General features: G+C 41.5%; 5 protein-coding genes across 6 annotated transcripts in view; 3 read left to right on the top strand and 2 right to left on the bottom strand.

Moving 5' to 3' along the window:
• hsp90b1 (heat shock protein 90, beta (grp94), member 1) overlaps positions 1 to 8,918 on the bottom strand; it is a 17,650-nt gene extending 8,732 nt beyond the window's left edge. The window contains exons 1-17 of the mRNA XM_065957063.1: positions 8,760 to 8,918; positions 8,106 to 8,208; positions 7,639 to 7,780; positions 6,852 to 6,968; positions 6,433 to 6,764; positions 6,181 to 6,292; positions 5,938 to 6,060; positions 5,742 to 5,858; positions 5,505 to 5,642; positions 5,307 to 5,384; positions 5,149 to 5,214; positions 4,656 to 4,925; positions 4,272 to 4,517; positions 3,999 to 4,135; positions 3,784 to 3,862; positions 3,409 to 3,568; positions 3,114 to 3,178 (exon numbers count right to left, since the gene is read on the bottom strand). Of these exons, the coding sequence (XP_065813135.1) occupies positions 3,114 to 3,178; positions 3,409 to 3,568; positions 3,784 to 3,862; positions 3,999 to 4,135; positions 4,272 to 4,517; positions 4,656 to 4,925; positions 5,149 to 5,214; positions 5,307 to 5,384; positions 5,505 to 5,642; positions 5,742 to 5,858; positions 5,938 to 6,060; positions 6,181 to 6,292; positions 6,433 to 6,764; positions 6,852 to 6,968; positions 7,639 to 7,780; positions 8,106 to 8,208; positions 8,760 to 8,808 (2,334 nt within the window). The 5' untranslated portion in view covers positions 8,809 to 8,918. The remainder of the gene's footprint in view (positions 1 to 3,113; positions 3,179 to 3,408; positions 3,569 to 3,783; positions 3,863 to 3,998; positions 4,136 to 4,271; positions 4,518 to 4,655; positions 4,926 to 5,148; positions 5,215 to 5,306; positions 5,385 to 5,504; positions 5,643 to 5,741; positions 5,859 to 5,937; positions 6,061 to 6,180; positions 6,293 to 6,432; positions 6,765 to 6,851; positions 6,969 to 7,638; positions 7,781 to 8,105; positions 8,209 to 8,759) is intronic.
• A 2,091-nt stretch (positions 8,919 to 11,009) lies between these two features.
• Positions 11,010 to 20,173, top strand: nt5dc3 (5'-nucleotidase domain containing 3). The gene is made up of 14 exons (XM_020658404.3): positions 11,010 to 11,403; positions 12,482 to 12,666; positions 13,344 to 13,418; positions 13,517 to 13,572; positions 13,730 to 13,820; positions 13,916 to 14,053; positions 14,937 to 14,997; positions 15,210 to 15,312; positions 16,401 to 16,502; positions 16,641 to 16,722; positions 16,827 to 16,913; positions 18,043 to 18,183; positions 18,278 to 18,342; positions 18,452 to 20,173. The coding sequence occupies exons 1-14, from the start codon at positions 11,124 to 11,126 to the stop codon at positions 18,717 to 18,719; spliced, it is 1,734 nt and encodes a 577-aa protein (XP_020514060.1). The 5' UTR covers positions 11,010 to 11,123; the 3' UTR covers positions 18,720 to 20,173.
• Positions 20,174 to 20,290: 117 nt separating this feature from the next.
• On the top strand, positions 20,291 to 26,989 carry LOC110002996 (parapinopsin-like). The gene is made up of 4 exons (XM_020658683.3): positions 20,291 to 20,987; positions 21,926 to 22,254; positions 22,389 to 22,634; positions 23,719 to 26,989. Exons 1-4 carry the CDS (start codon positions 20,537 to 20,539, stop codon positions 23,875 to 23,877), a joined length of 1,185 nt encoding a protein of 394 aa, XP_020514339.2. The 5' UTR covers positions 20,291 to 20,536; the 3' UTR covers positions 23,878 to 26,989.
• LOC136179714 (D(2)-like dopamine receptor) lies at positions 26,668 to 29,927 on the top strand. The gene is made up of 2 exons (XM_065957060.1): positions 26,668 to 28,440; positions 29,054 to 29,927. Exons 1-2 carry the CDS (start codon positions 26,668 to 26,670, stop codon positions 29,207 to 29,209), a joined length of 1,929 nt encoding a protein of 642 aa, XP_065813132.1. The 3' UTR covers positions 29,210 to 29,927.
• On the bottom strand, positions 29,713 to 64,793 carry LOC110004060 (potassium voltage-gated channel subfamily D member 2-like). Of its 2 annotated transcripts, XM_020659597.3 has the most exons (7): positions 64,335 to 64,793; positions 62,882 to 64,064; positions 37,226 to 37,388; positions 36,624 to 36,722; positions 35,583 to 35,681; positions 34,342 to 34,562; positions 29,713 to 31,297 (listed from the first exon to the last, which is right to left on the bottom strand). In XM_020659597.3, the coding sequence occupies exons 2-7, from the start codon at positions 63,991 to 63,993 to the stop codon at positions 31,120 to 31,122; spliced, it is 1,872 nt and encodes a 623-aa protein (XP_020515253.2). In that variant the 5' UTR covers positions 63,994 to 64,064; positions 64,335 to 64,793; the 3' UTR covers positions 29,713 to 31,119. The 2 variants fall into 2 exon arrangements, with proteins under 2 accessions (XP_020515253.2, XP_065813134.1); XM_065957062.1 differs by lacking the exon at positions 36,624 to 36,722 and having other exon boundaries at positions 64,335 to 64,790.
• Between the last annotated feature and the right edge of the window lie 5,450 nt (positions 64,794 to 70,243).

Below are 70,243 nucleotides of genomic sequence, written 5' to 3'. Positions count from 1 at the left end.
TAACAAACCATACCTCACTATACTATACCTCACTATACCATACATCACCATACCAAATTCCTTATACCTCACCATACATACCTCAACAAACCATATACCAAACCTAAATGTTTTTGCCATTAAGCACAATTGTAATGGACTCCACTGCTGCACATATTTAGCTGCCTCTACTGTAGTACTAATGAAAAGAAAAACAATCACAATCCAAAAAAAAATCACATTTAAACAAAAAAAGGTGTAGACAAATACAAGAAAACTAATTCAAAAAAGGATACTGAGGGTTGTTTCAGGCAGCCTGCCTTCACAATTCTGACTGTTAAAGACATGTACCATTCATATTTTAGGGTGTGGATGACTTTGCCATCTAGTGGGCATGGCATTTATTGCATTGCTGAAACAAAAAAAACCATCCCATCATGATACTTCCTTTTTACCCATGGAATATGAATTCATATAAATCATTAATGTGACTCAGAAAATGCTCAATTAAACAATGGATACTCCTTCCTAATCAACTTCCTGCTAACTAATAGCAGTGTATTGGGTGGAACATGTATGATTTTAACAGATTATGGCTTTGAACAGTTATACAAGTGGTCAACACTGTAACTCTTCAAGAGACGCTTAGAAAGGTTAACGTGAATATTGATTGATTGAAGTCTTTATTTCGAATAAACAATAACACCCCCCCCCCCCCCCCCCCCCTACACACACACACAGACACAAGAACAGTGGTTTACTGTATGAGATAATACATGCTGAATGTACTATTAGGAGTACTTTCAGATGTGTCACTTTGACTGTGATTAATAGAATAATTCTGAGTATATTTAGCAAGTTGAAGTTATCTGATTGTCTTCTATAATTAAGATTCTTTACAAATCATGAACAACATGGGCCCTGCTTACAGGCTTAGGATGCTTAATTCCATTCAAGTTTCCACAACAGACAGAGAGAGAGAGATCAGCCCTTTTAAAGCCGTATCAGATGTCACAGTTGCCACCAAGTGAGACAGAAAAGATAAGAATACATTTTAAGGCTTCCTGCGTGAAATTCACGTTTGTATATTTAAATACTCTTTTCCTATATCTAAAACTGTTTTTGATTTAATAAATACCTCCAAGTCTGTTTATGCAGCAATGACATGGCCGTTGTGTTTGTAATAGAGATTCAGATTTCCTGTTCAGTTTCTGCTCCTCCTGTAAGAGAGTGCTGCTTACAGATGTCTGAGCTCTTTATAAAGACCACCGTGCTGCCCTAAAAGAAAATAACATGTTGACTGACTCTCCTGTATTCCACTTGTGCTTGTACTTCTTTTCTTTTCTGTGTCGGACAAATAACAGCAATGACAATAAATCACAACATCGAAAAATTCTGCCAATAGTGGAGTGACTCTTAACAGGATGAACTGCCTCTCTTTTGAGCACAGTATTGATTTTCTTCTCTTCTCACAAATAAAAGGAGGAGTACTGTTGAAGTGCAACAAGCTAGGTAACACAGTTATGAAGACATCCACTCTACTTTTAATGTCATATCTCCATTTGGAGGTGCTGTAAAAATATAAAATAAAAAGTAAAGTACACACACTCAATCCCTCAGAATTTCTATTTGCAAGTGTCTCTGTGTGTGATTCCTGAATCTAATGCAGTATACAATCAACTAACATCAAGGCAACTATGCTTTACAATTAGATTAAAATGTTATATCAACAAACAAACAGCACAAGTTGTTTCCTCTCATCTAAAGTTGGCATCAGGTGCGGAGCGATTTTGACAGCAGTGGTCACTCAGGCAGGAGACAGTAGCAATGTATTATGGGTAACACTGATTGAATTGCCACACAAACGTTTCGAGCCACGGCTCTTCCTCAGGAAGAGGAAGAGCCGTGGCAATGCCGTTCTGTAGGAATAAACAAAGCAGATAACGGCTGTGCTCTTGAGGTAGACATTTTTTATTAACCTTATGCTTCTCAGCGTAGTATTAGTCTATTATTCTCCTCTTGTCTTTGCTCTGCAAATTCCAATATGATTAACCCAGCAATATGGCAACAAAGAGGAGAGGTATTGCACATTTTACAGGATTGGCTCACTGAATCAGCCCCAGGACTTCTTCTCAATGCCGTTCATGTGGCAATTAAAATATAAAATGCTGTCTTCATCGTTTTTCTTGTTCAAATATTTTTGGGGGATTCAGCACCCAGTCGTTTTTGTTGTGAGTGAGTTGAGTGTGTTTTTAGTTTATAATTAACAGATTGAATACACACTGAATGGGTCTACCTTTGGAGTTATACACAGTAAATGTATGAGTGATAAGAGAGCTTTAAATATTGCTTTATCGTAGTTTGAGGAAGTAATGTTTGACTTTGATAGTCTAGAAATTTGAAGGCAGTGATTAAAGGTTTTAACCTCAACAAAGAGTGAAACTGTTTGTACTGTGCAGCATATTGAATAAGCTAAAACCACTTCACCTTGAGACTAAACTTTAGGGGAAGGCTAAAATGCTCGAACCGCCCCTTTCTTAGTCATTTGCACTATTTTGCCTCCTTGACATCTTGATTTGGCCTGTAAACTTTTTTTTGGACATTTTCTGTCACAACAGTGCGGGATGTTCTCATCCAACACATTTTTATGTTCCCCCCCTTCCCCTTGTTCCTACTTCTGACTCAAAGCAACTTCCTCTTGGTAGTTTGTGTATTTTTATACCCAAACAGACAACATATATCCTTTCTCCAGGAAACATTTATTCGATCAAGAGACAGGATCGCATCTTTCCATGAACAGGTCAGTTAAATATTAACAAATTTACAGTCATGAGGAATGTGATAAAAAAAACAAAAACAAAAAACAAACAATGCGCGCCTTAAAAAACCCCACCCAGGGACCCCCACCCAGGATAACGTCTACCACGGTGGAGCTGGAATGAGACTCGAATCCGCTTCCAGCTCCGTTGTTACACGCTCTTCATTCAGTGCTTCACAGTTCGTCTTTGTCTGTTGTCGTCTGTGAGGGGAAAATAAAAAAAAAGTTAATACAATTTTATTTTTAAAAAAGAGTTCCAGCATGTGAATGTTTTACTGTGATGATTCATATCATTAACATATCAAAGAGTATTCACCGGTTCGTCATCATCATCCTCATCTATAACTTCCTCTTTATCTTCAGCATCATCCTCCTCCTCTGCTGGCTCCTCTGGCTCCTCCTCAATCTGTTAAACAGTCAAATTGTTTTTAAAATAACACCCAGTCGTTGCTTTAAATGTTTACAAAAAAACATGAAACATTGCAACAACAAAAAAAAAGGTAACTATTTCCAATGCATAAATAAAACAGTATAAATCTGTGAAACTAAAAAAAGAACTCCCTGAAAATGTTTCCTAAGTAATAGGAGTGTGTGTGGCAGCTGACATCGACTTGCCTGTTCTTCCAGATCTACGTTCAAGCTGAGTCGGAGCATGCGCTCTATCCTGTCTCCATAAGCCTTAGTGTCAGCGAGCTGGTACCCTGAACGCAGCGTGGCCGTCTCAAACAGAACCACAGCCAGATCGGATGCAGTCTGGTCCTCAGCGTCTCCCTGAAAGACGAGAAGGAAAAGAAACTGAAGCTGCTGTCTGCACCAACTGGTTTATTTTATTGTAAAGTGCTGCACTGAAAAAAAAAAATCAACTGGATAAATCATCATACCTATCATCAATAGCATAATCGAGTTTTAATTGTTAGATATACTACCATGTTGGACTTTGAAAACATACAGTAAAAATATATAGGAGTGGGTGTGGTCAGACTTACATTGACTCTGTTCAGCATCTGCTTGATGAGAGGATGTTTGGGGTTGATTTCTAATGTTTTCTTCTGACTTGCATAATAACTGAAGAGGGGGAAAGATTGAAATTAACATATGTGCACAATGTTAACAAACAGGATACATGTTCTACGTTTGCATTTTAGAACTGTGATAATGAGGTGGAATATACAGTAGCTTTAAGGACACAATCAAGACTCACTTAGTGGAAATGTCTTTTCCTGTCTGGTAGGCCTGGGCCTTCATGATCCTCTCCATGTTTCCTGACCAGCCGTACTGACTGGCAACCAAAGCGCAGGGGGAGTTTGTGAGCCTCTGAGAGAGAATGGCCTTCTCAATCTATGGGAGAGACAGAAGCACGTCCAAAAACATGACTTTATAGATCAGACGTAACCTTGCAGCTGCAGGCGAATTGTACCTCTGTCTAGCTCTAGTTCACCTTAAAGTGTATATTTAATAATAATCAGCCCCCTACCTTGTCCTTCAGTGGCTTATCCTTCAGCCAAGTGGTGAGAGGTTCATACTCCTTCTCCAGAGCCTCCCTCTTCTCCTTTGCCTTGTCAGTCTCGTCAAATTTGATGCCCTCCTTGGCGACGTTCTGGAAGCGTTTTCCATCAAACTCGGGGAGGGCCTGGATGCAGTACTCGTCCACAGGCTCTGTCAGGTAGATCACTTCATAGCCCTTCTTCAGCAGCTTCTCAACAAAGGGGGAAGACTCAGCCTGCAGGGGGCAACAGGACAGATGATCAACACCAGGCTTTAAATGATATACTAGTCCAAATTAGTCTCTGATTGTTTGGGGTCAATTCCTGCACACCTTTTGTTTTTTGTTTTTTTGGAAAAGAAAACTTCCACTCACCTCCTTCCTGCTGGTTCCAGCCATGAAGTAGATCTTGTCCTGCTTCTCCTTCATGCGCTCCACATACTCCTCCAGGCTGGCCAGGATGGTTTCGCTGTTGGAGGTCTGGAAGCGGAGCAGCTTGGCCAGACGGGTCCTGTTGGAGTGATCCTCGATGACGCCCAGCTTGATGTTGGTTCCGAATTCCTTCCAGAACTTTTCATTGTACTGTTCCTCTGCAATCTTCTTGATCATGTCCAAAGTCTTACGCACCAGCTTCTTGCGGATAACCTGAACAGAGAGAGAAGAATCACATCTTAAATACTCCTTATTCCTAGCACCTCCTTTCCTTTATTATATAGCTTTTAATTTGTTCTCTCTTTTATTTTCTGAGCACTCTTTACTGTTTTTCCTGAAAAAAAAAAAATGAATACTGAAATAATGAATTAACAGATTATATGTCAAATAAATGGTATGAAGATGGTGGGTTATACATTTTAGATGTGAAGCTCACCTTGAGCAGTTTGTGCTGCTGCAGAGTCTCTCTGGACACGTTCAGGGGAAGATCATCAGAGTCAACCTGGCAAAAGAAAGTGCAGAAGGTATGTGAGCAAAAGATCCAACGGTTTAAAACATCAGGACTGCGTCTGCTTTGTAGTTAGAAGTACTCACCACTCCCTTGACGAAGTTCAGGTACTTGGGCATCATGTCGTTGAAGTCGTCTGTGATGAAAACTCTCCTCACAAACAGCTGGGACAAAAACAAACATTATTTTAGAAACTGGGTTGATGGAGTAAGTGACGCTCATTCTTTACAGACAAAAAAAAAAATCCCTCGATATGGATACCGAGTACTGCTTGAGGAGCACACCTTGATGTAGTCGTTCTTCTTGGAGCCGTACTCGTCGAACAGGCCGCGTGGAGCTGAAGTGGGCACAAACAGGATGGACTTGAAGGTAACCTCTCCCTCAGCCATGAAGTGGATGTGGGCCAGAGGGTCGTCGGTGTCCTTTCAGAGAAGGCAACAATAGTTAGAATTGATGAGATTAAAGTTGTGGAGTGAGGAAGTCACATCATCTAAAAAGGCTGTACTGTTTTTGGTGCTCACCTTGGAGAAGGTCTTGTAGAAAGCCGTGTACTCATCCTCCTCAACCTCCTTAGCCGGTCTCTGCCAGATTGGCTTGATGTCGTTCATCAGCTCCCAGTCCCACACAGTCTTTTCAACCTACAGCAAACAAATCTTGTTATACATGTTCATTTTCAACAAGACTAAATGACCAAGTATGAAAATAATCAGCTCCAACCTTTTTGGTCTTTGGCTTGTCTTTGTCCTCCTCCTCTTCCTCCACTTCCACGTCGTCAGTAGCCTCCTTCTCTGGCTCTGTTGCTTCAGCATCCTCCTCAATGGGCTCTTCAACAGTCTCAGTCTGGAATGTCGGGGGGGGGGGGGGATCATGCAACAGCCATGTATTAGTTTCAGTGCTGCTCAGTTTCATAATACCCCTACACTGTGTTCAAGTGTGGACAGAAGTATTGGAAGTACTCACCTTGCTGGCCCAGAGGTATATGGGGAAGTTGATGAACTGAGAGTACTTCCTGATGAGGTTCTTGATGGTCTCGAGCTCCAGGTAGTCTGAGGCCTCCTCTTTCAGGACCAGTCTGAGGAGAGATATGGAGGATTGATTTTCAAAGTCAATACTTTTCTGGCAGTAGCTCCTCATCATGTTTAAAAAGTAACTAAAATAACTATTTTCAACTTTAAGGTAATAAATTAAATAAGAATGTAAAAATAGACCCACGTGATGGTGGTTCCTCTTCCCAGTGTGTCCCCGCGGGGGTCCTCGATGACTGAGAACTGGTTAGAGTCAGACTCCCAGATGTGCTGGGTGTCATTGTTGTGTTTAGACGTGACGATGACTTTGTCAGCAACGAGGAAAGCCGAGTAGAAACCCACACCAAACTGGCCAATCAGCTCCGAGGTGGACTGGTCCTCAGCCTGCATCTCTGTCATCTTGTTGAGGAACTCGCTGGTGCCAGACTTGGCGATGGTGCCCAAGTTCTTCACCAGCTCCTCCTTGGTCATTCCAAGACCAGTGTCAGTGATGTGCAGCATGTTCTTCTCCTTATCAGACTGGGGAGGGGGAATAATGGCATTATTGCAGAGTAAGAATTATTATCATTACCAGTAAAGACTGCAACATGCAGTAAATAAACATACTTTTATTTTGATAGTTAGCTCTTCATTTGATGCCATTGCCTCCTCATTGGTCAAGGACAACAAGCGGATCTTATCCAGAGCATCGGAGGCGTTAGAGATCAGCTCCCTGAGGAAGATCTGAAACAAAAATAAAAATCACGAGATTGTTAGATGAGCCAGTCATAAAGAAGTCTGTAAGACAAATGAGCCAATTGAGGTTCACCATAATACATGAAAACTTAAACAAATGAATGATGCAGACACTGTCTTGTTCCCAACATTCATATTTATGATAAGTGATTCAATTGCCACCGACGACCCCTCAAACAGCAGCTCATTCTTTCCCTCCCCAAGATCTCAAAGAACACCAAGTGTTGTAGTGGTTTGTTTGTTTAGTGACAGCAGATAAATGTTAAATATTATTTAAATACACAACGGCTGAACTATCTATTCAAAATGATTTGAGTTCAAATTTGACCTTTTTTGTTGGTGACAGTTTCAATAAATATTCATTAATGTAATATTTTTTCTTAATGTTGAATTTGAAGCATCTATTGTTATGTGTTGCATTACCGATAATTGTAATGTGCACAACAAAGTTTACAATGCGTCTGATTTAATGATTACAGTAATTGTTCCTATGGAAGTCCTTTCATTGCAATAATTTTCGAAAAAAAAAAAAAAAAAAGACTTAACACTCAGGGATTTCAGGATTCAGCCCCAAATCTGCACTGACCACACCTGTCTCTGATACAAGTGATAGAAAGAATCTTGTTAAACAGACGTTTGCACATCCAGACTTCCTCACCTCCTTGTTTTTGTAGAGGGAGTTAATGATCAGCTTCATCATTCTGTTGACTTCAGCCTGAAAGACATGTTTCTCAGACTTTTCTCGGATTTCCTTAATCTGAGCTGCATTCAATCCATCCAGCTGGATAGCCTCCTCCTCTCTGAGGGAAGACACAGAAGCACCAACAGGTGGGGTCAGGCAAATGCACAACAAATCACAGGTGTCAACAACCAACATGCAAATTTTTTTCTCCTCCCTAGAGATCGGCGTCCAGGATACGAAAGCCTCCCCCCCCGCCGCTCATAATAAAAGGGAGGTAGCACAAACCTTAAAAAGCTCAGCACATTGAAGTGTTGCTATGAACGCTTGTGTGCATAGGCTTGGTCATGTTGACCTTGATCAGTTCGCTCAAGGTTTAGTCGACCTCTCGAAGTAGAGACAAACAAAGATCACTCAACAGGCACATTAGTAAAAGTGACACCCACCTCTGCACCACCTCGTCATCTGTTCTTGAGCCATCTCTGCTTTTTCCAAGATCCTCCTCCACTGTCCCATCGACGTCAACTTCATCCTCCGCCTTTACAGCAGCTGCCAAGGGACAAAAAAGTTGTTGGAATTAAAAATTGACAACACAACATTGACCTCAGGTGTACTTCGACAAATCTTAGGCAATTAACATGATTGAATGAATTAAATATCAGAATAAAACTCAGCAAAAGACGTAATTAAATGAACAAGCAAACACGATATAAGCTTAAGTAGTAGGCTAGCTTTATCTGGGACAAAAAAAAATAAAATAAAAAGGCTTGACATGTGTGCAAAAGAGAGGTTTTTTTTTTTCCACGGGGGGGGTGTTAGCTAGCATCGGGCAGCTTCAACACGCATTGTGAAAATAAGAGGAAACTTCTAGAAAAGGCGTGCAGGAATAACGAAGAAATGTGATGACGCCCAATTAACAACGCCGTTTCAAAGTACGAAAACGTCCAAAATGAAGCTAGAAATTAAATATATGTGACGGGTCCTGGTGAATAACGAGCAGGGAAGAAGCACTAAGTTAACGCTAGCTGACATGCTAATGCTGAGCTGGAATATTGAGACATAAAAAGGGGAAAGAGACAGCAGATGTTTTCAATACTCACCAAAGGCTAAGAGTGCAAAGAGAACTCCTACGACCCAAACTCGTTTCATTTTTTGAGACGACGTGTGTCTTTTGCTCCTGAGACAAAAGCCGGGATATCAGTGCACGCAGCACTGCCTTTTTACAAGCGAGACTGACAAGGTACCACTCGCCACCGAAAGAGCCCACTCTCTTAAACCCGTGACAACCGACCAATGGCTGAGCACCACGCACAACCTTTGACCAATCGAAGCGGAGTCTCCGGTGCATGTTGTCCAATCAGATTCTTCAACATAAGTTAATACCCGAAAATCGTGGCCCGACATCATTGGACAAGAACGCACATCATTTCCTAACATTTACCTCTCATTGTAGAAAAAAAAAAAAAAAAAATCCCTGGAGTTAAAGTTTGATTTTCTTACGCAATATTACAGCCGAGTGACATACAGGTGTTGGAAAGCACGTTATTGATTAGGAGTATAGTTTTAGTGAGTGTAGCATGATGGTTTATATCAGTCTGTGCCAGCTTAATGTTACTCTTTCATGTTTACCTTCATTGTGTGGTGTATCGATTTGACCAACCTAAACTGACCTTTCTGTAAAGGTTTCATTCATCGTAAGGGGGATATGCTGCTGCATGCTGAATGATAACAAAAAGTATCCGCATTTCGGATCTTTGTCCACGGGGGGGCGCTGGTCAATTACTGAGTTTAAAATGCAAATTCTGGCAAACCTCTCCCCCCCAAACGAACAGCACCATTGATCCGTGAAATAACTGAGGATGAGTCATTATGAAATCACTTAAAGATTGTTAAAAACTGCCTAACTCTGTTATTAAGTACCAATGTGATCATTTTAGTGCTGCTCTCAATGCAGGTCTGATGGGTGTGCACCCACTCATGTGGGTTTATGATAGTGTTACAGGTGTCTAATAGCACTTACAATTACAGGCGTGGATATAAGGAGGTGGGGTTTCAGAGATATGGCAACGCTTACTGACACGTACTTACATGAAAGTCAGCGTTTGGGGCGGCAGTAGCTCAGTCTGTAGGGTTCAAGTCCCGGTGCGGACCAAATATGGAAGTTGGTCTGGTAGCTGGAGAGGTGCCAGATCACTTCCTGAGCACTACGGAGGTGCCCTTGAGCAAGGCACCAAACCCCCTCCCCACCACCTGCTCAGGAGCGCCCGCTGTGCAGCTCTGTCACTCTGACAGCTCTCCATTAGTGCATGTCCAGAGGACCCTGTTTGTGCATGTGTGTGTATTTCAGCCTATGTGTGTGTTGCATGACTTACAGAGTGTAGGAAACAGAAATTTCCCAAAGGGATCAATAAAGTTAATCTTAATCTTAATATAATGAATATTTATCGGTTATGCTTTTGGGCTTGCATCAATGGCTGCAGGAGTTTGAACACACAACTTCAACTCCTTTTAAAAAAAACACTTTTAATCCACTAAGTAACAAGGTATAATAATATTGCTTAACGAACGCAATTTCTAACAAAACAATAAAACAGCTGGAGGAATACATTACAGTAAAAACATGTAGGCCTATATAGGAGTTTGTAGGACAGTTTGCCAAACTCAGCATTACATTGCTGTGACTTGCCTTAAGTGTAAAACTCTCTAATTATTATTTTATTGTATGTCATTATTAAACTAATTATCTCATAATTTCGATTTGGTCACGAGATACTAAGGCCTGGTTAGACTCTCTTAGTCGAATTAATGAGATTAAGTCAAAAGAGAGAACAACACATGTAATGTCTATGTATAGGCCACTAAAGCTGAATAAGAAGACACATTATTAAAATATACAATCTCTGTAGGAAAATATAACCCGAGGTATTTAGTCTATTGGAACTCTTTTTCTCAAGTTTTGTTTTACATTTTTACGAGTACTTCATTGTTGACGATTAACATTTTATCGATTTTACAATGTTTGAATGCGAGAGAGAGATAAGTCATTCTATTTAATAATCTTCAGCTATAATAACTTGATCTTAGTTATTTGTATCAGCCTGATTGTATTTGTCTGCTCTGCTCGGCACAGTTGTAAACGAGCGTTCTCCCTCAATGTGCTTTACAAGGATTTAAACAAATTAAATTAAATAAATGAATGAAAATGAACTCTCTTCCCGGATCGTACATATTTAACGCACGTATCGGGTAACATCTCATTCAAGCCGTAAGTGGAAAAGTAGGAAGCAACTTAACTGCAGACGCATTTGCCTCTGATTGGCTATTGGTGTGTGGCCCCTCCCAAACGCGGAAGTGACGTACAACCCAGGGACTCATGTTATTTACAGAGAAGCCTGTTAACCTCATGCACTCGTTTGAGATCTCACCGCGACCTACAAACGGGCTGCCATCCAAACACCGGAGTCATGGCGCCCTTGTCTCTGCCCCTGTCGTCTCTGTTGAAGCACAGGGACTGTCTCCAGAAGGTGTTCAGTAATGCAGTGCAGGGTCTACGTCACCGGCCGGCCACATCTCGCTTATGGAAACGCAGTTTCGGCGCAGTAACACATGAAGTCGGTCAACTACTGTCAAGCCAGAGCAGAACCCAAAACTACGCAGCATCTGTTTGTAGGAGCTCTTCAGGCGGTCCGGACATGAAAGAGAGGCTGTGGTCTCTTTACAATGAGACCAAGAGACAGACTGAAGGTATGGACACACTTCAAACACAGCACTGCGGTAGTAGGCTGCAAAAACTGTCGTTGTCTAATGATCCTGTTATGACTGTTTCCAGCAGGTTATACTGCAACAACCAATTTACAGAGCCTCTAACAAACGGGCTTCAAATTATAACTGACAGCATATAGGTGGAAATGATTTGTTGTTATAAACTATGATACTTTGATGTGCACTTACGTGGATGGAAAACACAACATGAACAACTTAATATCCAATGCCAACCTTTTTGAATCTTGTAGCACTCAAACTTTAAGGCTTTGAATAGATTGAAAATATGGATAATTGTGTAAGTTTCACTTCTGTTGAGGTTTTTATTATTCAAGTTCATATCTAAAATTGTGCCCAAATCCTCAATACTAATTCAAAACCAGGTTATGCACGAGACTTCAGGGGTTTAGTTCCATCCAGATTTTTAAAGAGTGGTGCAAATCAGGTGAAAACAATCCAAATACCTGGAAAAAAAAAAGAAGAAAGAATGCAAAAACAATCAAAAGATAATGCAATTATACTTGGCGAAGAGTTGAATGTATGATGTCCTAACGGTGATTGTATTATTTCCACTCCTGAACAGGTTGAATAAATGCCAGTGCCATATCAGCACCCTCCATTAAATGTAACAACTTCTTATGAGAAGTTTGTCTTATGCACTTAAGTTGTTATGCTTGTAACAAATAATGTACTTAGATATCTGCTTTTGTCTTTAAAGGCGACCCTCTTAGACCGAGGTTTTTTTTTTTTTTTAAGATTTTTTTTTGGGCTTTTTGTGCCTTTTAATGTAGAGATAGGACAGTGGATAGAGATGGAAATCAGGGAGAGAGAGAGAGAGAGAGAGAGAGAGGGGAATGACATGTGGGAAAGGAGCCACAGGCTGGATTCGAACCTGGGCCACCCGCTCGGAAGACTACAGCCTCCATACATGGGGCGCGCACACTAACCACTGCGCCACCAGCGCCCCTTCTTAGAGAGTTTTTTTGTGTTTCTGTCATCAAACATATCCGAGTGGGAAAAAAAAACTGCTTGATAACCTGAGGTGTTTCTCTCTTCTCAGAGTTGATCCCAGTCTTACACACCAACTCAGTGGACCCTGATACCATTTTTGCCAACAATGAGATGAGTCTGCGAGACATAGAGATCTATGGCTTTGACTATGACTACACACTGGCCTTCTACTCCCGACACCTCCACACCCTCATCTTCAACATAGCGCGGGACATCCTCATCAATAATCACAGGGTGGGTGCACTGTACGACTCCTTCTGGCATTTGAAACTTGTTTTCAGTACAGACAAACTCATTCTACTTGGCTGAATATGATATATTATATACGTGTATATATGCTTTATTGTTCTCTTGGAGAAATGTGTCTTTGCCTCCAAGTGCTGCAAACACTTAGCTGCCTCCACAGTAGTATTAAGAGAATAAAAAAAACAGTTAAATGAAACAACAATCCACATGTACACAGAGAGGCAAATATCAAATGAAAAACACAACATACAGCATATTACATAATACTTAAAAAGCACAAGATCTGCATAAACACAACATAATCAATATTGTGTGTTGCTGTAGGAGAGCGGAGGATTAAATGTGGCCGAGGTGTCGCCAAACAGAGGTTTGTTTTGGTTTCATGCTTGTGCTCAGTGGCGACAACTACTGGATCAAAAAGTCACACATTCTTCATTTAAAACCACCAAAAATATTTCCAGTGCACTTTGGTGCTGATTGAACATAATCATATTCATTCAGTTTAAAACTGGGCTTGTACAATAGAGCAAAGTTTTTACCCACACAGGTAGCTCATGTTTCAGCCTTTGGGTTGCCCTATTAGTTTCAATCAATTGTTTGAAAGATGATTTGATTTTGCTGTCATTGAAAATCTCAACCACAATTTTTAATTGTCTTTACATTAGTATCCTGAGGGTCTGCGAAAGTATGAGTACATCCCTAATTTTGCTGTAAGAGGGCTTCACTATGACGTCCAAAAGGTGAGAAGGTTCTTTCTTATCTATCTCATTAAACATCTGCTGTTCTTTGTGCTCAGTTAAAGAGGATGTCTGTGTTAATATTGAATGATTTGTGACAGGCACTGCTGATGAAGATAGATGCTTTCCACTACATCCAGTTGGGAACGGTATACAGGTATCAGTTTAAAAGTGTTTAATGTGTCCTTTGTGCAACCACTGAACATTTAAGGCTAAATATGAAACAGCTTTTCTGTCAGCTCTCATCTCCTGTGTGAACATGCTGAAGAACATTGTATGAACTGATGATCTGTTTATTTTGTATTTTCCTTCAGGGGTCTTCATCCAGTTCCTGAGGAGGAGGTCATCGCCATGTATGAAGGCTGTCACGTACCTCTAGAAATCATGAGCGACTTCTACGGGAAGGTGATTTTCATGTCCTCTTTTTTTTTTTCTTTTTTTTTATGGCCAAACACAATTCAAATCAACAGAATATAATTACTATAATCTCTGTCTTGCAGAGTTCTCATGGCCACACAATGAAACAGTTTATGGATATTTTCTCACTGCCTGAGATGACCCTCCTGTCCTGCGTGAATGACTTCTTCATGAGGCACAACATTGACTATGAGCCCGTCCATCTCTACAAAGACGTAAAGGTGAGCTGTCTTGAATATTTAAACATCTATGATCAGTGTTTTGGGAAAGTGAGCTGACATGATTAGAAAGATATTGACTCTACTTTATCCAGTATATTGCACCTCTGATGTATGTATCAGCACATAAATGTTTAGAACATGTTTGTTTGTAGGGGTGCTGGGATACTTAAGCCATTCTGTGCTGTCTTAATTTTAGCTCTGAAAAACCGGAGTCTAAATTTAGTCAACAAGCACGCCTGCAGCCATCTGTGTGTGTTCTCTGGTGGCTCTGCTACTTCAGAGAGGGAGAGGGGTGGGAAATGAGCGCTGTCATCTCGCTTTGGAGGGTAGCTGTCATGCTGCTCCTGTCTATTCTACGTGACGCTGCAGCCTTTTTGACAGATTGCTGTCATTAAAAGCCCTCACACACGCTCACTGTTCCTCGAGTGCCTCTCATAACTATTCAAGGACAAACTGCTTGTGCTTTTTGTTCTCCCAAAGGCCTGATTCATTTTGCAGCATTTATAAGCTCAACTTTCCTTTTACGTTTAATACAACAAATAACCATTGTATAAGACAAATCTCCTTTGAATTTGTCCCTTACAAGAGCTGCTTGGCAGAGACGAGTCTATTGACACATGTATCTACTCAAAAACAAAAGTCACCCTGTTGGAAATTCGCTATACACATGTTCTCCCCGTGTCACCAAAGTGCCAAACTCCAGGGCTTTGCTTTCTTCATGTGGGATTTGTATTTCAGACATGTGCTTTTCTTTGTGCTTCCAAGTCAGCCGTTTATGCACAGTGCAAAGTGTTGCTGCTGGAGATGAATGCTTAACATTGTCACTGATGTGATGATTTCTTTGCTGAGGGCTGTTTACCTTTTTTTTTTTCTCTCTTCTCAGGAAGCCATTAGAGACGTTCACGTCAAGGGTATTATGTACCGCGCTGTGGAGGCAGACATCGGTAATGTTCTCTAATTTATACAACTTTTTTTTCAAAGCTAATTTAAAATATTGTATATCTGAGCTGCTGCCGAGACATAAAAAATGTATTAAGTACTAACGAGGCTGCGATTTACAAATAAAAAGCAGTTGTGTTTGTGTGAATGATATCAGTATCACCCCTCCTCCTCCTCATCCTCTTTTTTTCTCTCTCTCTGTTTTCTCATTCTGCAGAGAAATATATTTGCTACGGTGAGCAGAGCCACGCTGTGCTGAAGAAGCTGTCAGAGCACGGAAAAAAGATGTTCCTCATTACCAACAGTCCATTTGACTTTGTGTAAGTGCGAGCCAGCCACTGTTTGCATGATTCATTAAAAATGTCATGCATTAGCGAGCTCATGTTTTATTGGTGCTGTACAATACCTCCACATTTAGATAAGGGTAGCCATCATATTAAAAAAAAGGCGTGTTTATAATTCATAGAATAATCATTGACAGGCACAAAATGATCAGCTCTGCTTGTCCGACCTTAAAGTCTCCGAGCTCCAAACAACATGAATCATAAGCCAGTGAGTCAGTTTATTTCAAGAGAAGACTTAAAAAGCAAATATTGACCAAAGAGCTTTACAGAGACAACAACAGCAGCAATCCAATATCACATGACATAAATAAGAGCGATTTAATAAGCGCAATCTTGATGAACAGAATTGTACAAACAAATAAAGAACAGACAAATAAAAGCCAGCTGTGATCAGCATGTCTTCATTATGACGCTCTGGGAATCTCAAGAGACAGGTCTTTAGAGAAAAGGAAACTGAGATGCTGCACTCTGATATTTGAGATATCTAAAGCTTTCTAATGCAACATCCTCTAAATCTTGTAGAATCTGTTTTCTTCTCACCTAATGATTCACTAACTAATCTATCTGCTGTTATTGTAGTTTTCGGTATTGTAATTTCTGCACTGTCTCGTTGATTTGTCTGTTAAGAATGTCCCCTTCATGTTCAACTTCCTGAGTTTAAAAAAAAAAATTTTTTAGTTGAACCCTATGAAATATAATTTTAATTGCATGTGGTTTCTTTTTGTTTGCATGTTGTGCATCAATGGAGAGGGTGTTTGTTTGGCTAAATTTGAACCTTTAGTGTGATAAATGCAGCTTCTCTGTTTCCACTCTGTTGCTGTTCTGTGCACCATCACACAACTGGGATAAGATGAACACACTTATCCCTTTATTAAAACGTTTATATAGAAGGTTGTAACTAACTTGGCAGTTTCATTGAGTTAAATGTAAAGTCACACACACACACACACAGACAGAGTGTCAGACTTTTTGTACATGTTTTTGCTGATGTAGGGATTTGCCCTCATGATGAGTTTTGAGATGTTGCTGACTAGTCAATATTTTGAAAACGCTGTCCTTCACAGAGATCGGGGGATGAGCTACATTGTGGGCAAAGACTGGAGGGACCTGTTTGATGTTGTGATCGTTCAGGCAGACAAACCTGGCTTCTTCAATGACAGGAGAAAGTAAGTGTTTCTGTCGGTGCCTCTTGAATCCACCCATGTAGGACTGAAAGCTGTTACACTGTTTGTGAGGTGTGTAACTGTTTAAAGAGCTGACAATAATATAAGTAGGTAAGATATTATTTCTTTATTTTCCCCCAGACCTTTCAGGAGAGTGACAGACAAAGGGGCTCTGCTGTGGGACCGGATCCACAGGTTGGATAAAGGGCAGATCTACAAACAGGTGTTGTACCAGGACATGACATGCCAGCTTAAAATGATTTCTGCTCAATAAAAACATCCTAGAAAACATATGATTGACTTTTTTTGTGTTTGTATTTTTCGTAGGGAAATCTTTATGAGTTCCTGAGACTGACTGGCTGGAGAGGATCCAAAGTGCTGTACTTTGGTGATCACATCTATAGTGACTTGGCAGTAAGTAGCATTCAGTATTAGTATCACCCTGCTGTGACACTGCTCAATTTAAAGGCAGGCTTGGTAATTTTTGAAAAACTGGCATGGTTTTGAAAGTAGCATTCCCTCAGTGAGATTCTTAACTGGAACAAAGATCCTAAAAAAAAAAAGAGGGTGTATGATGTTATTCTTATTCTGTGAAACTATAGTAACCGTAGCTCTGCATCAGGATTGGCTGTTGGGCATTTTAATGAGTGTCAGTGTCTCCTAGTATATCACACCTGCAGCAGTAGGTGTCACTTCTTATACCTGTATATTCTAAACTTGCACAGAGCTCCCCCTCATCTGCTCTAAACAAAACAAGCATTACTGTTTTTTTTTTTTTGATTGTGTCACAATGAGTTACAACATCTTGGATATTTAAATGTAATTGATTGGCTGTAAATGGTGTTGATGAAAGACAGAGTTTACATGTCTGGCATAATGCCTTGCTGTTAGCACCCGGCTGTCAAACACGTCGCCTTGCTTATTAAATAGAAGATGGAAGATGTCGTTTGCAGGTTGGAGCGACCACTCTTATAGACGGTATCTCAGGCTGTGGGGATGAGATCATTACTGCCAGGAGGACACAGAGCTGGAACATCTCTGAGCTGATAAGGAGGGAGGGATTCAGTGACATTTTACACATACTTAATGTGGTTATATTACTAAACCTAAGTAAAGTTCTCACTTTGCAGGATTCACTCAGTCAATCATTAATCAATAAGCACTTTTCATGGAAGGAAATGTGACTCAAATACACAAAAAAACAGGAACTGTAGAAACGCTATCCTCTAAGTCAAGTGAAGAAACACCAGCTAATGAATTAGACAAATAGAAACTCTCACTTTGTATGTTTTTTTTGTAGAATTAACACAGAATATAATCCGTACTGTATTTATGTAGTCAGATTAATTCAAACTTAATTAAAGGCCATCCTAAATAGGGAAAATAAAACAGAAAAATGCAAAAAAAAAATCTCAATTTAAAATTGAAGATAGTTGTTATCTATAAACTCAAGTCATTTGAACTTCTTACATAACTCAATCATGCTGTCTACTGTGGTAAGAGTTCAAAACTGCTTTTCTTGACCTGTGCCTTTGCTTTGCAGGATCTGACGCTGAAACATGGCTGGAGGACGGGCGCCATCATCCCTGAGCTGAGGAAGGAGATCAAGATCATGAACACAGAGCAGTACATGCACATGATGGCCTGGTTACAGGCACTGACTGGACTCATCGAACAGATGCAGGTCAGGAGAATTCAAACAAAAATGTATGTCTGTTTGCTTTTTGAAGCTTCACGTTGATTTTGTGCTTAATATTCTATACGCTGCTCCTGAACAGGTACACAGGGATCCAGTCTCTCAGGCTGTGGTTGAGGAGTGGATCAGTGAAAGAGAAGCCATGAGGTAATGGGAAAAATATGTTTGGTGATCAAAAGCACTTTTCATCATGTGAGAATCTTGTAGAAGTGATCCATATCTGTATTGACGGTATGCACGTTTTCTTAATTGGCAGGCCACAAACTAAGGACATCTTCAACAGTCAGTTCGGGAGTCTTTTCCGGACGTACCACAACCCCACCTACTTCTCCCGCCGACTCTCCCGCTTCGCTGACATCTACATGGCCTCCATCAGCTGCCTGCTCAACTACGACTTCCAGCACACTTTCTTCCCTCGCCGCACTCCCCTGCAGCACGAGTCCCCCTTCTGGCCTGAGCACAGTCCTGCGGGTATCAGCAGCGTCTCCTCGCAGCTCCACAGCTCCAAAGCAGAGTCCGATTAGAGAGACAGAATGGAGAGATCAGAGGTCAAATGTTCAGACCAGGATCTCCATCTGTGGCTTAGGCGTAGGTTTTATTTTCACATTTTAAGACATGGCTCTGTAAAGGGTGCTTGTCACATTTTAAAGTTTGTGTAAATCATGCAACTGTTACTTATTAAGCTTTAGTTACTCTTTAAAGGCTTTATATGCAATTTTTTTTATTTTTTATCCAGCAGATGTCGCACTAGAGCACCAGAAACCAAAACAACTTGCGGTGCATTTTTGTGTTAGCATGCTAATGCTAGCGATCTTTATTACGCTCGTATCTTCACACTGCATGTACATTTACCCGAAATGAGCGTGATGTAGAAACGCAGTTAAGCAGTGAGTACAGTATGTTATTCTTCTTTTCTCTAGTCCCTCAATTAAACAACTTTTATACGTGAGGGGAGGAGTCAGCCGTCGTCCTGGCGATGTAAACAAACTGAAGATATGACTCGGAAAACATCACAGACAGTGGGACTCGGGTGTTACACCCATTGTAGACAGTCATTACTCACAGAGTTATTTTCAGTGGATATACTTGATTTATATTATATTTAAGTAAAATCCCGTATAAAGCCTTTAAGAGGAGCAGTGGATATACCTTCTTTTTTTGGCCAAATGACATCTAATGAGAATTTTAGGCATTTTGCACTGTTTGCTTTAGGTTTGCATATGTGTGTGTATGTGTGAGTGTGTGCATGAGTGTGAGGTAAAGAGAAATTATAAACCGATAATGCAGTACCACAGTTTAAACAATAGGGGGCAGCAACACATTAAGTCTATCTTAGATCTGTGATATAAGGACCATGCTGGAAGAGTCTTTGCTTTTTATCCTTTGCTTTTGTAAAATCGCAAGATTGTAGTTGAAATGGGGATACTCAGATGTCAAATTTACAAGTCAAACTTTGTTGCCTTAACCTCACAACACTCTGATGTACATTTGTCTTTCACCAGCCTGATGTAATGAGTCATCTTTTTTTTATTCTTTACCATGCAGCAGCTTAGTTCATCTTGAACAACACATTGTAATACAGTGCACATTTCTGTTCAGAAATCTTGTTCTCTGACTGTTTGAACCAGTTACACACTGCTCAGCTTGTACGTCTCATTTGAGCAGGTAGAGATGTTTAATATTTGTCTGGAAAAAAATAGAGCGTCGTTGCTATATTTAGCTGTTTCTCTATTTGATCATGTGAAGGCAGCATGTGGGTTTGACACTTTTCACTGAAAGTGTGTGAAACATTTTCAGACATGCTGGAGAAGAATATGTTTGTTATGAGCTAGAAATGTTGAGTTTTTAAATGTACGGAAAAATGTTATTCTTGTAAATGGCCATAGCCAGGACCTCATGGTTTGATTTTCTGTTTAGTTTAAAATATGTCTTGTTGTGTCTTTATTTTTCACTATTTATTAAAATATATATGACTTAATGATGCTTTCTACATGTTGATTAGGTGGATTTAAATCTACTTCATGTGGTTAAATAAATGCTTTGTCATTGCATTTCATCAATCTTTCACACAAAAAAGTTTGTGAACGCCAATCGGGGAAATCTTAAACAATTTGAAAGTAACGTTTTTGGGACTACTTATCCTCTCTAATAAATCTCCAGTTTCTAGTAGCCATTATATTAATAGGCCCTGGTTTCTTAGAATTAATCCCTCCAAATCGTGTTAGGGACTCATATCCCATATTGCCTTCGAGGCTTTCTCTATCAGGCAGGTGCATCATCAGAGATCTTGGAAAATGAACAAAGCCGAGTGGTTTAACGGGGATCAGAAGCGATAAGATCGATGTCGCTGTGTTTTGAGCTGAGCAGAGTGTCTGTGGGTTCAGTATCAGGGCCCCTCACACTTGGTGCAGGACCTCGACTTCATTTAGGCACCATGGACAGAAACAGCACGCCGTGGAGCTCCGGCTCTCACCCTCCATCCATCCACCTCACCGCGATGGTGGGGACGGTGGCGCCCACCATCTTCCCCCGGTTGGGCTACAGCGTCCTGTCCTTCCTCATGTTCATGAACACAGTGCTGACGGTGTTCAACAACAGCCTGGTCATAGCGGTGATGATGAGGAACCCGTCTCTCCTGCAGCCCATGAACGTTTTCATCCTCAGCCTCGCGGTGTCTGACCTCATGATCGGCCTGTGCGGATCCCTGGTGGTCACCATCACCAACTACCAAGGCTCCTTCTTCATCGGCCACGCGGCCTGCGTCTTTCAAGGCTTTGCTGTCAATTATTTTGGTGAGTTCAGAGAGCAGTTTCTGTTCTTTAAACAGATCATTTTCCTCTCTGGCATTATTGTTTCACACAAGTAAATCTTAAAATGTATTTCAGTTTGAGATTTCATTTATAACAACCTTTATTTTAGACTTATCCTGCTTAGTCAAGGGGTCAAGACTAAAGCAGGGAAACAGCATAGATAGAGTTACACAGGCAGAGCAATACATACACTGACAAGGTGAAATATTAATCATAAAACAAGTGCAAAAAAGCCACAAGCATGTGATAAAGATAAAGATAAAGATAAAGATAAAGATAAACTTTATTGATCCCTGTGGGGGAAATTTGTGCATTACAGCAGCTCCAGAAAACAGGGGACGGGAATATACTTATAAAAAATAAAAATAGAAGTTAAAAACAGATCAAACATATTTACATCATTTAAATAAAAAATAAAAAAATACAATAATGTAAAAAAATACAATAATGTAAAACAAATAATAATACAATAATGTAAAAAAAAATACAATAATGTAAAAGAAATACAATAATGTGATGTTGAAAAACAACTAATGTAGGAATAACCCCTCAAAGATTCTTTTTCCATATTTAGTCAAGGTACAGTACAATTCCAGATGAAAATCAAGCCAGGCAGTTTCTTGTGCTAAAGTTCAAGACTTAGTTTTTCTTTTATTCACTCTTTCAATAATTTTTGTATGAAATGTATGAAATGTCTGAAATGTTGTGTTTCTTTCTTGAAAAATGTTACTTTTAACAGTTCATTATTGAATTTGAAAACTGAAAGCTGAAATTCAAGCACGGCTGTAGTGTTTTCTTAGAAACAAAAATAGAGGTATTTGAGATGCTCTCGTTGACAACTCTTGTTATTGATGTGGTTGGAGTCTGAACAAACAGCTTATAAGTCAACCTCAAGCTTAGATTTTTTTTGTCACTCATAGGTCTGGTGTCGCTCTGGACTCTGACTCTGCTTGCCTACGAGCGCTACAACGTGGTGTGTAAGCCGAGAGCCGGCCTGAAGTTGAGCATGCGGAGAAGCATCATTGGTCTGCTGTTCGTCTGGATCTTCTGCTTGTTCTGGGCTGTGGCTCCGTTATTCGGCTGGAGCTCCTATGGACCTGAGGGAGTGCAGACCTCCTGCTCTCTGGCCTGGGAGGAGAGATCGTGGAGCAACTACAGTTATCTCATCCTCTACACACTCCTGTGCTTTATCCTGCCTGTCATGGTCATCATCTACTGCTACTCCAAAGTGCTTAAATCCATGAACAGGGTGCGTTCATGATGACTTCTGCACATTTATAACTCCCTTTTTAGATTTCTTATCCACATCTCCATCCTAGTCTGTTTGTAGCCTAATACACGTTATTAGCTTTTGAAGGGTGCAAAATGTGCTTTCTGTTCTAGCTGAACAGGAGTGTGGAGCTCCAGGGGGGGCGATCGAGCCAGAAAGAGAACGAACATGCCATCAGTATGGTCCTGGCCATGGTCATCGCTTTCTTTGTCTGCTGGTTGCCCTACACAGCGTTGTCTGTGGTGGTAGTCATGGATCCAGAGCTCTACATCCCCCCTATTGTCGCCACCATGCCTATGTACTTTGCCAAGACCAGCCCTGTGTATAACCCCATCATCTACTTTCTGTCAAACAAGCAGGTAAGACGCTGCTAATTAGAGTGTGCATTAAATAAGCTCAATCAATCTATGGATCATGTTATGTGTCAAGACATTTTACAGGAAATCTAGGCTGTATATACTGTTCTTTTTCTATTAGTCAAAGAGAACTGAAATGTATCCACCACGAGCTAACATTAGGCATCACTGGCAAGAAAGAAAACCTCCTTTTGACGGGCAGTAACGTAAAAAACCTCGAGCTAAATCAGACCGATGGTTGGACAGCCATCTGCTGGGACCAGATGGACCGAGAAAGTGGGATAGGGGGGAGCAGCAGAAAACAGCGGTGGAAAGAGACAGACAGACAGACAGGCAGACAAGGAGATGTACTAACAGCAACAGAAAATAAGAACAGATAATAGAAGCTGATGGTAAAAATGAAAATAATAATATTGATTAACTGCTAATATTCATAGGATTTATATTGCAGTTGCAACTATATCTAAGATTATATAAGTATGACTGATTATTATAATTCAAGCATTTGAAGTTAAGCAGGTCCACAGCAGATGGTCTGGATGAGCCATCCACAGAAACCTGCGAGAAAAGAGATGAGAAAAACTCCCAGGAAGACGGAACGTTATAGTCACATACATTGATGGGAAACTTATGAATCCAGATAGAGAATGGAGGAGACTGGATCTCAGTGTATTAAGTCTCCCTGTAGACTAAGCCTATAACAGCTCAACTAGGGGCTTTTTTGAGGCAAGCCCTTACTATAATTTCTAAAAAGGAAAGCTTCAAGCCTACTCTTAAAAGTGGCCAATGGGTAGACGCCTCCACAGAAGAGGGGCCTGATAATTGGTGGCTCTACCTCGCATATTACTCTTGAAAATGTTAGGTACCACAAGCAGGCCTGCATTCAGGGAGCACTATGACCTAGAGGTGAGTAGGTCACTATGAGCGCCTAAAATACTTGTGCTTGAATATTACCTGTAAGAGCTTTGTGATTGAGAGTTAAGATTTGAAATTCTAGTTTCTAGTTTTTTAAAAGGAGCCAGTGCAGAGAACCTAATAAAAAAAAAAACATTTTAATTACTTTTTTTACTGTTTATCTGTCCAACAGTTCCGTGATGCCGCCCTAGAGGTGCTTTCCTGTGGTCGTTACATTCCCCACACCCCCACCGCCACTATCAGTATCAACATGCGGCCCCTGAACAGGAGAAGCCGGCTGACTTCCTTAAGCAGGAGCGTCAACACTCACAGCAAGGTGTTGCCCCTGTGACAAAAAAAAAAAAAACCCAAACAGAAACACGAAGCTGCCATGCACCGTTGTCAGTGTTTATCAGTGCCTCGTCAAGGACTCAGACCTGCACATCTCCAGATCAGAGCGTAGCTCAGTGAGAACACAATCGGCTCAGAAAGCTGAATGCTGATATCCTGAGAGTGGTCAGCATAAGTGAAAAACCTTTTGACCCATTATAATGCAATCCGATCTAAAACCAGTGAAAAAACTGATCATGTTGTTGTTAAGATTACGTAAGAGAGAAATTTTGTTTTTCAGCTCGTCAGCTTGTTTGGCTTTTATTGGATTGTCCATGTAGTTATCCTTTGTCCATTTTTTTTTTGGAACAATAACATTACTCATTTTCATTTTTATTCATGTGCTTTGTGTTGATCAATAAACTGTAACCTTTTTCACACTGACGTTTGCAGGTTGTGTGCTGTAAGTATGTGGGGAAACTAGCCAAAGAAACCGAGCAGAAAGGAGATTTTGAAAGAAAGATAAAAACTGAAATGAATGATTTGTAAAAATGTAGTTTCCATTTGTACTTTTTGTAGTGTTCCACGTCCATTATTTTTAGTCAAATGTAGCCAGTTTGAAAAAATGTTGAATTTGAAACAGCCTTGCTGCAAAGATACACAGCGAGGAAGCGACCACTGACGTTTGACCTCTGTTTGGATCTGTTTTCTTATATGTGAGGGAAAAAAAAGTCATCCCTGTGAAAGTCACTAACAAGTTCAACATTTTCATGTTGTTTCCTGTATTTTAGACCATGCAACCCTTTTTATATTACAAGACCTTTTCCTGGGAAAAAAGTATCTTGATTTTGTATCTAAATGACACACATACCGCACCATTCTTTCTTATCCTGTAAATAAATAAAGTTTATGTCAACAGTAGCCTGCTCCATCATGTCATCAACACTCCCACTGAGGCCAAATAACATAACAACGAGTAATAATTTGTGGGTTACATATCAGTCCTGCTTTTTGCCTCTCAGACACCTCCCAGACTAACACGTAATATAAAAATTCTACATGGTATAAGGACATGATTTTACTTGTAAGCACCTGTGTGAATACAGATTTATTCAGTGAAATTATTTATCGATTGCAGGGGAAATTGACAACAAAAGACGACATAATCTGCTGTCCCTCAGGTTGTTGCAAAACCCACAAAATTAGAAACCAGGAGAAATGTGGGTGCACATGTTGAGGCTTTCATTTGTTTTGGCTGGCCTGCCTTGTATTATCTTGCTTTTTTTGTACGCAGTTCAGAGGGGGATTAGACAGTTCACAGAATGATGACATAATGAAAATGTCAGCCTGATTCAAACCCTGACACATGCCCAAGGCCATGCTGAGTCACCACAAATCAAGATGAATGTGCATGACTGAATTAAAGATGAAGTAAAAGGACACAGAACAGAGGCTTTTTCTTGATGTTTTTGAGTTGCAGCTAGCGACTACAATTACTAAGAGTTGCTGGAGGGTTGATGTTATTCATCGCTCCTCAACTGGTGGTTTGATCAAAGAGAAAAATGTATTGATTTCCTAACTTTGCTCCTTTTATTGCCATCATTTTCAAAATCTTTTTTTTTTTCACAAAATAACAATTCAAAAGAATAAAACTTTGCAATATGGTCTGTAAATAGATTTATTCTGATCCTTCATTAAAATGTCAAGAGGCAAACATTTTCAGAGTTCTCTTTGTGCATTGTATTCCTCCTTCTCTTTCTCGCTTATGCACTAACTCTTCAGGTATGATCAGCTGATCCCTCCTCGTTGTGAACAGATTGAGAGTCATGTAATATTTATTATGAGGTGTTCTGCTGCCCCCTGGCCAGGTCACCTTTGTGAGAGATCTTGATCTCAATGGGTTAATTACCTAATTAAATAAAGGTAAAAAATCATCAGCATTAACACATTGTGCAGGGACTGTTTGCCCAAGAAAAAACATTTAATTCTCCCTTTAGATTGTTTTAGTGCTGTTTTGTGTACAGTCTTAAAAAGGGATCTCTCTCACTGTGGTGCAGAGTCGTTTCTTAAATGTGCTTTGCCTTGTTTTGATTGGTTTGAAAGTTAATTTTTGCTTAATTAGCCCATTATCCCTTTCCTTATTTTGGCATGCTTAATGTAATGGGAATGTTTTTTTAAGCGTTTTTTTTTCATTTGTAATTTGTCTCTTTTTTTGTAAATTCTATTAACAGCAATAAGCCTGTTGTGCTGTATCACTTTATGGCGTCATAAAACTTGTATTTTTAAGCAGCAAGACATTCGATTTACGTCATGTTTTGGGGGGTTTTACCACAGTTTATTTTCCAGAACTCTGTTTTTATTGTGACAGAGTTTTGATCAGTGTAAAATGTAGAATGGTCAGGGGAGGAATGCTTTGTGATGATCTAATCCCAGATTTGGTGTAGTCTGTAAGCTTGCACATTTGAGGCAAAGAGCATTTCACACTTTATCTCCAAACAGGATTACACAGTGTCATGCTTTAATCCAGCAGCATGGCTCTCTTTATTTCCTCAGCCAATTCAGAAACTCCAGAGTCATCCATCTGGCCCTCTTAATGCAAAGCTTTTAACCTTTGTGAGGTCCTGTATTAAATGAAATGCACAGCTGTTCACTTCATACACATACATGGCCTGAGCATCTACCATCATCACCATTACGTTTGACTTTTTAAAGATTCACATCAGGAGAATAGTGACATAACCAGTTTTCAATTAACAAATCATCCTTTTTGCTCCCTTGGTGTTTATGCTGAGAATACACAGCACAGTGTTTAATGAATGTGAACAGTGAGAGCTCCCAGGTGACCTGCTGCTGGCTGCTGTGGAGTGGTAATGAAAAGGGCGGATACTCTGGTGGAACTTGTCAGAGCTTCAGGTTCACCCAGTCAGTGGAGAATCATGAGTGGAGAAACTTGGTATGTGTTTTCATGGATAAAAAAAAAAGATTCAAACATGTTGACTCTTTGAACCTGGAGATGAGAGGCGAGCCCACATCTGCATGGGACTCTGGGAACAACACCATCTTGGAGGAGTACACCGACATTGCCTTTGTTGCTGCAAACTGCCTGATCCTGTTGATCACATCTGTTGTCGGGGTCGCAGCAAATATTTTTGTCATTCTTGCAGTTTATCACCAAAAATCCCTGCAAACGTGGAACAACGCGCTGGTGGTTAATCTGGCAGTGATAGACATTCTGAGATGCGCAATAGACTGCCCGCTTCTTCTAACCATTGTCATCACGGTGCATCAGAGAGGACGCGTGAACGAGCTGATCTGTGATGCTCAGGTGGCCTCTTTCTCCTTCAGCTGCTGCATCCAGCTGCTGACGCTGGCCTGTATCAGTGCAGAGAGATACCAGGCCATCGCACAGCCCTTCAAAATGAGCCAAAGAAGAAAGAGAATTATGGTTCTAATTCCTCTCACATGGACTTTGGCTATTCTGGTGGCTGGTTACTGTCTAACATTGATGAAGGACTCAGCTGTGCATCTGAGATGCAAAGGATTACCCAGAGGAACCGCCTCCTCCTCCTCCTATGACACCTTTGGACTTTACGTGTTGTTCCCACTTTGGGCAACTTGCTTTGCCGTTATCATTGGATTCTATGCACGCATTTTTTTCCTTCTCAGATCACATAACCGCAAAATTTTTGATAGTGGGACTTTTCGTGATGACCAAAAAAAACAAACAGAGAAGAAGCGGATTGAAGGAAAGACCACAACTGTTGGAATTGTTGTGCATGGAAATCCTGAGCTAAGCCAGAACCTTGGCAAAAGTGTCGTTGAGATTGAACTTGTGTCACAAGCTGAACCAAACCCATCAAGTAAAGAGGCAAGTGCTGCTTTTCTGGCCTCAACAAGAGCTTCTCAGAGCATCTCTGTCAGCCCAAAGAATAAGGAGGAATTAAAAAACACTCTTGAAAAAACTGACTTGGATACAGAACAACCTCGACCCTCTGACATGCAGGTAACAGCGCAGACTGAGGAGAAACCTTTTAAAATAGAGCGGCCAAACCCAATGGACACAAAAGCTGAAGCAAAACCTTCAAGAAGTGATGCTGTTACTGGTGTTAAGAGCTCAATGACAAAACCTCAGAAAGTGTCAAACAATTTGGAAACAGAAAAGCAGCCCAAAGAGCAAATGAAAATTGGCAAAGCGGCCCCTGAAATGAAAGAAACCTTGACAAACCTTTCTTCTCCTGTACAGATGGAAAATCCTAAATCCTCTTCCATTGTACCGCTTGAACAAAAACAACACAAAAAAAGCAACGGAGGAGAAACTCAGCCTGTGGTTACAGTAGATCAAGTGTCCTCATTACCTCCAGTCTCCATTAACGTCACTGAAACAGACGCTGCGAAACAAAACCTGGAGATGGAAGGTGCTGTTTGCATGATGCCGTCAAAAGCGAGAAAAGAGACAGCAAACAAAAAGAAGGAGAGTAAAATGGCGAAGCGTGCCGGTTACATAATCATAAGCTTCCTTTTATTCTGGCTGCCATTGATCACAACCATCCTGGTGAATCTCATTCACAAGCACAAGGACACACCGGTGAGTATTTGAGAAGGGAAGAATTCAACTTTTATTCTTCACATTTTTTCGTTTGAAAACTGATCAATCAAGTTTAGTTTGAAATAGGTGACTAACTGTGCTCTTATGCTGCATCAACAGGGCTTAAGACGAGCTTACAGCTTACAAAAACATTTTAAAGTCTCAGAAATGTCATGATTTTAGGATTTTTATAAAATGTTACCACCTTGAAGTTAGTTTGAGAGTCAAATGCTAATTACCTGTATTTTTGCAATACATAAATAGGTATAACAAATATACATAAAAAATGTATTTCTATTAACATCACAAAAATGTTTATAGTGTTTGGTAGTGAGTGTGTGTGTGTTGGTGCACAGCCATTTTATTTGTCTTTCTGATTTTGTACTTTATGGTAGTTTGTATTGTTTATTTATTTATCCTCTGTAAAGCAGATTTGCATTATGAAATGTGCTGTACACATAAAATTCAGTTGAACTACCTGCATATCAGGTGACCACGCAAGAGGCCCCAAACCCCAGGTTGAGAACCTTAATTCCATATATTTGAACACCAATACAAAGTCTACCTTCTGTTTAAAAAAACAAAAACGTGAATTTTCCCTTTATTTTTCCAGATTATAATCATCCAGCATGTGGAGATTCTGTCCGTGTCTGTTTCCTGCATCACATCGCTGAGTGACCCGATAATCTACGCTGCAGTGAACCCTCAGTTCCGCACAGAGTTCTACAGGATTAAAAACAGGGTTAAATCCATATTCAATAAGAAATGATCATATCTCCACTGCTGTCTACCTCTGAGCTGCACCAGACCAAATGACCAGATTCAATATTCACTGCATTCAATATTCATTAGATGGTTCACATTTGTCCAGTCTTGTTCAAATATTAACTCAATTGAACCCCAGACGTCGACATGTGAATTTTTATTTGGATAAAGGAGGCCCATTATTTTATATGCCACTGTGATATCTTCGATTTAATGCTGGCTGACTTCTCAGCAGTTTCTAAATACTGCAGAGCAGAGGCGCTGCATGCTGGAAGAAGCAGCCGGAGACAAGGCAAAGAGCGCAGCAGGAGGACGGTCTTCATCAACAATCATGTGTGTCTCCAGAGACCCTGCACTGAGGCCCCACCGCTGGGCTGGTCAGGTCCTCACATGTCCTCCTGTAGCACCTCATTATTATCCCATCCTCCTATCAGTGATCTGAAAAAAAAACAACATAATGAAATCCCCCTAACTGTGTTCTAGTAAAAAAAGAAAAGACATGGCTCGTTTTAAGGATGTTTGAGTAGAGCTACAGTATTTATTCTATCCACTGCACCAAATGCACAATGTGTGTGATTATTTCTCTCTCTTCCTCACCCCTTATATATGTTCTCAATGACAAGGTTTGTATTTCATTAAAAGCAAAGTGTTTACATCATAACATACCAGCCTCCGGTGTCCTACCATAAATCTTTTTTTTTTTTTTTTTTTTTACTGACAAACATCCAATGAGAAGAAGAGACATACTTTTTAATAAAACAGAAGTCTGCAATGACAGCATGCAAATCCTTAATTCAATCAGGTAACAGACAGAAATAGTATGCCAACAACTTTCAACTAAATCTAGAAAGAAGAGGAGCCAACTTCCAATGCTGCTGATAAAGTTGTAACTGAGATATTTACAGTATGAAAAATGTACAAAATGGCCTTTTAAACACAGTGAAATCTACCAAGTCTCGCTTAGGGGTATTAGAATTCAAGAGGAACGCAATGGATTTAATGGTTTACACTCTTTCATGTAGAGTTCATGGTCCACACTTATGAGTCCACAAAAGGGTTAATATTAGTTGACATTCACTCATATTTCTACCTTGTGACCTAACTAATATGTACCCTGTATAGTTCTCAATACCAATTGTTAATTAAAGAAAGTGGCTGTCACATAGATCCATATCAGAATGTCAAGTTATGTAAGCTAACACAGATTTAGTCAGTTTAGTCATTTTCACTTGCACGTTTCACAAACATGTCGGGATGCGGAGTATATTTTACTCATCGAGCAATGACATCAACCAGTTAATGAGTCAAGTTAATGAATATTCACAACAGTTTTCCATTCCAGCGGGTGTTTGTTCTTTGAATTTACAACAGTGAGGGGACTATCTGAAACCAGTCGATCGAGGGGTTTCAAAATAATCTATTGTGATTGTGGAGTGAAGGTTTCAAATGTACTTTTGACTGATTTTCATATTCACAGGGATGGCCCACTGTTACGGAAATGTGTGCTTTGTCATCAGAGGCCATCAGGAATGACTTTTGCAACATCTGCCTTTGCTCCATGGAATCAGAAGACAACAAATACGACTACATTACATATTCAAAAATAAAGGGTTTTTTTTTCTCAGTTATTTTTAGGCAACAACGATAACCATCGCAATCCCAAACGCTTCCTCGCTCTGCTGTGCTTTAAAGGAGCAGGATCTGCTGGTTCGCTCTTCATTTCCAAGGCAGCCGTCCACATCGCTCTAATACCATGCAGAGTTTGACATCAGATGAGATCACTTCTTCAAAACCCCCCGATTTCTGCTAATCTTATAATCCCTCTAGATTATGGCAGGTTGATGCTCGGTGGTCCCTCTCCTCAGCATCTGGTGCTTTCTTCAGACCAGTTAGCTGATCGGGTAGGCGTGACAACTACAAGGCAGATACTCGGACAATGTTGCTCTGAGAGTATGCGGTGGTGGTGTTGGAGCCGTGCCCGTCTGATGAGGTGACCACGGGGGCAGATAGGCTGACCATGGATGGAGTGATGTAAGATTCATCATATTTCAAGGGTACCGTCTCGTTGAGTTTGGCATTCAGACTGGAGCGACTGTAGAAGAAAGCATGAAATGAAAGAGGGTGAAACGTTTGACCTTGTACATGTTTCACACAAAGGCAGTCATTTCTAATATTCTTGCACCACATGAGGTCGGTTATGTAATACAGTTAATTTTTTATACACATAAAAAGGAGCTGTGGCTGCTCATTAAGTTTCTGTTCTACTTTTCAGTTGGGCAGCTTTTGTCTATAGAGCCTATAGAGACCTATGGATATAAGACAAAAGACTTCAACCGACTGTACTCTACATCTTAGACACATTTAATCCCTCATTTACACTTTGGGTACAGTATGGAATGACTTGCTGCATTAGAAATTTCACACAAGAAACGTATACTATCACAAGTATATAAAGCTATGAAATAGAATTTGCAACTCTCAACTCTGCAGGAAAATTTCACACTTAGATTATCGGGAATCTGTTCTAACCAATTTACAAATGACACTTTTCCCCCCACTTAACCCAGCAGCGCCTCTTCACAGATACAGCTTCCTAGTTTCTCTACATAATCCACAGAACAAGCTGTTCAACTAATGTAACTGTGAAGGGAACATTTCTTTTATAAAAGCAGTTCTGCTTAAACCCGTCGTTGGTCTATTTGCCAGAGTAGCAGAGAGACCTGTTGCCGTTTCTGGGCTTTTTTGGGGCCGTTTCAGTTTTTCAGGACAGCTAAGGAGAGACAGGAAATGTTGGAAGAAGACACGTTGGATTCCAACCCACGGCCGCTGGGCAGGCACTATAGCCTCTGTAAATTAAGCGCTCTATATACTCGCTTGGCTATCTGGCACCCACTCATGCACCCACTTTTTTTATAATGTTAATTTTAAGCACCATCAATTTAAGTTCTTCCACTTTCAACGTAACGAGTTGGAAGCAACAATCTCTGCAACATATCTATAGACTAGTGCAAATATATCCATCACTTTAAGTACACAGATGTAAGCAGAGGTATGTTTTTCACTGAAGTAGATGAACTGGCCCTTTAACACTTTAAAAAAGGCTTACAAAATCTGACATCCATAAATTCCACAAACTATGAGCTCCTGTTTTGTCATTGTCACTATTTTGATATCTCCATAATGAAAACTTAGTTAAACTCTTTTGTATTTAGTAAGAAAAACAGCCGCATCATTAATTGGATGCAAGTGATTAGAATATGATCTTCATCTGCCTTTGCTTTCAGTTTATCTTTAAACCCAAAAAACCATACGTGCATATACATCATCTTCATACACCAGGCTAAAGAAATAATCAATTTCCCAGCATATAATTAATATAGCCTGTTCAACTCCACCATAAGTCAGCCAACAAAAGACTAAAGTAACAAGAAAGACCTGAGAGGTCACAAGGCAGCCTCTGCATTATGAATGCCAACACTTTGGTTTTTAACAGTGAGGCCAGGTGCACCTTGTTAAGCAATCAGTCGCTTCACCTGGGCAGAGCAGCCGGAACACACGCACTATTTATATAAAGTGGATTTAATGTGTAATAAAATCATACCATTAAATAAACTGATAAAAGGCTGATATTGTGCACAAAAGTTTATTCTGCAACATTCCAACCTTATTTATTCATTGAGAGAAAGTGCATGTGAAAATAATTGTATTATATTGCAAAAATCTGTGGGGATGTTAAAGATAAAACACTTCTATTTGCACAGTTCCACTCCCTCAATCCAGAAGATACAGAACAAACAGCTCACTGAGAGATTATGTGGATTTATCCATTTGCAAAAAGTCTAAACCACCTCAGAGTTATACCAGTGCCCAGCCCTACGCAATTAAAACCAAATATGTGCAATAAGCTTACACAGAACTAACGAGGGGGACTACCACTGATTTATCTTATATGTAAAATATATAAATAAAAGGGCCAACTCAAGGCTGCCACAGAGTGAGTGACCAACCCTTCTCCTCAACCTGCTCTAAATCTTAACATACATTCAAAATAACAGGGTGTAAATGTGCAGGCCTACTAGAAAACAGAGACACACAAGACTTTTTAACATCCTCACACTTAAACTGGGTAAAATGTTGATCAAATTCCCCAATTTTTTAATCGTCCTTGAACAACAGCAGTGGTTATAACAACAATGTCCTCAACTTCAGACTCCAATTTGGGTTTAATCTCTCCGAAACCGGTCGGCAATAACAAACAAATGCTCTTTTAAAAATTCTGTGGAATTTTTCAAAAGCTGAGCAACAATATTGGAAATATCAAAACATCATTATGAAGAGCAAATATTCACAAAAAAAGACTGCATAAAAGAACTCCTGAGGCAGGAAGATTGAGGATGGGACTGCACCTACAATGCAAAAAGCGCACAAAAAAAAAAGTTGGCTATATTTTAATAAGGGCAGAGTAACACCCACAGTGTCAAGCTATATGCCGATAAACAAAGTGGGAAAAGTTTCTTCTGCACAGTTTGTCAACACAAGTAAGCGCGGAAAAACAAAACAATATGTTCATTTGCAACCCCAAGGCAGAAAAAAACAAAAAGCCATCACTTCTGTACAACACACAGCGTTTTAAAGAAAGCCTACAAAAACACTGCTCGTGTGAAGAACACATTTGTTAATCCTGGATGAGCCCCCAAATATAAAACAGTCTCCTGAATCAAAATAATTACCAAACCATGGAGATCGAAAAACTTGTATAAATCCCCCCAAATTTACCGAAAGATAAAGAATGATAAAGAAAAAACAAAAGGGACTGGAGACCTCGTGCAAAAAGAACAAAATAATGAAACGTGGCTGTCATCCTCAGCATCAGCCTCAGCAAATAAACCAACCTTAGAGAAAACAAAAGACGGAAAACAGGACTACTGGTGATCTGTAACCCAAACTGAAGTAACAAATACCCAGCAATCTAAACATGCATGGGAAATAAATAAGGTTGAGGGAAAAAAAGAACAATGTAAGATTGAGAATTAGAAAGCTCATTACCACAAGCTGCCCAGAGGGTGTGTTTGCACAATCTTATCTGTACATACAGAATGTAGGTATTTGAGTGTGAGGGGGACAGAGATGGACTACCTGTTGGCTACCGGCCTCTCTCTGATCTGTATGGTGCTCAGCTCCTGGTTGTTTGTGCTGGGCAGGCTGAAACTGCTCTTCTTCCTGTGGCGCCGAGAGCAGCACGAGCTGAGGCCGTGCGGAGACGAGGACAGCGAGGATGCATGCGAGCCCGACTTGTTCATCACGGAGATCTCCATGCAGTTGGACTGGAACGTCTGCTCGTCCACAAACTCGTGATTCTGCCGAGGAAGGTGGCGGGGATTCAGATTTTGATGCCGCTCATGAATCACTCTATTACATTGATGATTGGCTCTGCTAAATAATGACTAAAGATGTTTCACAGTGAAGACTAAACAGACTGAACAGAATTCACAGCAAAATTGTTTAATAATTGGAAAATGAATCATCACAGAAATAGAAATATATTGGCCCAGATGTCCATATTAAGTGCCATCTGTGAAAACATTCACAACCGTTATCCCTGTGACGAATGAGCAGGACTTGAAGGTCAGATCAAAGTGTGTTTCAGGCTCTGCCAGCAGGTGGCACCGTCAACACAGCATCTGACACTAAGATTTAAATGGTGTCTCTTTTCTTACATCTTCCCCCCATCACTCTGCCATCTATAATGCACGGTATGAGAAGCCTAATGTAAACATGTTCACTGCCATCTGAATGGCATGAAGCCTGAATGGAGCTTTTCCAAACGACATGCGAGCCTTTTACTTGGGGGGAAGGGGGGGGGGGGGATGATCTAAGAGAACGAACACTGATTTACTGCTCGTCTGTGTGTACAGAGCTGCAAGTGTAAAACTCATGTCACAGCAAAGCATTAAAGAGGCTCTTACACATCTGAATTATAGATAGTGTAAAATGAAGTATGCTGGTTTGTTTGGAAGGAGTAATGTTGCTGGCTGGCAGAGTCATGTTATCTTTAGCATGTTCTGAAGAAGGGAGTTAACATTTCCCAGCCCCATTTATTTATACCTCAAGCTGCATATAAAATGATGGTACAGTTTGTGCATGGATGGAAGAACTCAATTTGTTTCTATTTCTAACTCACTGTACCAGACTGGTATTACTGATGATACAGCACTGATGCAATTCGACATAAAAGGAAGTGATTTTTTTTTTGCAGTGAGTTATTTTAATCCGTTACAAAGAAAGTAAGAATGAAAGACATCAGAGTGATTGTGTGCTTTCCAGTGGACACAGCTTTGAAGTTGTAGGGGGGGGGGGGGGAATAAAAAGGATTTTACCGTGGTCTTCTCCAGGCAGTGCAGCAGGTGATTATGTTGGCTCTCAAAAGGAGGACTGGGGGCCTTCCCCACCAGGGCTTGTCCTGCCTTCTTGGAGGCCTTGGAACACACAAAGTGAAAGAAATCCACAGTGTAGATAAGCAGGTTCAAACTCAAAGAAGCAGTCTCAGGCAAACAGCTAGTGATGTAGGCAAAGCATTGACGGTTGAAATGCTGATCTGTAGCACGGCAGCCAATCTACTGAGAACCTATTGAGATAGGGATGTTTTAGAGATGCATAGAGACAGTAGCTGATTACGACATGTTTCTCTGATAGAATTGGTTTTGCCATTTCTTTCGCTGATTTAGTGAGAAGGACCAGAAAAGTCAAATTAGAAAATGAGCTCATTTCAGCGCAACAGCAGTGGCACACCTAGACACAGATCGAACAGATTGCACCAAACACAGCACAGATTCTGAACCACAAGAACACTACACACTTTGATGAGGCTCTGCACGGCTCTGGGATGGAAGGTATGTTGTGTTAGTCTGCACTACAACCTGGATGCTCTAGAAATAACACACACTGAACACACACAGCAGATCAAAAACAGAGTTCAGAGGAGATGCAGGCTGTGCAGACAGTCTCCACAGGTGACCTACTGTCCAGTAAGCCTTTGGTTCCCCCTCTTCCCCTCCAAACCCTGTTGGACAGACATGCAGAGCTTGGTCATGAGTCAGTATGACTGTAGTGGCCGTGCTCCACCAGAAGGCGACTGTGCCTGCCTGGCCCCCTCCTGCTGTATGGACGGAGAGAGAGTGTCGACGAAGCATGTCAATGCCCGAGCTGAGAGGTGTGATGTAAGAGAGAGGACGACCACACTGAAGCACTGGAATGACAGCAGCCCTGTGTTACAGGATGAGAATCCCCCTCCCGTCCTCCCTCCCCTCCCACGCCCTCCCCTGTGTGTGAGGTGGCATGGCCCCCGAGCAGAGCAGCATGCAAGCGTCAACGAGGCCCCCAGTCAGTCAGCCCCCGAGCCGCCGCTTGGTCACAGTTACCTCCTCCAGCGAGTCGATCAGGAGCCCGTTTTGTTTGTAGCGCATATAGGAATTAGTGCCTCGAATCTTCGCAGCACGGATTTTAGCAACTCGAGATTTCTGTTTGAACAAACAGACCTCGGTTTTAGCCTCTGACGCTTTGTCTGTCACACTAATTGGCTGTGTCTCCCTCTGGCAGCCACAGTATTTAGCAGGCAGAGGCTATGCTTATAAAAGTACCATTACAGAAAAATCTGCCTAACAAACAATTTTCAGGAAGAAATGAACATATTGCTATTGAAAAGCTGCTGACGCTATACTCTGAAGATCAATTGTTCAGTCATTGTCATTACCTCTCTTATTTCCTTCTCCTTCTGAAATATACTCAAGAGGGTTAAGCCCCCCCCCCCCCCCCCCCCCCCCCCCCCAAACCCAGCATACACAGAAACACAATAAAAGATTAACATTCAGTAGGATAGTGTTTGCCCTGTCATTCTGTTACGTGTGGATAATAAGAGGACAGAGGGAAGAGGCTGATAAAAGCCAAAAAAAAAAAAAAAAGCAGAGACAGAGAGAGAAAGGAAGTGACAAAGCGCAAGCAAAGGGAGCGGGTGAGTCAGTACCCTCTGGGCTCGTCGTTTCTCTGCCCGCTGGCTTTGGTGGTATATGCGGCTGAAGTTTGACACTATGACAGGGACAGGCAAGGCAATGACCAGCACCCCACTCAGAGAACATATGGACCCAAACACCTTCCCCACGATTGTTTTTGGCACCATGTCCCCGTACCTGGAACACAGAAAAACAGACGACAGTGAGCAAACTGTGCAGAAAAACAAGAAAAAAAAACAAAAAAACACCCACATTCTTTTGAAAGAATCCTTCTAGAGGCTTGTTTTTATCATGATTAGTCTTTGTGTGATTAATGTTATTTTTACACGTCTTGAAATAGTTACAGTGACCTTGGATTATTTCACAGCTTCAAATAGCAAGTCACATATTTGGAGTGGGCGAGGAATAAATAGGACTTTTGTGAAGTCTCTCCTTGCTGGCCTACTTTCTACGTGCCATCACGATGTTCCTCTTTTAAAACGCTGTTTCATATATAATTACACACCTGCTGGCACCGGCTAATGCTTTCACGTCGTGACCAAACGCGCTACATATCCCCTGTGACCTCTGTTAGCCAAACAGCTTGTGAAAGATACAGCGAGCGGTATCACATCGAGTAAAAAGCAAAAGGGGAAGGGAACAGCGTGACGCCAATCCCTGGAGCAATGCTTTAAGTCTGTGGGACACTTTTGTGTTTTGTTCACCTCTTCACATCAAAATGGTCCTTTAATATTGAATGCAGATATAAAGGCAGTGAAGCCTCATGAAAAAAACATGCATGTTTAGAAATCATGCGCCACATAGATCTGGTCTGTCTATCCAAGCGCATTTTTCAACATTTCTTAAATGTTGTACAGGCTGCATTCAGTATGAATAGATTAATGGTTGTGCATGTGTCAGATGGGGGCTAAATCATCCCCATTAAAGAGATTAATGGGCTGTCTTCTTTCAGGCAGTCAGACCGTAAGATTTGTGCGTAAGGTAAAGCTAAAATCAAACTGTCGTTATGATCTAACTTTCTTTACATTGGCAGACTCATCCAGTGCCAATAACTAGAGCTGTGAAATGTTCTTTTCAGAACAGTAACACACAAACTGCAACATGAAGGTACAAATCTAAGTAAGCAAGTCATCACTGAAAGTAACAGGACTCAGCACTAAGACAGTAAGGTCCTGGTTGTGTTCAGCCCAGAACAAGGCTGTCTCAGCAGCCAACAATATATAAAAAAAAAAAAGGTAATTTGAGGATCGATGGCTGCCCTCTGCACAGCTGGCTACTCATCTGGGGTGCAGTTAGAGCAGGAACAGACAGCTTTTCAAGATCAGATTAATCCAGCACACACCAAGATTTTTCAGATAGGCTTTAAAGTTGAATGCAGATACAACATTTGAGCGGGAAAAAAACAGAGCTCATGTGGTGAATGCTTTGTGCTCTTTAAGATATTTTCAATGAGGAAATAACAAAATAACACCCTGATTTGCCAAGAGTGCTTTCAATAATCAGCGAAAATAATACAATCTAATGAATCTTTCAGTGACAATGGGGATTCAGAAAAGTCTGTTTAGCCTGAAGAGTGTGTAATTAAGACTTGTTCACACATTCTCTGAAGAAGGGATTCCCAAATGTATGACTGCTGGTCAGCACAGCAAATGGCCCTCAAGAGGTAATGTACAATAAATTCCTAAGAAGTTTGCATTTTTAAATTGATTATTTACTGTTTGAACTTTTGTGTATCTGGATGGATTATTTAATTGCACTGCATTGCCACAGGCCCTCCTCGAGATCGATTTTTTCCTGTTATTGTGAAGTATAAATGTCATCTTGGTTTCCTCTATCATAAGCGTTGTGCATTTTGTTTTATGGTGTGCCCATGAATATTTTTAGATTTTAAATTGGTCTCTGGCCCTTTTAAATGTATTATAAGTTTGGCTTTTGAACACTTCTACCTCCAGCCTGCTGTTACGACAGAAAATTCCACATGTAGCATTTAACACATAACTGCTATGTAGCCACACAGAGAGGTGAATATCATTCAACGTCAATAAATAATTAGGAGGCAAACTAAGATTCCTCCTAGGCAATTATTGGTGCCCAGCACAAACCTGCAAATTACACTAACAAATCATTTGAACATAACCTGCAGGGTTATGAAACGCCCTCTGCAGACACTTGAGGCAACAGGCGGCTGCGGGGTGAAGAAAAGGAGCGAAAATGAATGAGTCAGATCATTCTGCTTTTCCTTGTCTTCTAAACAACCCTCTATGTGCTGATGAAGACCAGCTATCCACGGGGTTGCAGGTGGGTGAGATGAATGATCGAGAGCCTAATGCGCAAATGACCTGAGAAGACCATTAGCTCCTGAGAGGAAGATGAATGCAGGTAGGAGAGGACATCAGCATTGCTCAGTGGCTGTGACAGCCGCGCGTCTCTCAACTGAGGCGGGCTAATGTGAATGTATCGCTACACGGGAGGTTGACTATTTCATAAATGAAGTTGTCTAATGCCCACGGCCGTCTGCTTGAGTCATTAGCCTCGGGTTTCCAACACGTTGGGCCCAACAGCCGGGGCTTCAACAGAGTCTGGGCAGAAAGATGTTAAAGTGGACATTTTAATATCACGCTCGATGGGACTTCATGTACAACAGTTTGCTTTCAAGTTGAGTAATCTCACACAGATGTCATTAGTTTTACAGTTCATTACAGGTCAAGTCATTTTCCTGTGTAATCACAGACCGAGCCTGACAGCAGGTGTCAATTATAGATCCAGGATGTGCTGTTGAAAGCCTATTAAGAGATCTGCATAAAAAATGCACGGCGGCATTCTCTCACATAAGTGCAACTGCTCACATGTTTTATGCTTACAGGTGGAGAGTCAAGTTGCCGCTGGTGAGAAAATGAGCCTCAACAACCAACTGTGGAATAAAATATATAGCAGCTCTTTCAGGGAGAATCGTCTTTTGAAAGCAAAGCATAGTGGTGAGCAGGTACAACAAAAAAAAAAAAAAGAGGAGGGAGCGGGTGCACTCTGGAGAGAGGCACTAACAGTGATGGATTGTTCATAAGGGGGAGGCTGGGATACACAAAGCTCTGCCTCCTGGATGACGGCAGAGACAGGAATTAGCAGAAGCGAGAGATTAAAGTAATGTTCCTGCTTTGTTCTTGTTGTCTCTCACTAACAGGTAGCCAGGTTTGTTACCAGGAGCTGACACGGTTGAGACACAAAGATGGATGGCCAGATCTTTATCCACCCCGCAGAGGAGGAAGAGGAGTGTCGGAATGACTGAGTATCAATTCCCCAGTTCCACCCACCTGAAACCGTGCAGCGCCCTTAAAAACAGCGCATTGTGTAGAATTGTCCCACAGTGAGATGACAGCATTGCAGATGAAGCTCGGCATGCTCAGAAAGAGAGAGAGAGAGAGAGAGAGAGAGAGAGAGAGAGAGAGAGAGAGAGAGAGAGCGAGTGACTGGAGGTTTGCCTCAGACAGTGTAGGAGAAATGTCAAGCTAAAAGGAATATTTGAATTCCAGAAGTGAGGATGAATGTCCCCGCCCGGTTTGGATAATAGACCAATCAAACATTTATGAGTCCCTGTATCAACCTGCGTGGCAAAGTTTGTGCGCTTGACCTTAAAAGTGATGCGCTATTCCATCAGGGGTGCTGGCAGACAGATTTCTGTACATGACCTCACCACCTCACAGTGAGCGCTGAAATCTGAAGACATGGACACGCTTGGACACACAGGAATATACAGGAACACACACACACACACACACACACACACACACACACACACACACACACACACACACACACACACACACACACACACACACACACACACACACACACACACACACTTACAAGCAGTCAAGAAAACATGCCCTTTTTCTGTTTGAAAGGCCTTTAATTTGATATCTAGTTAAACCAATCCTCCTCCCTAAAAAAGCAATCTTGTTCCTTGATTGTCTTCCAGAAACCCTGCGTCTGAAATCTGACTGCCATCTGGTTAGTGGAAAGCGATAGAAAAACAAACAAGATATCTGGATGACTTTACAGACACATCATTTATTTATTACTCACCTCAGAGAAAGTGCAGGTCTTTTTTTTTTTTATAAATCAATCAAAACAAAATGACATTTTTTTCAGGTGCAATGAAAATCTGACCTTTTCTGGTCGTTTCTGCGGCTGTGTCTGATCCACACAAACAAAAAGACCTATCTTAGTGTTCTGAGGATAGCGGGAAAAGGAGAAAAGCTTTCTATAAAAATCTCTCAAGTGAGAAGAGACTCAAGCTTCTGATGTAATCACAGAGGTCTAAAGGAAGTCCTGCTGTCCTGAAGATTGACAAGACAGTTGAGATCACAACCAATAGGCCTGCTGTCAATTAGGATCCAAGAAGGATTGTGGGAGAAATTTAGGAGCAGAGGGCTTTGTCGTCAGTGTTAAAAATCCCATTTTCCATTGGCACCTCTGTCATGCTACTTCCAGCTTCCACTTCCTGTTCTTTTACTGTGAATAAACTAACATGCCTTCTGCAGAAGTGTAGTGAAATGCAACAATATAAGCAAAAGTACTCAACAGGTGAATAGCACCTAAACAGCCTTTCAAAGGTTTGATTCCCCCGACGTGAGCGCTCAATGTCAAAGGTATTACCATGAGAAGGGGAATAAAAGATCTTCTGGCCGTGTTGAGCCGTTTCTATTAAATCCGTCATGGTAACGACGCAAAAAATCTCATCAAACTGCATTTTGATCTTCTCCACTTTGATATTTCAATAAGCACTGGAATGAAACTAATTTGATTAATATATTAAGCATTTTGACTCATCATCTGATTAGAATCAAGATGAATTAAGCACACTGTCCTATCTCCTGCACCATCTATGCGCGTTGTTTCATGCCAATAATTACTGAGGGGTCTGCAATCTGATCATCTGAATGTGAAATTCAATTCAATCTGACCTTCCATGATATTGGTTTAACTTCAACAATCTGCTGAGGGGCTCGTGTGATACTATTGTCGAAATACTGGTGCCGATTATCGATGTTTTTGTTATAACAGATGCTGGATAATGGCTCTCATGGCATGCATGAAGGTTATGTAAATGGACTTTAATAGGCCCATAAATAAGTCGACAGAAGGGTAAAAGAAGAAGAGAACACGGATGGACAATATCATACAGTGGTGAAAAAGAGTTCAAGGATGAAGCTTTTTAAAGTTAAACTGAAATCAAACAGCAGTGAATAATGACATTAATCCTGGACTTTACATTTTAGGGACTTTTTATATTCTTACATTTATCAGATATGATGTAATATTATATCATTTTTTGCTATATATCGGTTACTGCAGAATCTCTGTATTGTGATATTATTGTTATCGTGGGCCACATATCTTCAGTTGCTGCGGTTCCCATCTCTAGATGTGTGCTGAGCTCGTAGATCCCCATTATGACTTCATAATAAACATCCCACCTGTTGGGGCGCCGGTAACCCAGTGGTTAGTGTGGGGCCCATGTACAGAGGCTAAACTTGAGAGCGGGCGGCGAGGGTTCGAATCCAATGTCATTCCCAATTATCTCCACCTCCCTGGTGTCTGACTCTATTCACTGTTCTATCTCTAAAATAAAGGCATAAAAAGATTTTTAAAAAAATCCCACCTGTAAAGACAAATTCAGCATGTTTACAGGCTGGGAAAAGAACCAGTTTAGGTCTGTAGGCTGATTTCTCATGACAACTCTACAGGATACAATTTTTAACACACTTGTTTCAATGATATAAGGCTTAAAGTTATGCATGGGTCTTGGCAACTTTGAGAAAAAAAAGGAGGTGCTGCTAGCTGTCTGCAAGGTGTCACCTAAACTGAATCAGTCCCTGAACTGAACCTTTGTCATTGTACTTTAGTGTTGGTGCCTTTTAGCGATTTTTCATGCTCATATATCAGACAAATATTATGGCTTGCTGTGTTGTTGACTGTACTGACAGGCTGTCCATGAATTATGTGGCTTGTGATCTCGTTCAGTGTTTGTCGTACATTCATTTATTTGTGGCAGCCAATGCATAGAAGTCATGTTAGCTGTTGGCTTTTCCTTTTAAGGAGACTTTAGGTAGTTTTGATGAACAGACCTGCATCTTTAAGTTACATGTCTTTCACCTGTCGCTGAACAGGATGGTTTATTAGTTAGATGAATAAGCCACAGGCAGTGACGTTTTTATAACTCCAGAGAACTAACACGGTGCATAACTTAAGGCTTTAAAGGCAGCCAGAAATACAACCCTAACCCTCAAAATTGGTAATGCCAAGTTGACTTCATCCATCATTTATACAGTCAGTGGTGGAGTCACGGAGAACTTTCTTTGAAATGCTCTGAGAGGCTAAAACAAGACATATATTTGACCGTAAAAAGCCCCAAATTGAGGGAAAACTGTCAAGGTCAGCCACTTGTAGTCTGACACAGCATTAGCATTTTTCTATCTTTTCAAAAAGATGAGATTGGTGAATTCCAAACATGCTCTCTGCATCCTCAGCATGTCTTTGATAATTCCTTGAATGCATGATTTCCTGTTTGACCTTCACCAGCCATCCCATCGCGCACCAGGCTCCCTATCAGTGCTTCCAGGGGTAATTTCACATGCTCAGTTTCACAGTTCAATGGTTTGTACAGCGCAGACAAGCCCTCAAAAGCTGCAAGACCAAAACCTTTCAATTAACCTGAAACCAGACACTGTCACCTACTGTACCCATCAAAAAGTTTTAAATGACAGCCAGACGCATTAAAACTGAGGAGGGACAATGGGACAGCGGCAATGTCGGGAAGTTTCACATACTCTTAAACTGGTGACATCGCCTCCAGTCCTGACAGGAAATTTGAAGCTGCGGAAGAGGATCAAAGAGTGTCAGAGTGGACACAATATTAAAATCTTATCCGAGGATTTGACACAGAAGTGATGAAGCTTTACACTGACCAACCGAGAAGGGCTCATTTTTTTACAAGCAGTGACAAGGAGCAAATGGAGCAATGCTCCACGATAATACTGCTCTCTGTACCTTCTCTGCAAGGCTGAAAGAGCACAATATTCATCCTTGCTGACAGTTAAATAATAGATGTACCAAAAAAAATGTAATTTTCCCTCCTGAACTCCATCATGCTCATACAACTATGAATTGGGAATCTCAAGAAAATGGATTATACTGCCTGCGTGTCATAGAGGCGTACTAACATGAGTGACAAGAAGAGATTCATTTTCTTGTGTGTATTCGGGAGGACTGTAAAATTTATGGAGTGCTGCAGTAGAGGTCTTGAGGGTGGTTATGTCTGAGGCCTCATAAAAAATTTAGTTCGTAAAAACAAGAAAGGAAAGGCTATAGGATCGTTCTTTTCTGTGCCAACGGGCAACTTGAATCTGACCGATGAGTGAGAGAAGAGAAATGCAGCAAGCAGAAATTGCTGCATTCACAGATAAACAAGTGCAAGTGAGCTAGTTTACAAAAGGAAAACTCTTTGATGTTTGATATTTTTATATTATTGATGAACCAAATTTAAATCTCTTTTGTGTTTCGGTCAGTGTGTTCAAATATTAAGCACATTCTGTATATCTCTCCAACGTGAACAGACTGTTGAATACAATCCCTGTTATGCTGGGAAGACTGGCAGCGTCGCTGGTGGCAAACAGCCTGCAAAAATCTTTCAATGCAGTGGCACAGCTTCAGCATGTACCACTGCAATGCAATCCTTCGGGAGATACAGAACAAAGGTTTTAAGAGTCAGAAGCACAATAAATGATGATGATCACCCAACATGATAGCTAAACACCACACATCGTTCCCCATGTTCTGCGCTGTGTCTCTCGCTTCAGCCTGGGAGCCCAACATCCAAAATGCTGCCTCTCCAGGGTTTGGACACCAAAGACTGATGGGATTAGGAGTGTGTGGGCTGATAGGACTCTGCTCTGATGCTATCCTCTCAGATATACATCATTACAGAGAGGGGGGGGGGAATCCCACAGGCGCTGGGATTAGCCCGATTTTCACTGCAGGTGATAAGGGAGAGAAGGGGAGGCTGGCAGAGCTAACATAATGGGGAGATAGGGAAGCAGAGATAGGAGGGAGCCGGAGGACCGCACTGCCTGCTGTAATGCGTGTGGTAGGAGAAACAGAGCACTCGAGTATGAGTAACTGTGAACAATAGCCACAGGGAAGGACAACTTTTGAGATAGGTGAACATCTCCGACTCAGCGGGCAAACATACACTGACTACACGGCTCTGAAAAGGATGTTCGAAATGCGGTAAAAGGAATTGTTGAAGAGATGTAGGAGATTCTTTGGTATGCTTTCCGCAATCCAGCCGAGATTCGGTCTCTGCAGAATTGTGTGCAGAGCTGAAGGTTAGCACGCGAAGTTCAAGGAAACAGCCATGGCCCTCATGGCTACATGCCAGCCGATGTTAATGCATTGTAAATGAAGACTATGTGATGAGGGAGTGTCAATGTGGCTCTGATCTTCCAGCTGAACGTTCACCCTGGTGTTTCAGGAGCTACACAGACCCAGTTAAGGCCAGTGCAATTCCTCTCTTTCAGAAAGAAAGATACAGATAAACCATATAGAGTAATCCCTTACGTATGGCTCTGGCAAAGGCACCTCGACTCTCTCTCGCTCACATATCAAACATGTATTCCCTCAGCCCTCCAAATCCCAGCTTAACCCTCACCCCACGAAACCAGGCGGCTAGTTATCACCGCCGCTCTGACATTAGCATGCAACGCCCTCTCTCATTTGGGAGATCTTCTTAAGAGTCAGGGATGATAAAAAGCTTTCCTCTCTACCGCTCTTCCATTCCTGACTTTGACTCACCCTTCCTCAGCCTGGACCTGCCTGAATCTAACTAGGAGTCGAAGATGAAACGCTTCATTCTCTTTCTTCCCCCCCCCCCTCCTCCTTTTCTATTATCATGCAGTGCTAGCACAGCCCTGCTTGACATTTTTCTTTTTCTCCGGCTTTTCTCCAGTCTCTCAGTCTACACCTGCTGACACTTGAGAAACAACTGCTGTCCTCTGCAAAAAAGCAGCCCTATTTCACTGCTATTATGTGCCAAGTCACCTCCGTACTCCAGCTCCTCATCGTCATGATAACGACTGTCCTTGTGGCCATTTCTTTTAATTACAAGATGATTGGCTGTTCTGTATTTATAGAAGTTTTACACGGGTTAAGCACCTGTGTGGATCCATAAAAGTATGCTGTCCTGCTGACAAGTACGCGTAGGAATAATATTTTTTCAAATGTTAAGGAGAGGTCTGGATGACGCAAGTATTCGATCATCTGGAACATGATGAAATCAACATAAACAGACTCAGACTTCCTGATTCTAACATGTCATGCCTTGTTAAGATTCCTGCCCATCTTTCTATATGTTCCTCAAGAAAGCCAGGGGGCTAAAAATACATTCCTCCATGTCAGTATAACGCTCTGATAATGCAATTACACTCCTTCGTGGCTGAATGGGGAGGGCAAAGGAACATGAAAGATGGGCTGGGAGCTCGACGGGGTGCCGCAGCTATGGATTATAAGAGGAACGTGATAATGAAATGAAATCATCAGCCACTCAAGCGATTATGCTAATGAGCTCATTCCGTATTCATCACGGGTTAATCGGTATGTGGGCGAGAGCGTGGCATTTTTGAACACAGAAACCTTTGATCGAGCTGCTAGAGAGTACCATCACCTCTGGTGTGTGATGACCTTAAGTAACTTAAAGATGGGAAATGATGAAATGACCTTTGAGGGGCAATGAACGAGAAATAAAAGTAGCAGCATTAGCATGTGTGTTAGCTGTATTGTTGTTTTAATGTATTCTGCATCATAAAGAATACATGCTGATCACAAGGACAACACAGATTGTCTTATTGGCTGATACTGTACATGAAGACCTATGAAAATAGACATAATGTAGCACCAGATGAGATTTCAAATTGACCTCTGTGACCTTTGTTGTGCTGTCAGGTGATCGAGAAGAGGAAAAACGTGAAAGGTCTCGTGGATTAGTGCCTGTGTGTTGGGAAAGGGGAACTGGTCCAGGAGCCTCATCACACTGACAGCAGATTAGTGCTCGGCGGCGCCAGAGCAGACGGTGAAAGATTAACTTTGATGTGCGATTCCACACAGAGCAGCCGCTGGATATCAGCTCCCTTCACCAAATGGCCCCTTAACTCTGAATGTGCAACCACAAGCTGCAGGATCTGAAAATCTGCTTTTCTAAGAGGAAGACCACAGCGGTACAGATTCTGGGTTCATTGTATTTGTGTACTTGGTGATACTACACCCACAATAAATCTACATTTTCATTTTTGTATATAAATGTGGCAGCTTTAGCTAGGGGCCATTTACAACTGTATTTACTGATTGCTTTTAGTATTGATTTTTTTGTTGTTCAAAGGTCACTGAACAAACTCTACACAGTTTTTCTCAGCCTGAGGCTACTTAGCTTACAAAAACAGATAAATATATTGTCTTCATGTCTCTGGAGGAATTTTAAGTCTGAGAAATAACCCCTGACCAAGTCAAGTCATGACACAAAGCCTGAGTTTACAAACTGGACATGTAATGTTTGAAAGAAAGCAGCATCCACCAGTCAGGGAGGGTTTAATGATAGATGCATTTTTTAATTTTTAAACTCAGTGCACCTATACAACCGATTTAAAACTCAGGGTATCTCGGCCTCTTCTCTTTAAATTCTGTGGAACTTCATGGAAATGCGTAAATAAATCCCAGGAGCATTATTTTAAACTATTAAATATAAATGTCACAGAATAATTGAAAAAGGCCATTACCATCTGTCGGACCTAATGTCTAATGTGTTAACCAACAGGTCAAAACCAAAAGGTTATACAATTTCCAATTAGAGAAGACAAAGATGTGTCGCAGTTTCTTCCACTTCAGAAGCTTGAAAATATTTTGAAATAAAAGCAATGGGGCTGATTTGTTGAGTATGACACAAAGCCGACTCCATCTAGTGATGTAGACCATGTGGATTGGAATCTCCAGTAACTAGTATTTGGACCCTATAGCGGGCTTGTTATTGCAAAATCCCTTTTTCCACGGTAAAGAAGAACCCTTATGATTAAGCGACTAATTGTTAAAGCCTTATTATGCCGTTTTTATAATTGTGCTACTGTCAGAACAAAAGCTAAGGCTTAATGCCTATTAAGCCAGATATATCTCAAGAATTGGAGGAAAGAAGAAAGTCTCTAGATAAAACATATTGAGTGGAGAAGATTGATTTTTCTCTTGCTCAACCCCGCAAAACTTCTAGATTCTGTTTGAGTCCCGACTTCAAAACATCTATATCAGCTTTCTACTCCAAACAGCTGCAGCCCCTCATCTTCAAATCTTCTTCCTGTACAAACAAATTTGCAGTCACGTCATGGCAGTTGATGTTTCCTATGGGACACTGTAAGTAGACAAAGATCTAAAATCCTACAGATGATTAGTCATACCAGATAAAGATGTGAATTAAATTCCACAGTGACTGTCTTTGAAACAAACATCAAGGTACGAATTCCAGCCGTTTAGAAAAAACAGCTGCGAGTTCAAAGGCGCTCTTCAGAAATCTCACAGTGAAACTAAGGGGAATAGCGGAGATTTGGGATGAGACAGAAAGAGTGGTGAAGCGTAAAAAATGCACTGAGCGCTCTCTCAGAGAGGGTGGACAGCCGCCAGACAGGCGACAGCAGTGCGCTCCGATAACACCGAGTACCAGGAACCAGTGAGAACCTTTGGGGAAGCATTGGGGAAGAGCTGCATCTCTTCTAACAGCTGCTGACTGGCCCCCCGGGGGGAGAGTAGAGCTGCTACTAGCTGTAGCTGTAGCCATATCCACCATCTCCCCACCTGCAGCCACGCCGTTTCATGTGCACGAGAACATCATTACTTTTTCCATTTCACTTCACGACACCTCTCCTGTCAAATCAAAAAAAAGACACGAAAAATAATAACTCGGGGCAATGGGCGGAACAACAACACCACCACTGAAAGGTCATTTTAACCATGAAAATTGGTCTTGCGTCCACACAATCTATCAGTCATCAACAGGTTTATTGCTATGTCTGCTTTCACAGCAGGATCGGCTGAAGCCTGAATTAAACTGACCTCGGGCCAGTTGGAGAAATTATGTGTACTTAATGACACTACGCCCATTATTTAGAACTCAAGCATCTTTGTCAATGCGGAGGACAGGCCTGCTGATGAATAATGATGTTAACACTGTGAGGACAGGCGGCGTTTTGGCTCCAGCGCAGAGCCCACCGTTAACAATCGTGACTGAATGAAGGTTATTCATTTCAATCACACTACAGCACGCCCCCCCCCCCCCCCCCACCATCCCAGGGGGTTTGCTATATTTAAGCACTTTTTTATTCCTTCTCCCTGTTTTTTGGTCTTGGCTGATGGCAAGGCAATTGCTTTGTGGGACGTCTGCCCTTGAAGAATCCGACAACAGAAGGCGATATTTATACATACTGTAGATGTGGAGTGAGAGCAAGCTGTATCAAATTCAGCTCTTTCCTCTCTGCCTGTGTAGTGTTAAGAAATCAAATCACAGGCGCTTTTTTCCCCCAACGTCTGTCTTCCAGCTTTTATTTCTCTCTCTCTCTCTCTCTCTCTCTCTCTTTTTTTTAATGTTTCTCCTCCAAAACCGAAGTGATGTTGGTTTTGTACCTGTACTCTAAGATTAGCTGCTTTGTCCTGGGGGAAAGGGGAAAGAGTTGGAACGTTCCTCTCTCATTGCACCCATTCGTTCGCCTGTTTTCTAATTGGACTTCTCCATCTGTTGAGGTCTACAAAGTGTCTTGTGGGGACGCTACAGCTAAAACATCCTATCAAACACTCAAATGCATCAGGGACAGTCTTCTTGGAGCGCTGCCATATCAGGCACTGAAAGAGTAGTCTGTGTGTGTGTGTGTGTGTGTGTGTGTGTGTGTGTGTGTGTGTGTGTGTGTGTGTGTGTGCCTGTGTGATGTATAATCAGAGGTCCAGCAGCTTTCAGCCTGGAGATAAGTAGATATATAGTATACGCTGAACTCTGATTTCAAGCTGGCAGGATTGGCTACTTGGAAAATTAATCCATCTACCACATGGCAGATCTGTCAGCACGAGTGACATACTTTAATAAGAATTATTTCACAAGACGACAACATTGATGGCTGCCTAAAACACAGTGTCACTAGTATTGACTGTATGTCATATGCCGTTCTGATGAATGTTTCTCCTCTGCAGTCCCCACAGTTGTTGGGTAAACAGACAAGAATTTTTATATTCTTAAAAATGGCATTTTTGGATTCTCTTCCATTTCTCGCTAAGAGTTCTTAATGACATGGGAAATTGTGTTCCTGGAGCTTGTCACTCTTTACATCCCATTGACTGGGAGTTGAACACTCAGGAGCGAGCAGTGGGACGTGTGACAGTGTATTTGTGGTGATGATTACAGCCCATTAACTTTGATGGATGCCGTTTTGTAGAAAAGACGATGGGGAGTTTGAACGAACGGCGACGCAACTAGTTTTTCTGTCACCGACATGTGTACACAAATTGTGCAAAGGAGCCTGAAGACGTAAACTGCGCCAACGTCCATGCAAAATTGATTTTTGAACCCGAATGAGACCACTTCACCTTTGGAGGTAATTGAATGTCACATTAGAGAGGCTGATGCTGGATCTGTCTACCCCGTGACCTCCAGAGGACAGTCAGGACCAGAGGATTCAACGTATGCCACCAGCAGATACACCAGGAATGTAAATGACATGGTGTGTGTGTGTGTGTGTGTGTGTGTGTGTGTGTGTGTGTGTGTGTGTGTGTGTGTGTGTGTGTGTGTGTGTGTGTGTGTGTGTTAGCATACGTGTCTGTGTGTGCAAGAAAATGAGAGTGAGCTGGCCGTGGAATTGATTGCAGTGTCCGGCTATGTTAACACTAACTGTCTGTGTGGCTTTCTTCTCTGCTCAACTTGCTCGTCTTTGCCTTTCGGCCCAAATATGTGGCTTAGTCAAAATGAGACACACTCCATTTGTGTGTGCCCGTTATGTAAAGATAAGGCCATGCATGCCAGAAATCTAACTCTTAAGCTCCTCCGCAGGGATTACGGACAATTGGCTAAGGGGAGAAATACAAATAATAATCAACTGTTTACGGTTTTTCTACTAATACCTTGAAAAAGAAGCTAAAATCCCCAAATGGAAATTCAATCCTTAAGCAGTTGAGATGCTCCTATGTGCGACTTGTGCAGAGATACACACAGGCGAGGAATTCTCCAGGTGGGAGCTTTACCCACTCTTCAATAATACTCAGACAAACATATCAATCCATAGAAGCTCTCACCTTTCCCGTTCTAAAGACAGGATGTAATTGTTGCCTTTTTTTTTACGTCAGTGAAATCTAAACAGGAGCCAGGGACAGAAAGGGATTAGGATTTGTTTTTGTTTTTATTTCAACCTCAGTATGATTACCCGGTGTGGCCTGGTCCGCCATTAGCCTAACTTACCCCTTTGAATGTGGATTCACAGAAGGGTTTAAAAATTTCTTTAAAAAATGATTCATGAAGGCAGTCTTTTGTCACTTTTATATTTTCATTTCTGAAGCCTGAAAGGATCTGAAAACTCAAATCCTTTTCTTGAGTAGAAGTAGAAACATTCTAATAGAACATTTTTGATACTTTGGTACTTTTTGATACCTTGTGTTTTAAATTGATACAATCACTGTTATTTCAATAATCCACTTTATTGAAAAGTAACTCAGTTTTTTAAAAAACTACAAATGTTCACTCATATTTTTAACCACCTCGCATCATAGGTTCGCATACGGCGCCGAGGGTGAGAAACTGGGAGGGTTAAATAGGAACACTAACGCAACGTAACCACTGACATTTACAGCTAATGATTGTTATGCATCATGTCTCATTATTCAAAAAGAATGCCTTTATTGTTTGCTACAAGTTTTCAACATTGCGCATATCTTAATGTCAACCCATTCCTACACTAAGGATTTCATTTTTGCACTACTACTGTAAGATGATGCAGAAACTCAATGTTCACATGCTTGAATTGAATATCACAATTTTATACTTTCTAATTTATTGTGTACATATAAACACAATAAAGACGGGAGGAAGCTCTCATGGTAACAGCGAGCTCAACCAATCAGAAACACTCAATGATCGTGGGAAGTGTAGTTCTTTACCCCGATTTCACGAATAAATCTTGTTTTTCTTAAAACAAGGTTGTTATCATACAAACTTGTGTCTCCTATAGGAGCATATACCATCGTTTTACACTCGAGTAGCCCGTGGTAAATCTACCTTGGATGGTTATGACATGATGGCTAATGAAATCCGCTATGGAGAAAATGAATGGGATTTTTTACTTTTGGAACCACACTGTTGAGCCCTATTTGAGACGGAATACTTTAACATGGGTCTAAGACAATGTGCCAGCTTAATCTCAAAACTAAATGACCAAATGATTTGTGTAGAATAAGTATGTCCTGTTTAAAACAAGAGAGGTTCAAGGACAGAGCGGCATCAAATTATAAAACTCATTAATCCAAATAAAGTACAACCTAGCTTCTGCTTGCATTCTGTGGCTTAACGGTACAACAAACTCAACACTTCACTGAAGCAACCACACTTTTTCAGAAGACTGTCCTGACCTCTAAGTCACTTAGAGAAGTCAGTGATGTTAAAAGAAGAGATAGCAGGTAGTAGTCAAAGAGTTCTCTAAATAATCTGTTGTGATATCTGAATACAAAGCTGCAGTCTGCATGAGCGTGGACATAATGTTCATCTTATTTACCATCGTAGTGTTAGCATGATCATATTGCTATTTAGCACTAAACAACGAACACAGCTAAGGCTGATGGGATTGTCAGCAGTTTTTAAGGTGGTAGAACAAAGAATTGGACAAATGAATTATTTCACCTGATGGTGGTGTTAGATCAAATGTTAAAGTAATTGGAAGTCCTCGTGAGATGGCACACGAATGTGTTCACCAAATGTCATGCTATTAATCCAACAGTGGTTAAGAAATTTAAATTAAAAAGGGCTGATCTTAATCTAACGGTGGCAGTGAAGGAAATGTCAGCGGGTCACCAAAGTGAGTGGGGCTTTCTCTCAGGGGGGAATATAATTATCAGCTCCAAATTTAGTATTGCTACATTTTAATGTTGTTGAGAAAAGTCTTGAAAAAAGTGTATGGCATACCAGCCTTAAAGGGACAGAAATGGTCATTCATGAAGCCAGGCCAGAAACCAGGGGAAATACTATGTTTTACCTCTGTGGGGTAGTAAATCACACTGAAATACAGACAAAAGACTGATGCTGATATGTGCTGCCCTTAACCTGTCATGTGACTGCCCTGGATTTACCGTAGTTGGGCACGATAAAAGCATCATCACCATTTCCCTTTGAGGAGATTTAATGCTCAGTGCTTGTTGAGGCTGTGGCAGTGAAATGTGGATTTAACACCGTGGTAACTCTTTAAGACTTTAGTTTGTGGTAATTCAATTGTAGCAAATTGTTATATGATTGACATTTTGACTGCCTATCAAGAGCCAACAACTTTCCAACACACAGAAAAATAATCAGCAACTACAAATCAATGCAATATATATCCAGCTGGTAATTAATGCAGGAGTATTGCATTGAAATCCTCTTAATTATAACACTGTTATATTATCCACCATGAATATAGCCAGCAAGTCTTCAACATGAGCTGTAATAACAACTGATGTGTAGCTAGCATACAAATATCTTTATAATGGCTTTAAAAACACACATTGCCATCACATTACATCAGCTGAAGTGATCAGATGAAGGAGTCTTAAGGTCTGACAGTTTCATTAAATAATGGCTATATGTGAACACCACTACTATGTCATCGATCCACCCGAGACAGCATGGAGACACACAGGAGAGGACGATATTAAGAGTAAATGTGGTATTGATAACACCTGTACATGAGAAATCAATTAAATTGAAAGAGAAAAACATCGGCCCACATGCAGCACATGCCCTGTTTAGTTTCTGTTTGACCAAATGGCCTACATTAGGTGATATATTTGGCTATTTATAGAAGTTGGGCCAGGCAGGAAACAGCTGCCATGCGTCAGGGTGACAGGCTGACATCCCTCATCTCAGCAGGACCTCCCTGCCAGGCAGACGGGAGGAAGCTCTTTATACCTAAACTCAAATGGGACATCGCCTCTTCTCATTCACTCTGCATACAGAAACTAATAATCTATGGAGCCCATGGCAAAGACTCAACAATGAAACTGGGTTAACAGAGGAGAGTATGGGCAGCTCAACACGAGTCACAATACAGAGATCTGTATTCCTCCTTTACAGCGCACACTGTGAATCTCATTCAAGTGGGATCAGTATTGATCATGAAGAGCTTTTATTGTGGTATCCTGGCGCTGTAAACTGGCACATGATTCCTCAGCTCAGACCAAAAAAATGAGACGGTTCATGAGCGGTGAAGCCGAGCTTTAAGCCGACAAATGGGCTGAATCAATATTCATGACTTTGCCATGAAGCTGCTCACGTCAGGATATAATGAACGGGCTGTAAACCAAGTTTCAATTAATGTGTGTGTGCATCCAAGTTTCTCTGTCCCTCTCTGACTCTGATGACAAGCGAGGTCTTTTGTTTGTCTCCACTAGATGAGAGTCTGTATGGATGCTCACAAAGGATACGTGACAGTGACTGTTGTTAACACTACACGTTACTAAACAATGAAACGTGAAATTCATGAAATAAATGTATGCTGCACAGCATTTAAATGCAGGCACTTCAGATCTAGGGTAACTGTCAGGTTAATGGATTTCTCTCATTTCAGCCCTGTTCATGTTTTGCTGAGAGGCTTTAAAAACAGCATAACTTTCTTTTTAAAGCCGCATCTGCAGTGATATCCCATCAGTCTTCAGATGAGGTGTCAGACCAGCAGAAGTTACACCGCTCTTTGAATTCTTTTCTGTTTTGTTCGCAGAGCAGACTGATGATTGCTGTTAGCTATAATCTCTGAATCTCTGCTGATCACAGATGTTGGCTTGTTGGCTGAGGGGCATTTTTGATAGAGAGACAAATGTCAGGGGGAGGGATGCTCACACTCTGGCATTATAAAAGCTGGCACCATTTCAAGATATTGTGTTTGCTATGCCGTCCCATGTGCTTGAGAGGAATAAACGTTGCAAAGAGCAATATTACCCTCCCTAGGCTCCTCACAGCGAGGAATGGGGCTATCATCACCTTTCTCACCACTTCTTATTCCTAAATATGTGCTGTATTACCTGATTTTGAGGGCAAAAAGAGGGCAAAGCCTAGTTTGGGTTTGCAGTATAATGAATGCTAATAATCCCATTCTTACGATAGTGACAGCCAGGGCATCTAAAAAAAACCAAACTGCTGCTCCCTCACCCTGCCATCATTACATACCAATGCAGGGTGCCGTGTAATGTTTGGGCCGGAGTAGTTGATATTAAAAATGTTGCAGCTCTTCAGGACAACAGTTGACTGCTGATTAACCTAAGTGTCACACTAAAGTAACAAGTGCAAGGCCAGTGACTTGCATATGTTTTGTCTGCAACTCATTACGGGGAATTTTCTCACAATGCTAATCTGACCATGTGGGAATTACTGGTATCATTTCTTTCCTCTGTTGTTGCAACACTACGTGGAGTTATTAATTAGTTCTCTGACCTTGCAGCAAAAAACCTCAATATGAAAATTCAAACAAGTGGGGGGGGAAGGAACATTTAAGCAGCTGTTCTTGAATATTTTTATGTCTGCTGTGTGTACATTTTTTTTTAATGAAATTGATGTCTGTCTGAAATTCAACATTGTCAAAACACTGAAAACATGTTAAGATCTTTTGAGGATAAGGGGCTAGTACAGTGGCTGAGAGAGCCAACGCACTTAAGCTTCAACAAATTAGTTCAATATTTTTAGACAATACATTTCTTTACTTTCTTGCCAAGGATAGCACAACAAGTCCATCAGATTTATAGACAATCACAACAATGTTGGCGGTTATCAAGGCCGTCATTAGGATATTAATCCACATTTTGGGGGGGGAATGATGTGACAGCCAATTAGCTTAGCGCAGCATTAATACTGCAAGAGGAGCAGCTAGGTTGGCTATGTCCAAAGAAAACTAAATGTGCCTTCCAGCCACTCAGTGCGCTAATCACTGGAACACGTTTATATCTTGTTTTTTAATCTGTACAAAAAAGTGGAGTAAAAATAACCAAATGCTGTTTTAAAGGGCTTCAAGGCTAAACGCAGGGATAAAGGGAACGCAGGTGGTAAAAGACACGAAAATAAAGTCCTTCACCACATTGATATTAGATCACACACACACACAAACAAACACAGAACACAAAAAAAGAAAGAATAAGATCTGCTGGTTTGGGGAGGAGAATTCAAACATTTCAGGTATCATTTTCTAATCATAACTGTCAAAAAAAAGTATAGTACTTTTCTTTCTCTCTTTTTTTGGTGATGACAATATATTAAAATGACAACTAGAAAAGATAATTACATTCATCTCCTTCATCGTGGCAGCTGGTTCTTCTGCACATGATATTTCGTTATGTTTTGACCATGAAGACTTGTGTGTGATGATTCTGACCCTGGTATTTTTTGTATTTCATGTGTATTTTTTGGTGTTAAGCATCTTTAGTACATCTCTTGGTCGATAGAAGAGGTTCTTTAATAAACTTAAACAAGCTGTCGACAAAGCTGTAATAATAACTGTATATATGTATAACGAGGATGTATAATAGTATTAGTTAAAGTGGGGCTTACAGCTTAATGTAATGATTTGTGCATGAGGCCTGATGATCCTAAAATCAACTTTTTTTTTGGTAGAAAACGTTAAAGTAATGATCACATGATAACTACATGGATTTAATCCTGAACACAGTGTAAATTAGAAGACTAAAGTGAAGAGAATCCTTTCGAAAAAAAACAGTTGTACATCTCAACAAAGTGATGAGGGGGCATTATGTGTGTCTGCATACCAATCTCCATGACCAGACAAGCACTTTCCATCTGTATGTTAATGCTGAGTATGTAAATAAGCCGTGCAGTGCTATATAGGAGGAGATAGCTGCTGGGCTTGGCTTCTTCATTTTCACACTATTTGATCTCATCGCACACTCCACATCTGATATCTTTTACGACATATCAACTTTCAGGATAAGACATTGTCACAAAGTATGCGACATTTTCTCCTCGTATTCATTCGCTGGGCTGGCTGGCTGGCTGGCTGGCTCGGGGTTTCTAGGCTGTTAGATTGGATGGAAGCGGAGTCAGGCAGACCAAGTGCTTTCTAACAACAATGAAATTGAGGTGATGTGTTTTCTCACATATCTCCTCATTTCCTAATGCAGTGATGCTGCATTCATTCAGACTAACTTTAATCTTGTTCTGGGAAAATTCCATTAATCTTGGTTGTTGCTTGCAATACAAAATAGAAGATAAAAAATGCTGAGCAGTGGAGAAAAACACTGAGGCCTATACTTTATGTCCTCACACTACGTTACCCAGGCCCAAGTGCAGAACATGCTAGTCTATTTCCCTGCTTAATGCAGCACATTCAAAGTGAATTACCCCTTGCATGGAATGAGTGTTATTGGCGCTGCCTCGAAGACTGGGGTTGTCAAAGAAATCGAATAAAAAAGAGGGACAGCCATTTTGTCCTTGCCATATAGATTATTTATCAATCTGACCATCTGCAGTGATGTATGCCTGCTTTAAGAGTCAGTTCACACACACACACATACACACAGTATCCTCAGCTGGACATAATCTGTTTTCCCCTCCGGGGTTCACTGACCACAAATACATATCCTTTTCCACATTGTATTACTCAATAAAAAAATATATCTACAGTCATTAAAATGTAATTTAGGTGCAGATGAAAGCCGTTGAATTTTCTGAAGTACATAAATATGATGTCATAAATCTGTAGTATTTGAAAGCCTGTAAAATGTTAATCATTCAACTCACACCTCCACATCGTCCTTTTAAATCCCTGGCTGCCAGTGTGAAACTGTTTCAGTGTGATGAAAACAAAGAGAATAAAGAAAATGTTCGTGCTTTCGTATAGCAGGGGTGAAAAAAAAAAAAAAAAAAAAAAAAGATTTTGTCTTTCACAACGATCCTAATCTCCCCTGATTCCACCCCTCGCTCTCACTCCTCCATTTCACAGTCATTTGCATGGGCAGACAGGAACTCGCACTGAACACATTTCAGTGCCAGGTCCCCCTCATTAAGTCACCTGTCACTTCAGGACCATTATACCAGCCTCGTATTAGCATCACCTCTCCTCACCAATAAAGCACCTGGAGGGGCGCTGCGAGCCTGCAGGCTAATGGCAGCCTACACATCTCGCAGCAGCCACTTCTGCTTCACACAGTAATACATCACATCTCTCATAATGGATTGCTGATTTTCATAATGTGCATAACATACACAATGCCAAGTGGTGTAATGTATTCTACTGAACACAGAAATTACACCCATTGCGGTACATAATCAAACACACCAAATGTTCTCGCTGACTGTCATGCTCAGTCGAGAAAAAAAAAGAAAGAGTGAAAACCCTCTGCAATGCCTGCCAGGGGCACGCTAACTTATTCCATCACACGAGTATATCATCAAGAATGCGTTTGTTATCTCCTGGGTACAGATACTGCACAGGCCCTCCAGATTGTTCCTGTATATTTCAATTACATGTGACACGCAGTGATGGGTTTGGACTTCAAAAAGCTTTGATCTGCTCCAGAGAGATCCATGAAGCCGATACTTTGCATTGTATGCTTTGATTGCCATTGGGCGGAGGTGTCAAAAGTCACAAGCATGATAATGGTTATACTTGTGCTGGTTTATGGACCCTACAGTGACCCCCAATGTCTGTTAACCTTGCCTCCTCTGTCTTATAAATCCTCACCAGAGAGGTTTATAGAGCTCACTTGTCAAGCCTTTCCAGCCGTATTTGGTGGGTGGAGCTGAAGCACCGACAAACGACATGGTGATAAATTCTGCATCTGTTGACTGAGTACAATGTACAGCTGTGGATTCTGCACTGAGGCCAAAGCACTAACTAGACGTCACGACAAATCAACAATTAGAATGATCATTCCTTTATGCATGACCTGAAGGCAACTGCAGAAAGAAGGATTTTGATTAGAGGAACGGAAGAAAAAGTGTGTGCTAGTGTCGCAGGCCTCTTACGTCTATCGAAGGTAATGTGTGTTAGTGTCCAGCGGAACGATTGTGTTTCTGCGCCAGACTAAAGCATGTCCTCCCCACTCTTCTTCCCTTGTGGGTTGTGCTTGACTTCCACCGTTTTCACAGCTGCTCTCAGCAGTGCACTCCATTACACCTTAAATCACTTAAAAGATCTGAAGCACCAAAAACTCCCTCTGCAGCTAATTCACCCTGACTGTGAGGATCATCTAGAGAAAACAAGAGCAAGAAAACACTGCAGCATCTGATTCCAGCCTAATAAAGTGCACCGCTATCTTTAAATTGGAATCTATCGCTGCCTTAAATGCACAGTATCAAATCAAGTCACTAAATGATACACCCAGATGTCCGTGCAGCTATTAAAGATACTGCAAAACACAATAACAGCGACAAAAAAAAAATCACATATTTTACACCCAGTCACTCAATTGTTGAACCTCTTGGCAGCAGCATTCCAACAGAGGCGGATCCTTCTTTGTTGGTATCCGAAAGCTGCCACAGAGATTAGCCTCAATAAGTAAGGAGGGATAAGTGGGTCTTGTCCTGTGTTTGGTGGCACAGAGCAGTAGACACACAGAGGTGTGACACGCAGCTGCACAGAGCTATTGATTCTCCGCTGGTCTCCAGGCACCCTTCCTTTTCATTCAGGCTGCCTGCCAAGTGCCTCTGAACAGGAGCCCCTGCTCCCCCAATGTCTGCACGTCTGCTTAAGCACAATCAATGGGCCATCAGCAGGGGAGGGAACGCAAGCCTCTGTCTTTACTTCCACAGGGTGTGAGGCAGGGAAATTGAAAATATATGTAGTGGAAACGCATCATGATACCATGCAGGAAAAAGCATCATTGACTATCAGACTGAAATCAAACCGCTTCAAATGGTGGTTACAGCCAGTAGCGCAAAGCTGGTCTCTAAAGAGCTGATTTGCAAGCCAAGAAAAGACTTGCCCATTTTAAATGTCACTTAAATAACTATTTGTCAGATGGGGATAGATTTATCTACATGCTAAGATCGGAAGCTCATTTCACCCAATCTGTTAAAAATGTGAAGGTTGCAGAGCGAGAGTTCAACAACAGTGTTTTCAGCACACAATGACGGCCACAATTCAGCTCTACTGCTTGTGGGAGATGTGTTTTTTAAGAGCACACCTGAAGACAATGATGGATCATGAGAAGGAGATGACTCTGTCTCACAGTGAAAGGTATTCAGCCTCTCCTCCGGTGGTCCACTCTGCAGCATTCTGCACCACTGCAAGGCTTCAGTTTAGGTTGCAAATCTGTCAGCCCGGCTGTCATGGTTCACAATAGAGTGACAGAAACGTCCCCATTACCAAGGACGTTTCAGTTTTGTTCTCGCACAGCAGAACATCTTTTTCAAATCCATCTTAAGCAACACAAAAAGGGGATTCCGAGCTCAATGCAGTGATATCTTTGTTGTTCCAAAAAGATAAATAATGTACCGTCTTACACAACTCCTCTTTTATCCGTGCTTTAAATCCAAATGGAAAGTCTGGCCAATGCAGCATTAGTTAAAGGGTGGAAATCACCAGATCGTGCTTATCACTAATTATTTTTATGCTCTCATTGGTCATTTTGTGGGTAAGTGGTGGTTCGACTGGTATTGAATGAGTTCTGGGAGAAGCTTTCTGCCATTAAGATGACAGGGAATCCATTAACTAACTAACTATCATTTGCAGCATGATGCCAGATAGAGTGGTGTGTGCCTCTAAAGAAATATATATAATCAGAGAAAAAATGATCAAACAAATGTTGCCTGCTGAGCTAACAGGTGCAGAGAGGCTGCATCAATGCAGATACGAGGGCAGACAAAAAAAGGAGAGTATCAAACACATGAAAAGTCAAGCATATGACTCAATATATTCGAATGAAGCGTGAGTACTTCTGTTCAACCACATTAACGGCAGAAAAGGGTCAATTTAAAGCCTACATTCACAGAATATTCTCACATCTCAGATCACACATCCCGTATATTCACACACATAGCCATGCAACAAAAAAAAAAAGACACACAAATGCGAACACACAGAGGAGCTCACACAGGTACCACACACAGCCAGGGGCAATTTGTGTTACAGTATTTGATGTTTTTACATTGAAATTAAAAGACACAATTATTTCAACAGGACCTCATTTGTGTGTCATGAGTGAAGGGGAGGGCACGAGGATTAACATTGGCTGTTTAATCTCGTTTGTGTAGCAATGAATGCCGGCACAAGCCATCACATTCTGACAATAATATGAAAAAGTATGGATTTTTCCACATTGTTCAACATTAACAAAAAATACATGCTTTGTGTAGCCAAACCCCCATATTCACATTTACAGTCTGACATATGTAAAAACAAATAGCAGCCAGAAGGCTCACTGACTCTGTTGACACAACTTTTCAGCACTTTGGATAGCGCTGGAGCCCAGACTATCTGAGCTGGAATGAAAAGCGGTAATAATAACAATACTAATAATAACCCACGTCAAGCAGCTGAGTGGCTGAGTGCCCTCATCAATACAAATTAATTTGATGTAATCATCTTAACCACGTTTAATTATTTTATGCTACATCAGCACAAAGTACAGCTGAGGTTGTTCATGAGCATGAAATTAGCATTCAAATATTTACAGTAGCTCGTTAAGGAAGGAGGGGAAAGAGAGAATGGATGAGAGGCAGAGGGGGGAGGGGGGGGAAGGGGGGGTGTCTATGTGTGTACTTTATAAGGCAGCCTACTCATTTTATAATTACTCGTTTGCTTCAATTCAATTTTGAAACTCTGTGCTTTTCAGATGTCGATCCCTAAAAGTCTCCTGTAAGGTACATTTCTTTATTTGATCTAAAAGACCTCTCATCCGGCAGCTGATTGGCCAGTGTGTGTCTGTCCATGGCAGTAACCTTTCCAAATAAGCGCATCAAAAAGAGACCCTCGGAAACAGGCAGGGAGGAGGCCCAACCTCAAAGGCTGCTTGTGTGGCGCAGGCTCATTGATAGGCAGTGAACATGGCAGTGAATGGCGCCCACACGACGCCTCTACAGAGCAGAATCTTCCTTCCCTTTATTGGCTTAGCAGCGCTCGAGGCCATTAATATGACAAGTAAATGTAAATGCACACCTGTGGCCGTGCAAAAAATGTGTTGGCCGAAACATCGTTCTATGCCACCGAGAGGTTCGCTAAGCTTATTTTACTACTCATCAAGAACGAAAAATATTTTAAAGATATCTAACTAATGCATAGTACTACAATCAGTTGAAGCATTGGCGTTGTGTGTTGTTTATCAAATGTGATTGTTCCAAAAAAAAAAAGCAATAAGTCAAATAAGTTATGGTGTAAAAGCTGAGCTTTACTGGTTTACTGGTCTTATATGCAGCCACCTACCCCAGTGTTGTCATGGTGACAATGGTGTACCAAAACGCGGCAGGGATACTGGTGAACTTGCTGGCTGTGGAGCCTTTTTCTGCATAAAACATGACCGTCGCAAAGATAATGATGGCCATGGTGAGGGAGAAGAGGAGGAAGCCCAGCTCGGAGGCGCAGCTCTTCAAGGTGTAACCCAGGATGCGCAGCCCCGCGGAGTGCCGGGAGAACTTGAAAATCCGAAAGACTCGGAAGACTCTAAGCGTGACGAAAGCACCGCTCACCTGGTCGTTGTCTGTCATGACCAAGCCAATGTAGTAAGGCATGATGGCGACCACGTCAATGACGCTCATCACACTTTTCATGAACTTGTAGCGACTTGGTGCTGCGACTAAACGCATGAGATACTCGACAGTGAATATCATGACGCACGCCGTGTCCAAACAAAAGAAAGCCAGCGCGTAACGGTCTCCACAAGACATCTCCTTCGACCTGTTGGGCATAGTCCCACAGGGAACCGTCTCCACCACGTTTGCCATCACCGATATGGCAATGAAGAAGCCTGTGACGTAGTAGAAGACCAGAGCTAAGGTGCTGGTGTGAGGGTTTTCAAAAGCCCGCCACAGGAACTCACGGTACGTCAGGTTTACCGGCGTGACGTCATTGCTCATGTCCATCTCCTCGTCATCTTGAAGCCTCTCTGCATTTTCGCGCCTCCGGTCCTTGTACTCCTCATAACAGCAGTCCCCAATGATCTCGGGGATTATACCGAAGAACGCCAGCTCCTCGTCGTAAGCAGATATGCATTCTTGGCGCGGATAGTGCAGCTTCCCCGTGCGGTAAAAATTCAGGACATGTCGAAAGATGTCAGGGTCACGATCAAAAAAGTACTCATTTGTCTCCTCGTGGAAGAAGAAGTCTCTCTCCGTGCTCCCAAGCAAAGTGTCCGGGTATCTCTCCAAAGTGGTCCTCCACGTCTGAAACTTAGTCCCACTCACGTTGAGGATGATGAGTCCCTCCTGGACTTTTTTCTTGTCTGGGGGAGGGATGGGCATGGGAGTGCTCGCCACGGGCATCCACCCTATGGCCGCCGCTCGGGCGAACGGGAGCCATGCCGCTACACCTGCTGCCATGCTGACCTGTAGTGTTTTAATATAACCCTGGTCCGGTTTTCACAGTGCTATGGCTCAGAGATGAATAGCATCTGCAGAGAGAACAGCACACAGAGACACCAATGGTTAAGGTTTCCAAGCACCTATGGCTTAACAGAACAAGACAGAAAACACACAGACCCGTGTACTTCTACGGACACTGCGCATAGCACTGTTGAGTATCAATCTCAAGCCTTTTCCTCAGTTAGGCTATGAAAGCCTACTTTGCGGCAGAACATAAATTGGATTTCTAAAGAACACCGCCTGTCAATACGCGGATAGATTTCTTTCAATAAAAATCGAAGTCATGGAAAAGCACCCACCTTAGTGAAGGTTGTTCTTTAAACTGCATCCACTGTGAGTTGAATCAAATCTTCTGGAGAGAATACTTGCGATTCCGCCTCCCATCTATCTGTCACTGCAGCCGCACAATAAAGCGAAAACGACAGAAATAGCCTACGTCGCATCAACAAGTTAAACAATTCAGGAGGCAGTTAGTCGGCACAGAGTGGTCATTCGTCCGAGCGCGATCTTTCCTCCCCTCTCTCTCTCGCTCTCTCTCTCTCTCTCTCTCTCTCTCCTCTCCATCCGCAAGGCAGCGGCGCTCAGTTGCCTGCGTTTTTCTCTCTCGTTGCAGCTACTCCTCAATAAACTCCTGTTTCTCTCGTCGACTGCAAGACCACCCTCCCCCTCCTCACCACCAGCGAGCCCCGACTGTCGAGAGAGAGAGAGAGAGAAAAAAATATATGCAGAGAGAGGAGTGGTCCTATCTGCACCCAGAAATTCCGCTGCTGCTTCGCTGTGGGGGGACTAAACAATGGGTAACGGTGTCCTAAGTAGGCGGCAATCTCCAAGAGCTGAAGTTCACGCTTATGTTTGTGTTTGCTCAACGTGAACCCTCACATTAACCCCAGATGTGTATTTCGTCACATCGGGGGTGGGGGGGGGGGGTGGGAAGGTTTCTTATCGATATTTCACCAACGACATTTATACAGAAAGTCCTTTGAAGTTTTCCATCCTCTTCGGAAAGAAAATGTTAATGCAAGGATTTTAAAATCACGAGTCCCATACCTCTCTGTCTGGAGAGTTTAGAGCGATTTTGTTGTTTGCATTACGTTTTCTAAAACTCTTACAGGATATCCATGAGCGTGGTTTCCAGGCGAGAAAATCTATTGATCGTAATGTTTAGGCTTAAATGGGTTTTATGAGACGTAAATATGAGATTTAAGATCCGCAACAAATCGTGATCAATAATGTTTCCTGGATTGCATCGCCCTGTGATGCCGTTCAGCGAAGTTACACAGCTTAAAAGGTCAACATCATTGCGCTTCACGGCCGTACTGACATTTTCCAAAATAACCATAATCAATGAAATGTCTCTTGTGCTCTAACACAACACTGACATCTCAGAGGGGGACTGAGGCAGCTACGTCCACTTGTGAGGCATGTGATACAGCGTGGACCATATTTGGCTTTAGAATTACGCAATAGGACATACAGAGCACATTCCCTCGAGCATGCTTCACCCCCGTTTTCACATCTTTGTTTCGTTTTTTTTTTTTCAGCACCATGGACAGCACCAGAGCTTTCAACATGCCTGCAGACGTCACTAACTTGTACCTCTGTGTGTGCGTGTCTGTTACCGTTTCCCTCCTTGTTTTACACTGTTGTCAGTCTACTGTAAATATCTCCCAGCTTCAGTTAAGCAAACAAGTGCTTCAGAGTCATGCTGAAGCTCACTCAGCTGCTGAGCTTCGAGGAAATTGACCGTCTCTTTGACCAGTAACGTAGAGTCATCTGTCTGTTTTGACATATCACCCCAGCTGTTGCTCTTATTTCCAACACTTTACTGTGATTAAAACAATTTAGAGGAAATTGTTTCTTAAGCAAAGTTTGACGTTTGAAGCTAATGTTATACTGATGCCAATACCAGAGTCAGAATCAGCCACCAGTAGAGTCTAAAATGCAGCACAACAGCAGATGTGCCAGTCAATGCACCATCATTAACAACTAAGATATTTTCCACCAATATTATGTATATATTTGTATTGTACTAGCAGTACTCTGTAAAATCTGATACTCATGTCTTAATATTTGGAAGGAAAATAGTGTTGAACATCTCTAGTAAAAGTGGCAGCTGCTGTACACATTCAAAGAGACACCAGTCAGACCTGTTGTGCCTTTTTGCACTCCTGATCTTCAGCCAGTGCTCTTCATCCACACCCTCCCTCTGGTCCCCTCTGGCACGATGCAGAGCTTTTGTAAGATGAATGTACGGGACTGTCAGAAGTCCCATTAGTGTATGCTGAGCATGTCAGAGCACACTCAGTTTGAGCAGTCAGGCCCAGGGGCTATGTATTCATCGGGGCATTTAAATATTCCAGCGGTTGCCAAATGGCACCAAACGCAGGCCTCCCAGCTGAGCGGGATGCCAGTCTTGCTGCAAAGCTTGTCACAGCACAGATAGCCACTGTGTTTTCACTTTAAAGGTAGTCAAAGTGGTTATTTAGCATTCACATTTCCTGTAATTTAGGCAAAGCACAGCAATTTGTCAAAAAAATAAATAAATGCATTCTTAACAAAACATGGTGATATTAGCTTTAGAAAAGGTGATTGGGTGTGTGAAAGAACATGACACTTTTCTTCTTTCATTCCCTCATATATCACTTAGCCTTTGGTTTGCAAATTGTTGAAGTTTTTCCAACAAGTAAAAAAACAGTTTTATCTTGAGCCGTCCTCAAAAAAGCAGCAGAAAAACTACAAAACGAACGATGCTTTTACACTGTGGTGGTTTGTGTTTTATAAGTGAGGTCAGGATGACATCATGCAAGGTGCTGACATACTTAATGAACACCCTCTATTTCAAGAAGTTCCAAGGTCATTCAGATGATTGATGTTGACACAAGGCCGTGCAGATGATTTAATTGCGTCGTCTGTGTGTTTATGGATTTACTCTTTGGATCCAGTAATTAGCATGCGTCCTTAACAAGGTTGAACGACTCATCCGGTGATTTTGTGATATTTGGCATGGACATCACTTCTAAAAAAAGGGAAACAATTAGTGCATGAGCATTTAAAAAAAAGGAAAAATTATGATGTTTCTCCTGGCTTCTAGAGATAGTTATTCACATTTAGGCTCCTGTCCCGTCCAGGGTGCTGGCTGACTTTTGAACTTGTACCACTCAAGTGATGCTGTAGCATTTGGGATTAGGTTGTGTAACAGGATACATTTTGTAAACAGGTCCTTAAGTATGCTTAGTGTACCAACGCAAAGACATGCACCCAAAACAAATACACACACACAAACCCACACACACGCACACAGACTGTCCTTCACTAATGAAGGATCAAAAACACACAAACACAGACAGCCCTGTTTTTTTCTCTCTAGATCCATTAACAGTTACAGTCTCTCACTGTAGTACGCTGCTGTGGCCCACACACATCTGTTTTCTGTTTTCTATATTTAGTCAGGTCCAGCTGACTGATTAAACAGATGAGTCCCCTTCAATGGAGACGTGCCAGGGTTTGTTAAAGAAGAAGCAAAGGGACAGACACCATTTGATCCGGGTCATCAATACAGAATCTGAAACTATGTGAAATTACTGAAGCGAGTTTGTAAGTTCAAGCCAGAGATATTATGAGCAGAATGAATCAACTACTTTGCCAATGTTTGCTTCAATGCCTTTATAGAAAACCATATAGGCCAATGCTCTTGTCTGTTTGCGCTGGGATGGTAGTGGGACGGAGTTTAACCCTGTAATAAACTTGATTTTTATGGAGCATTTCGACGAGATGCAAAGTTCATGACAAGCAATAAAAGGGTAATAAATTAAAAGCCAATAGTTCGAGCTGTAAAAATCCTCGAAAGGAGAAGAAAAAAAAAGGTTAGAGACAAATTAAACAGGTAAATTACATGTGGTAGCCTATTTCAGGACTGGAAACACCCTGGTATGTTTTATGACATGCCGCTAATGAAGTCATGAATCGTCTTCATGACCTCTGGGCACAATGACAAGCTGATATCCTCAGGTGAACAGCCACACCGCAACACAGCACCAACCACGTCATCCCCCTCAGCTGCCTCCGGCTCTCCTCCCCTCTAATGAGTTATTGACCCCCCGTGGATGTGTAAAATAGAGTAGGTCTTCTTGTTTCTTTACAGCACATAGCAGCTGGTGTGTTTGTGTCTGCATATCTCTGTGGCCGTGTGTGTAAGCATGCTTGCGCTCATGTGTGAAGCTATTTATATGCGTGTGTTCAGGGAAAGGGAGTCGCCCGGAGAGGGATTCTGATGTTTGTGCTCGAGGACTGTATGACTCGTTTTATCCCTGTCAGGATTGCTGGGATAATCTGTAATTTAACAACTGTCGGTTGTCAAAAAAGCTACAAATAGGCTGTATTGGTATGAGTGGTTCACAGCACTTATAATGCTACCTTTTTTTTTTTTAAGCATTAAAGGTATATTATGTTTTTTTCCACTCTGATGATCAAGTAATTTACGCCATTAGAGGCTGTCAAAAGCTACTGTTAATGCATGTTCTGTAGTTTATATACGGTACGTTCTGTAAATGTAAAGATGAAATGTCGTTCCACCCACTGGCGCGGTTTTAATTGTTTTTCACCTCGCTCCTTCACACTGTGTCTATAGGGAAAGTAGCTCTTGTCGTGTGGTGGAGAGGTGCAGAAGGGATTAGAAGAGAACGGGAGGTGTCTGTCACTGTGAGTGTCTGTGCCTATAGCTACAGCACACACACACACTTCAGCATGTGTGTGGGGCTTCGAGAACTCCTCAAGTACAGTACATCACTGCATGATCAGCCGCTAGTGCCTTAACTTCCACTGCACGCCGTCATGTGGGCTGGGAAATGTAAAGTTTGGCCGTGAAGTTAAACTGAACCACACATTGCCTCTCCTTGGCTTGTCAGTTAAACCTTGGAGTATTTTTTTTTATTTTTTTCCGACCTTGTTGCACTGTAGAGAAAGTGCAGATCTGCGTGTATCTCATTGGGTGTAATTAAAACTAAAAGACAGCATGGCGCCCCACTTTCAAACCCTTATTGAAATAGTGATTCTTTTTTTTTTTCCAAGGACATCGCATTGTTTAGCTGCCTCATCTGTTGAACACAAGCGCAGAGGTGTTGAGCAGATGCTCTGTGAACATCGAAGCTTTTAACAGGCTCACACTGTGTGTGCAGCAACAGCCCAAATTGAAATTAAACTGCAGCAAGTGTTGAAAGCGTTTCATTCCAGATGCTTCTGTGCACTGAGGTGATGGCTAAAAGAGCCAGAAACTAGCTGTTAAGTTCAGCTTTGGATGAAATCCGACATTAACCAGCACATTCAGAGTTCATTGTCTATCATTGATGCTCATAAATTTGTCTGACGGTTATGTAGGAGCTCATGGGATTGCATCCAGGATAGAATAAAATAATTATTTGATCCACTCCTGCATTGAAGGCGTACATGTTTGGCAGATGTGAGGTACTGTTTGGTTGGATTGTGTTCAGACTTTCATTGCCATTTCAGCTGATTGATACTCGACTGTTGCAGGCTTTAATATGTTTGGCTCAGACGTTAATGTTCAATCTATTTTTCTGGATCTGCTTCCTGTTGTCTTCTTAGACAAGGGTGACAGTCTATAAATATCAACTTGCTTTTCCTCCACACTCTCTAAACTCCTCTCTAATCCCTTAAGATACATTAAACTTGTTTTAGACATTCAGCTTTTTTTTTTCCACCAGACCATCTGGGATAAGCTTTAATTCCTAGATCCCCCTCACCTTCATCAGATGCCCGACAGAGAGTTAAAGGGTCAGGAGGGGAAGCGACTTGGTGGCAGGATTGTTTGTTTAGGTGCTGACAGTGTGGGCTTCTCCTGACGTCATTTGTCCGTACTTGGCATAGGCTGGCCTGGCCAGTGACATTTGCTTTCCCACCATGTGGCCCCTGTTCTTTGAGGCCAGATGGCAGATGATGCCTCCAAAGCAGACGACACACAAACACTCATGCTAGCGTATCCGTACACACACACACACTCTTTCACAGAGATATTTACATAAGCACACACACACACACACACACACATCCTGCTCACAATCACGTTTCCCTTCACTCAGCAAAGAAAGGGGCAAAGCAACAGATCGATTTGTCACCCAAAATAATTTATAAAGTCCTGATGGAATGCCAGAAAGTAAACTTGGGGAAAAGTGGATGTATTATGATTGGAGGC

This window comes from Labrus bergylta, chromosome 7 (assembly GCF_963930695.1).
Source record: "Labrus bergylta chromosome 7, fLabBer1.1, whole genome shotgun sequence".
Taxonomy (NCBI): Eukaryota; Metazoa; Chordata; class Actinopteri; order Labriformes; family Labridae; genus Labrus; species Labrus bergylta.
This window is presented reverse-complemented; position numbering and strand designations above follow the sequence as displayed.

What these genes read in the sequence shown, in the direction of transcription:
- nt5dc3 (XM_020658404.3), top strand. Translation starts at nt 11,124, where the DNA reads ATGGCGCCCTTGTCTCTGCCCCTGTCGTCTCTGTTGAAGCACAGGGAC. An exon ending in GACCAAGAGACAGACTGAAG is followed by an intron (nt 11,404 to 12,481) that starts GTATGGACACAC and finishes CTCTCTTCTCAG; the next exon opens with AGTTGATCCCAGTCTTACAC. An exon ending in TGAGCGACTTCTACGGGAAG is followed by an intron (nt 13,821 to 13,915) that starts GTGATTTTCATG and finishes TCTGTCTTGCAG; the next exon opens with AGTTCTCATGGCCACACAAT.
- LOC110002996 (XM_020658683.3), top strand. Translation starts at nt 20,537, where the DNA reads ATGTCGCTGTGTTTTGAGCTGAGCAGAGTGTCTGTGGGTTCAGTATCA. An exon ending in TGCTTAAATCCATGAACAGG is followed by an intron (nt 22,255 to 22,388) that starts GTGCGTTCATGA and finishes TTTCTGTTCTAG; the next exon opens with CTGAACAGGAGTGTGGAGCT. An exon ending in ACTTTCTGTCAAACAAGCAG is followed by an intron (nt 22,635 to 23,718) that starts GTAAGACGCTGC and finishes TCTGTCCAACAG; the next exon opens with TTCCGTGATGCCGCCCTAGA.
- LOC136179714 (XM_065957060.1), top strand. Translation starts at nt 26,668, where the DNA reads ATGAATGTGAACAGTGAGAGCTCCCAGGTGACCTGCTGCTGGCTGCTG. An exon ending in ACAAGCACAAGGACACACCG is followed by an intron (nt 28,441 to 29,053) that starts GTGAGTATTTGA and finishes TTATTTTTCCAG; the next exon opens with ATTATAATCATCCAGCATGT.
- LOC110004060 (XM_020659597.3), bottom strand. Translation starts at nt 63,993, where the DNA reads ATGGCAGCAGGTGTAGCGGCATGGCTCCCGTTCGCCCGAGCGGCGGCC. An exon ending in GTCACCATGACAACACTGGG is followed by an intron (nt 37,389 to 62,881) that starts GTAGGTGGCTGC and finishes TCTGTGTTCCAG; the next exon opens with GTACGGGGACATGGTGCCAA. An exon ending in TGATCGACTCGCTGGAGGAG is followed by an intron (nt 35,682 to 36,623) that starts GTAACTGTGACC and finishes GTGTGTTCCAAG; the next exon opens with GCCTCCAAGAAGGCAGGACA.